Consider the following 72,089-nt stretch of genomic DNA (forward strand, 5'->3'; position numbering starts at 1 on the left):
ACTATATTTCGCCGTTTCTAAATACAATGCATTCTGGGTAATATTTTTAAACGCGAACACCAACACGTCGTGATTGGTTAAATAAGGTCCGAAATAATCGAAATTTAGCTAATGGCACAATTTTATTATCATTTTGTTGTAAAAACAATAAAATAACCCATACATTGTTTTAGATTCTGAAATGGCCAAATTGACCATCTGTGTAATGGTTACTGGCATGCGAAAATTTCGTCAAGACGGTCAAATTGTCAATCCGTGTCAGATAACACGCGACAATTTCGTCAAAATAGCTAAATTACCACTTCGTGACATGGCAACATGCGATATTTTCGTTAAAAATTACCAAATTGCCGTGACATGGCAACATGCAAAAATTTCGTTAAAAATTACCAAATTGCCGTGACATGGTAACTTGCGATAATTTCGTCAAAACTAATGTCAAGCATATTTACTTTTCTAGATAAAACAATGGTAAAAGAAAGTACCATAAGAAATAAGACTTTAATCCAACTTTACTATGATCGTTTACTTATCTGACAATAGATACCGTCTTAATTCTTGTCTTCGCTTGAGTGCTTGACCCATGGTAGAACGACGTTTTTTTTTGCTATATTACCCTCAATCAATTGCTGAAAAAAAACAAGTAAAATTGTTAAGAAAAAAACATCAATGAACAAAAAATATTATAAATCGGAAAAAATCAGAAATTAATGAAAGCAACGGTGCAAAATTATCACACGACAACTAAAACATCATTGAAGTATATACCAGCACACGTTTACCCATAGAAGAATTATTAATCCAAGTGGAAATTGTCAGTGCTTTCTTTAGCAGACGACAGAACTGCAGATAAAAAATGCTCAGTCATAATTCAGACTCATTGCAAACTATTTTGATTCGTCAACATATTTTGATTAGACATAGTAACTGAATCGTTTGTACCAGTAGACACTCTTAGAAATTAACCTCCAAATACATTTTTCTTGCTAATTAATACATCTTTCTTATCTTAGTCATCAAGCGAAGCAGTTTTTTCCATACCTATGTAACCATTAATTTGTTGAGGAGTTTCCGTCAATGTATATCAATACAGATTACGTCATGATATACAGCATAGTGGATTGGCTGTAACGTGCCAGACATTCTTGTTATCTACGGCAAAGAATTCAAGCAGGTTTTTTCTTGCTTTGTACAAGAACATTCAAACTACTTCAATGGTTATTAAAGCTGCCGTAAAATACATACATGAAATTGTTCATCAAGGGACTAATTTGTTTTACTTTAAACATGGGTATAAAGTTCCAATCTGCAGCGCAGGACTCGGATAAGTCCTTAACTGCGTAATATTCCCTCAGAGAATATGCCACATTACATATATTTGATATATGTTCAGTGTAGGGTACGTATAGACTGACGAGTGCTGTCCCCTGGTTTGATATCTACGGTCTATATCGACCAGATTTGAGACATATTTATCAGTCTAAGGATACGTAGTATGGAACGGACGGATATACACCTTGCGCCAGAGATTGGTCAAGGTCAGCATGTAGAAATATGGTTGCAGACGGTCAACCACTGATGTTTGGTTGGCTGTTGCGGAATATCTATACCACATATTATAACAGCTTCTACGAATATGTTCCATTTCTCGTAACCGCAATCTCGTTCTCTTTTTCTTGATTGTTACAATACGGGAATATTTGTGCATCGCGTGGAGCAGACAATGCTTGTCCTTCCGGGGCCCCATCGGTTTTGTTTTAATGGGACTTAAATTTACATACCTAGGTATCTCCTTTTTTTTTACAAGAGGATAAAATTGGTGGTACATTTTAAATCCTTTATGTCAAATACTGCATTACTAGTATATAGAAGAAATATAAAATTGCTGTGTGGAATTTGCATTATTTCATTACACCTGATGTTTTTTTAGCGACAGGTTTTTTTCTATTATAATTACTTGCATTTTGAATGAATAAAACCATACATTTTGTGTGTTCGTTAGTACAAGTGCAATAATGTATTATAGCAAAGGGTAATTTCTGCATTTGTATTTGATTGTCTTCTGTGAATTCATTCTCATATTTTTAGATTTACTGTAATTCTGAGTCTATTTATACACACGCGTAGAGAAAAGAAACATCTGACAGAGAAAAAAAAACATCTTGCCATCACAAACGTCACTTTTTGATATAGCGATGATCTCCTTAGTACACCATATTACGTGAAATTTCACACTGTATACGATTTGCAAGAGCGTTTATAAGTAAATCTGACATTAATGAAAGTATCCTTACGTTTAAATGATAAAAACAAAATGTATTGTATTTTTACACTTTTCACACTTACCACAGTCTTGTCAATGTAACTATATCGGAAATTGATGACACTGTCATTAAAGTGAGGGTAAGCGCTATAGAACCAGGTTTAATCCACCATTTACTACATTTGAAAATGACTGTACCAAGTCAGGAATATGACAGTTCTTGTCCATTCGTTTTTGATGCGTTTTTTTATTTGATTTTGCCATGTGATTATGGACTTTCCGCATTGATTTTCCTCTAAGTTCAGTATTTTTGTAATTTTACTTTTCAGTAATTCAAAAACGTGTACAGTTTTATATTCATATGTTCATAATATTGTTAAAACCTCAATTTACAAACATAGAGAAGTGCTTTATGTCACAATTTAAAATTCAATAGATTGAATGACTGCTTTTAAAAGGCCCTTATGAGGGATAGATTCAGGAAAAAATTATCGTACTTCGTACTAGTATGAAGCTATAGTGTACTCATTGTGACTGGCTTTCAACAGCACTGAGGTTTAAAAATGGGATATCCTTCTCTTTTTTTTTTATATATGTGAATAGTTTAGCGATTTTGAACACCTACTGGTTTCGCGTACTTACTGCCGATTTCGAAAACACATTGTGGTAAAAATTAATGGCCCGCCCCGTCAGCCAGCCAGCCAGCTGTCCGTTGTAGGCTACATCCCCAAATCAACTTCGAAAATCCGGTTAACAAAATCATTGTTGAAATTAGGTTATCGAGAGTGTATTACGTAATCACCAACTAATAAATTATCATTGATGCTAAAATATAAATGCAATTTCTGAGAAGACTAAACTCCCCATACCGCCCTAAAAATATCTATCAGAGCTATGATTGACATTGAGCATATTACCTCCCTTTGAGTCAATCAGATAATATGTAAGATATAATTTGTAATTACATCATGAACTAATACAAAATGGATTCCTTAATTTTGACATTGATGAAAACCATTCAATTGTATAGATCAATCGAGATGAAATTGCTCTGTGGAATTTCTTCGTTAGAGTGTATTTTCTTTCAAACTTTCGGCGTTATTGATTCGTTAGTACTTTATGCTTCAGAAGAAATATACATGTGTGTAACACGCTCAATAGTACAAGGGTCTGGACGGGGTTTACAGATGAACCAATACCACAAAAAAAATGGACCCAAAAACAGAGAATACTCCAAAGGATAAAAAAAAATAATGGGATGCTAAAATATAAAGAATAGATTAAGAATATGAGCGGAACACAAAATGATAGATAAAGACAAAAGGCTGAAAAATAGAGAAAAAAAGACTAATTGCTACAGAGCAGACATGGAGCTAACATCTTTTTTTACCATCTAGAAGCTACAGAGCAGACATGGAGTTAACATCCATTTTCACCATCTAGAACCTCGTAGATGATTGTTAAAACAGTTTTGGCATTTATTCCACATCTCCTTATTTTTAGATTAATAGTATAGACAACGATATCTATATAGATTCTTCGCAATTTTATCACTGTATATTCATATAGACACCTGCGATCTTCATACAGTAGAATTGTATCGCTGGAATGCTGAAACTACAGTCCGATAACCCATTGGCTGTCTGTCAACAGCAACATCCGATAACTTTGTGACTATTGTATTCAACACAAATTTTTTAGAATAGAATTTTAAACCATTACCGGATTGCGATTTACTCAACTTGGTGAGAATTGATAGAAGTTTACAAGCGCACACATATAGTTCTCCCCTGCACTTATGTAAAAATTAACTAAACGGATAGTATGATTTGTAAACAGTATTTGATTAAGTAAAAGAACAAAAGAATCAACTGGATGATAATGACGAATTAGTTTTTTTACCTTTTGTTTTTATAATTAGTTGTCCTTCTCCTGTAATTTCCTTTTGTCACTTTTTTGCAAGTATATAGTCACGCTTATTCAAAAATATATATATTTGATTTTTTTTTTTTTTGTCTTTTCATTTTGAAGATCGATATTTAGTTTTGTTTCGTTTATTTCTTTTTCTTTTTTCGTTTCGTTTCTATTCTTTTTGGTTTGTTTCGAACAATAAAATCAACAGAATAAAATATAAAGGTCTAGAAAATCATTTCAACTCAAAGATATTAAATTTATACTTCATATATTCTAAATAGATAAAATCATATATGAAGATATGAATGCCAATGAGACAACTTTCCATCCAAGTCACAACATGTAAAAGTAAACCATTATAGGATAAGGTCAAAGCACGGTCTTCAACACGGAGCCTTGGCTCACACCGAACAGCATACTTCATAACGTTTCCTCGATTGATCTATACACATCTGTATGCTGTTCATCAGTGCCAAGATGTAAATCTACAATTATATATACACAATGAATAATAGCAAGTCCTAATTCTCATTTCTTATAAAGAAAAATGTGTGCCAGTATGGCACCCATCATTCATCAAACGTACATGGTATCCCCAAATATATTTATAAAACCAAAAATTACCAAACTTTGAATCAGTCTTTACGAAGTTAATAATTATCAAAGGTACTAGGCTTATAATTTCATATACCAGACACTCGTTTCGTCTACATGAATGATAAATTCTTTTCATTTCTTTCTAGAAGCTCATGTCTGCATTCGCTCTGTCTCAAAAATTTAAACGATTTGGCGACCGATGAGAAAAGGAGTGCATTTGGTTTCGATATGAATGACATTTTTTGTTAAAAAACATGCATATGTCTGTCAAACGTGATTAATGCGATATATAAACAAAACAAATAACCAAAATCTAAATGATGTTAAAATTAAAGTGTAAAAATTAATTCATATATTAACAAGATTTTTTAACGGAGACTTAGTGTTTGTCCGGCTAGGAATAGTTAAAAATCTCTATTCGTCCGGCCATCCGTCTGCGGATGCGCAAATCTTTAATATCAACAAAAGTGTCATGTGACGCGGACAGTGTCCCGGATGAGGTGTCGGATAACACACGCGCGTATACAATGGACGTTTTGAGAATTGGAGATCGTTACTTATATTTAAAGATGTCACTCATAGAGAAAACCTGAGAGAATGTGATTGCTTTAAACAAATGTATGTAGAAGTGATTCCAGAACAATAGCGTGTACATGTTAACTTTGAGGAATAAGCCTGAAATCGAAGTGAAATTGATGATTTACCCCCATTTACCTTATGGAGGCAAAACGCATTCGGAAAAATACTATATCAAACTTGCTTGAATGAAAAATACTATAACAAACTTGCATGGATGCATTATTTTCAAGTTCTACTACAACGGAGAAATATGAAAATACTGATATGCATTGACTGTGAATAAGACACCAGGGTTGGGGTATCCCCCCTTTTCTGTTGTATACATTGTATAATACACATTTTTTTCTAAAACAATCTTATCGAAAACAAAATCCTAATTTTGGGGACAGGTTACACGTGCCTGTCCTTTTCTCTAATTTCCTATGCATTAAAAATCGCCGAACAATTTAAATGAAGAATCGTGCATAATCATTTGGGGACCTTCCTTTAACCAAACTTCACAGAAACAATAAATTCAGGATCTTTTGGAATCATAGATAAAGCCAATAATGATTGGCCCGACTATTTACCTTACATGAAATTCAGAGGCAGAACTACAAAAGAGAGAATCATCCCCCTTTCTTACCCAAATTCCTTCGGAATATTAGAATAAAAAAATCTGAAACAAATGTATAGTTTTTTTTTTTTTTAATTAGAATGAGTTTTTTTTCATAAAACGGTGTTAGACAAAAAAAATTAAAACAACTCGTGCTTTATTTAAAAACTTCAAAACACAAAGCTATATCTTCATTATTAGTTTTTTGGCCGGACAAACAGCGAAAAACCGTAAAAATGCTATTTGTCCGGCTTGCCGTATGAATAGACATTTTTGACTATTTGTCTGGCTAGCCGGACGAATAGCCACTGCCATTTTTTAATCTGTACTGGACATTCTATGTCGGAAAATTCTTTCAACAACGAAGAAACGTTCTATTATACATGGAAAGGATAACGTTAGTTTTATATATACTCTTGTACCGTTATTGAATATCCGTTTCGCAAATGACCACTTATATTATCTTTAAAAGTGTCCTGTACCAAGTCAGGAAGATGGCCATTGTTATATTATTGTTCTTTTACGTGTGTGTTGCATTTTAACGTTGAGTCGTTTGTGTCTTTTCTTATTTTTGAGATATTGAGATAAGACGTGGCACGGTACTTGTCTATCCCAAATTCATGTATTTGGTTTTCATGTTATATTTGTTATTCTCGTGGTGTTTTGTCTGATGCTTGGTCCGTTTCTGTGTGTGTGACGTTTCGGTGTTATGTCGTTGTTCTCCTCTTATATTTAATGCGTTTCCCTCGGTTTTAGTTTGATACCCCGATTTTGTTTTTTGTCCATGGATTTATGAGTTTTGAACAGCGGTATACTACTGTTGCCTTTATTTATATGATCAAATTATCATTACTACAGTCCCGTCCTCTTTCCATCAAAAGTAATTTACCGAATTAGAATTTGTCCTGGGTTTGTAAAGACATGAGCAACACGACTGGTGCCACATGTGGTCAGGATTTGCTTACCCTTCCGTGGCACATGAGTAACCCCAAGATTTTTGTGGGGTTCGTGTTGCTCAGTTTTTAATTTCAAAAAAAAGGAACACCAAAAAGCATCCTTATGAATTAATATCTGAAGAGCATCGTCGAATTTTGGCATTAAGGATGATTGCTGCTCAGTTTCAAAATAAACAACTTTTCATAAAACTGGTATGTATTGATAGGGAATACATTAAGGATAAAAAAAAAAAAGCCAAACTATTTAGAATATTGGGGTTGGAAATGTTCTCTCTTGATTTTTCACAGCTTTATCATTGACCAGTTAAAGTTCTCAAATACTATTAAAAAATGAATAAAATTTTATAAGACTTTTACAAATGACTTATAATCATACAAGTAAAAGATTCATTAAAAGAAAAATGGGGGTTCATGGGGATTTTTTTAAAGCATTCAAATGGATAAAACCAGAGGATTCCGAAAATCTGACAAAAATTCCAAAAAACATGACAAGCAGACATCTTTAAACATGTACTATTTATGCCATCCTCCTTCGATAAATTTTGTAATTTCTATAGAAAGCTGTAAGGTTTAATTTTCATTTCATAGGCAATTAGTAACAGCATGGGATTGTACAAAATATATTACTTGAAATTTGCACTGTAGATTTGATGAAAGCCACAAAGCTGCTTTTAGAGCGGTTTAGGAGAAATTGATCTCCCAAAATTAATGAATCGTATCAAAACACTTTCTTTCGAATGGCTATGTAATTGAAAGTATTTGATGTTACATTTTAGTCCACATCGTTTGGCGTATGAAATCAAAATGTTAGTTTTTGAATGATGTCTATTCAACTGACACTCAATGCCTGTATTTTATACTGATTGCATATATAAACGCAGCATAATATAATGAGTGCCATTAGAAACCATCATCAAGTATATTGTGAGAATAAATCAAAACTCGGGGAAAATGGATACACATCATCAAATAATGTGTATTCAAACACAAACACAGTATCAAGTATTGTTATTTATCTTACTTGCTATACATTTCTAGGAATGTGATTGGTTAAAAGCCGTGAACGAGCTTCGCTCTCACCCCGTATGGAATTTACTGACCCCATATATACCGTATTAGGTCCCTAGCACACTATTTAACTAATAATACAAACACAACAACAAAAAGGTATTGTTTATACAAAAAAAGAAAAAAAGAACATATGTCACGATCAAATAATGTTCATACAAATACAACACCGGGTACTGTTTATGCAAACACAAACACAATATCAAAAATTGTATATAACTCGTCTAAACATCAACCCAACAATGTTAGATCTGTAAATTTGCTTTCGCAAATTTTCGGTTCTTCCCTCGCCGGGATTCGAACCCATGCTACTGTGATATCGTGACACCAAATCGCCTGCACTGCAGCCGTCCCGCTAGACCACACGACCACCTGGGCTCAAACACAACATCAAACACTTTTTTTTCAAATATATCATCAAGCACTGTTTATACACAACATCAAGTACTGTTTATACAAACACAAAACCAGGTACTGTTCATACAAACACAAACACAACAAGATCTAACATTGTTGGGTTGATGTTTAGACGAGTTGTATATACATTATATACACAGCCATGTATCACCATCATTGATGGCGATCCGATGGATACATCTGTTGTAGGGTTGTCACTGACTCAGACGTACTTATATATATATATATATATATACAACTCGTCTAAACATCAACCCAACAATGTTAGATCTGTAAATTTGCTTTCGCAAATTTTTGGTTCTTCCCTCGCCGGGATTCGAACCCATGCTACTGTGATATCGTGACACCAAATCGCCTGCACTGCAGCCGTCCCGCTAGACCACACGACCACCTGGGCTCTCATAAAAAGAGCTTTCGGTGGCCATATGTTACCTTTCCACGTCAGTTTTAATCTAGCGGCGTACTACAGTACATGATATATAAGGCATGAAGATGTTATTGTTACAGATCAGCTAAATTATCTATAGTAAAGGATCCTACAAATATATATATATATATATATATACAAACAAAATTAAACATAAGTACCGTTTATTTAAACACAACCACAACACCAGGTACTGTTTATACACACACAACACCAGATAATGTTAATAAAACACAAACACAACATCAAATACTGTTTAAAGAAACACAACATCAAGTATTGTTTATACAAACACAACATAAATAGCTTTTACAAAAACAACATCAAGTAATGTGTACTAATATAAGCACAACATAAAGTATTGTGTACAAATTAAAACAAAATATCAAGTAATTTGTACTAATATAAGCACAACATCAAGTAATTTGTACTAATATAAACACAACATCAAGTATTGTTTACAAATAGAACATATACAATACATAAAGTACTGTGTACTATAATAAAAAGAAATCAAGTATTTTATACAAACACAAACACAACATCACACACTTTTTTCCAAATATAACATCAAGTCCTGTTTATACAAACACAACATCAAATACTGTTTATACAAACACAACACCAGGTACTGTTTATACAAACACAAACACAACATGTAATACTCTTATCCAAATACAACATTAAGTACTGTTTATAAAAACACAAACACAAAGTCAAGTACTGTTTTTACAAGCACAACACCAGGTACTGTTTATACAAACACAAATGCAACATTAAATACTGTTATTTAAATACAACATCTAATACTGTTTATACAAATACAAACAGAACAATTAGTACTGTGTATACAAACGCGTCAAACTCAACATCAAGTACTGATTATACACACACAACAGTAAGTACTAGTGGCTTGTGTAAATGCAAAACAAACCATCAAACATCAGGTACAGTGTACAAAATAAACAACATCAGGTACTGTTTACAACTACAAACACAACATCAAGTACTGTTTTAAGACGAAATGGAACAGGAACATCACGTATTATGTTTACATGAAGAAACGCAACATCAACTATCATGTACACCAAGAAAAACAACATCAAGTGCCATGCACAAATAGAAACACAACACCATGTAATATATGCACGAATATAATCAGAAAATCAAGTATTGTGTTCAAAATGAAATAGAAACAAAATATGTAGTACTGTGTGAATTGAGTGACACAACATCAAGTACTATACACAAATAGAAACAATATCAATAAACCAAACAAGACTTCAAGTACAATCTATAAAAAGAAACACAACATCAAGTAGTGTGTACAAATAAAATCAAAACATTAAGTTCTGTGTACTAATATAAGCACAACATCAAGTATAATTGTTTACAAATGGAACATATACAAAACATAAAGTACTGTGCACTAATAAAAACACATCAAGTATTTTTTACAAAAAGTAACAAAACACCGAGTACTGTGTACAAATAGAAACACAACACCCAGTATACTGTGTACAAATAGAAACACAACACCCAGTATACTGTGTACAAATAGAAACACAACTTGAAGTTGTGTTTACAAAAAGAAACAAAACTTTGGGTTCTGTGTACTAACAGAAACATAACACCAATCATTGTTTACAAAAAGAAACAAATTATCGAGTACTGTGTACTAATAGAAACACAACACCAAGAACTGTTAACTAATAAAAACACAAAATAGCTCTTGTTTGTCTTTGCGTCTGTTTTTTCTCTCCTGTGCATGAAATTTGAATCAGCCAAAAATATAAGTTTGTTGTCTCATTTCAATTTTTTTTCCTTGTTCATAATCTGGAGAGAAAAACGTCATCCATGTTGGCATGATCGCCATCTGTTTTCATATATATCGGGCCATTTTGATTTTCTGATCACAAAATTAATAGAATTAATTAAAGAATACCTATATGGGGGAATTAACACGTCTAGATTGAGTGCTGGCCAAGATAACCAGAGTTTAAAACTAGCCTTCAATATAGACACTATCATACTGGTAAAGATCATCGATGTTCTTCATATTCTTTTCTTCTTTCTGTCTTTCTTTTTGTACTTATAAGAAAAAAGTAAAATCACAAAAATACTAAACTTAGAGGAAAATCAATTCGGAAAGTCCATCCATAATCACATGGCAAAATCAAATAACAAAACACATCAAAAACGAATGGACAGGAACTGTCATGTTCCTGACTTGGTACAGGCATTTCAAAATAAGGTTTCTTATTAACTATATCCCACATATACATAGTACACGAATCGGGTCTTAATGAATGCGACAGTTTTATTTGTATATACACTCGAGTTTCAGAACATGTATTAAAATCCGCTTTTCGTGACTTCTGTTTTATAAAACATTTTTTATAAACAAATAAATATTTACTGTTATAAACCAACTTAAATGCAATCATCGAAACATACACCGTCGACGATAAAATATAAAATAATTTTATGACTGAATTATGGGATGTCGTAAAACATTTTTTTTTTTTTTTTGCGTACTGACCATCTTGGATTTCGGATCAGCATAGAGAGAATAACAAACGTACAGGTAACAGCAATTATAAATAATCTATGAAAAAACAAGTAATAAAAAAAGAAATGGTAAAATATAATACAAGTTAAAAATAATGAAAAACAAAAATATGTAACAAAAGATAAAAATGATAAAAGATAAAGATAAAAAATAAATAAAAATGAGTAAAGATGAAAATAAATAAAGATAAAAATAAGTGAAGATTTATTGATTTGTTGAGAGGAAGCAAACGCTGACAGAATAATAAAGTGGCCCTTAAAGCTGCATTTACTCAAGAGTGTACCAATCTTTTTCTGTTTTATTCTTCAGAAACGAAGCACGAATAATGATCAATTGTGTTAATTATCTACTTAAAGGGAAAATTCACGATTTTTTACTTATGGTTTAAATATGTTCATTATGACATAATATATATATTCACAAAGTTTTATCGCTATATGTGCAGTAATAAAGGAGAAATTCAATATTTAATGAAAAAATATTAACTACTTCCTGTAGGTCGTGACGTTTTCTCCTGGTTTTTGCATGCCGGGATTTAATATACAATCATTAAAAGTCTTGGTTTTTAATCATATTTTAACGTAATCGTAAGCGCGCTGATGACTTATGCTTTATCTAAATAACCATCCGATAATAAGAAGATAAAACGCACAGACGTTCAATTGTACATATTCATGAGATAAATTTTCTATGTTAAACGAATATATTCGAATTGTTTTTGTAGACAACACAAAAAGTTATAAATTTATTTTTAATTAATATATTTTCGGACTGATAAGGTGAACAAAGTAAAGTACAATAATCTGTAAAGACAATATGTTGGTGTACTCTTATTGACCTTTGACTATCTCTGCTATGACTTGGTTGATACGATGTGTGTATTCACGGTTCTATGGCAATACTCGTAGATGGCTTGTTGAAAGGTAAATTGTTATTTGCACTTCGGTATTTAACCACGCCTCTCGGGCACACCTTGCCAGGTGTGACTGTCTATTCGGATCAGTGAATTATAAGACAAGGGAGCATTCAATACAAATATTTAAAATATATATTCAAGTTGGTGACAAATAAAAATTGATCGCCGTGGAATTATTTAATTATGTTTGGTGCCATTATTTATTTGAATTTAAATAAGTTAATTTACTAAGAAATACACAATTTTCGGTTAAAGACGGGAAACTTAAATCATATGTCCGATTGAAATGATTTACACCTTTTGTCCTTGATTGATGTCTAATAAAAAGGAGAACTTAGAAATTATAAATAGCTTTACCAAAGTATTTTTATTTGCCTTTATTAGGCAAATAAATGAATGAGAACACTTAGATTTAGACTTTTTAAAAGCCACGTATAAATTAATAACTGGAACTCACTGAAGATAACTCTACCGAAGCGGAATATAATATGAACGAATAAAGAAAAAAATATTTTTCTACTTGAGAAGTTTTGAAAAATTGACAGCAAATTTAAGGCCTTCTTGGAATGGAATCGAAAAATTACGACGAATAGATATTCTTTATCAAGTGTGAAAAACGTCAACCAAATCATAATCGGGGACGTCCTTATTAAAATAGTCTTCGTCTCACAACGTATAATACTTTTACTATTTGACCAAAGATATTTAAAAACAAAAGACAACGAATTTAATGTCATCTTTCCCTATTTTTGAATGTAATTATAAGTCTGTTCAACTGGCAAGAATACCCTTAAAGCGGACAAATATCTGACAAGCAGTTAATTCTTTAAATTTGCTGTCATTGAATATCAAGAAAGAAAATAAATCCCGAAAATGATTTGAAACTTTAATACTCAATAGCTTTCCTAGAAAATATTCACATCCCTCGGGGATTATTAGTGTACGTCCAGTTGCATATGTCGGAACAATTGTGGTGATGACGAATTTCTTTCTTTATTCGAGAACAATCTAATTGATATATAAATCTGTGATTTTACTTTGTTCATAACTTCGATGAACCAAAGCAAGTTATAGATCGACCTGTATTTAAATCAAATTGTTCCTCTTCTTCTTCTTCTTTTGGTATACAATAGTCTATCGAATTGGATGATTATACATACTGTTGGTATACGTGGACTTGTCTATTTACAAAACTTTTACCCCAATTTGCACAAAATATATGTTTCTTTCTTATGTACAATGTATACATGTATATATTTTAAATTGCGCTGTAGTTCCGTAACTTTCTATCCGGGCGTATAAACGAATCGTCGACAAGTGCACACATTTTTTTAATCAACATTTCTGGAATGATCCAACTATGTCCTTTACTATTGACAACGAGTAAATATTACATTTTCCCAGAGACATATAATACAATTATATGTCTCTGATTTTCCCAAATTAACCCTTGGAAAAAATACGTATATTTGTATATCTTTTTTTTGTATCATTTTTTTTTTTTTAAATAATATTCTTTACACCAGAAATTTTATTTATAAACAAGCGTATGAGTTAAGTAATGACTAGTATATTATATCACTTTCGGACACGCAAGACAGAGATGTATATTATACCTGCTCTCGATAGTTCAAAATGGAAAGTTATAAGTTATAGGCCGTGTACACTGATCAATACCTACAGAAGTGAAACGATGCATGAACTTGCAAGCCCGACAGGAAATCGCTTGAATACCTGGACGTGTCACCTTACACCCTCACAATACCTTTGGGAGTAATACCTTAAGCCATGCGGGTGATCAGTGGAGCGAAGATCCTAATTTATTTGAATAAAGTATATTACTTTAAAGAATTATGAACGAATTAGATTTTCGAAAACAATTTTCACGGAAAACTTATTTATGATTTGAACTTTGACTTCTTAACTAATTCCAATATTAACAGTTTAAAAATAACAGACTACATGGTTATTAAAAAAATAAGAACATTTTCCGTATCAAGTTAGTTAGTCAGATAAAACAACCGTACGATTGACAAGATATCGACACATAATTAAGACTACATCGGTTACTGTAGTTTTGTTTCTTTGTGGTTTATAGACATATCGTGATTTTTATTTGGACAAGATAACAAAATGGCGGAAGGCGAGAAGTGATACTCAAAATTTAAAATCGATGGTGATCTCTTATCTAGCGGAATAAAACTTTAATGTTTATAAATTTGAGCATTTTTATACAGAATGGACATAATATCAATTTTTGATTTTTTTGCGAAGTTTCCCTTTAATGTATGGTAAAGGATGTTTCTGTTTAAATATTTGGCATACAATCCAAGATGTAGTTAACTCAAATAATACAGCGCCCCCTTACGGTCAGTGTCCTCCTGAGGTGAATGAGTGATCAATGTATGGAATGGTCATTTTCCTTTTTCGAAACAACTAGCTCTGCATGCTTGCAAACATTACCAAGACACCATTCTAAATCAAAATCAGATATAAACTAAATTGGTTAAAGATCTAGAGAAGACTTATATACTCAAAACTGACTTTGACACAAGCAAAACAAAATAAAAAGAATTTAAATAAAATGCATCTCTGAGCGCAGCCTGATACGACCGCAGAAGTCAAACCCGCATAGTTAGGGCAAGTTTGGACACAAAAATTTAAAAATAGAATCACAAACTGTGCAATAGAAGATTTCGTCTTGAAACTAAGCAAACAATTTGAACCAACCAAAAATTTTAAAGAAACAAATATGAAACCCTAAATAGAATGGAAAAGAATCCACAAATGTGTTTGCCCCCCCCCCCCCCCAAATCCATTTATCCCACCACCACCACCTTTGGAGTAGTACCCCAAAACTCAATTCCAGCTTTTCCTTCGGTGTATGGAACTTTATTGTTATAACTTCAAGCTATTTATTGAAAGTAGAATACCATTGTTACATAAATATGGGCTGTTTTTGATCAAACAAAAGACATGCATCATTATATATGTCATGCACAAATACTAATATCTTCAAAATTAAAACATTTGTGCCAAATTTAAGATGATTTTTGTCTTAAATGTAAGTAGTCGCTCTTGTGTTCAATCTTTTAAATATCTAAAGATATGTGTTACTTATTGATAAAACATACCATATATAAATGTTGAGAGTGAACACGAATGCGGCCACTTCCATTTTCGACACACACAAAAACATTTGAAAAGTGACGTTTAATAGCATATTTGATAGATTTTTCATATTTCAGCTTAAATTTCACCTTTAAAAATGACCAAATTAGTCAAATCTTTCACAACAACTAATTGAATAGAATGAAGTAGACACTTTAGTGTTGAAAAAATTTCAAATATCTTTCATTAGATGTACATGTAATTTGAATTTTAGGCCGAAATTCGCCCTTATCGGAACTATACTTCTTTTACTGATGATACATGTCAATGGGTAAACGGGATAGAGTGAAATTTCACTGATGGTACTTGTATAATTGATATATCAATGGGTAAACGGGGAAGAGTAAAATTTTACTGAGAGCAGTAAAATTAAAAAAGTAATATATGGTAATGAGGGATTGGGATAGAGTGAAATGTCACTGAGGGAAGTATATTTAATTGATATGTGAATAGGTGAATTGAGTTGAGCGAAATTTCCCTGAGGGTAGTATAATTGATATTCTACTGAAAGTATTCGTAAAATTGATAGGTCAATTGGTAAACGGAGTAGAGTGAAATTTCACTGAGGGCAGTATAGTTGATACAATAATGGGGGAATGGGGTAGTATATTAATTGATATGTCGATGGGTGAATGGGGTAGAGTGACATTCCACTGAGGGCAGTATAATTGATATATTGATAAGTGAATAGGGTTGAGCGAAACTTCACGGAGACTTGGCTCAATCCGAACAGCAAACTATAAGGGCCCCAAAATGACTATAGTATTCCATCATTCAAACAGGAAAACCAAAGGTCTAATCTGTATAAAAAAAAACAGAATCACTTATAAACCATATCAACAAACCCTGAACATCAGATTCCTGACTTAGTACAGGTGTAACCAAATGCAGCGGGTGTCAACGGTTCGAAAGGGGCCAAGTTGAATCTTCGCCCAACCTGAAACAATGGTATAATATCGCAACATAAAAAGTCACTATAAAATATCAATCGATATAGCTTAACTCAACCAAAAGACATGTATGTATAAAAGCAATGTAAATTCTTTCCACAACTCCTTATATACTAGTCAACAAAAGAAACGATACACGACTTTGAAATAAAATTTATCAAAAAGCATTAAATATAAAACAAAATGAGACATACTATTTTAAAAAGCTTTCATTTGCAATGAATGCACATGTGATAATGAAATCAAAACTTGTCGGAAAGTATCTAAATTCCATGTAAACGATAATAGGGTGCAAATTTGGTTTGCGGAAAGTTGAATAAAAAAATCGACACATAATTGTCTAAGTACTAAATAAAATTTCAAATTTGTTTAAAAATATTCAATATGCTAATCAAGTTATGTTCATGTTGTAACTAATGGGTTGATATATTGTTTTTTTCTAATTTTTGAGAAAAAAGTGTTTTTTGAAATCTCAAAAAATCCAAAAACATTTTTTTTATTTTCGTCTCAAATCAACGCTTTAGATATGAAAACACCACACAGTAAATTTGGAACCTTTCGGATTAGTTTTAAGAGTGTAACCGCTTTTTGAATATCACTTTACACATACTGTCTATGGTAAATCAGTTGATAATGTATACATTTTAACGATTTCTCGTGGGGCCGAACTTTGCTTAACAAATAAACTAAGAAACTGTATGATTTTTAAAAACAAATTGATGGCAAACATTGTCTTTGCCTTTAAATGAGAGGTTGGCATAATTAATTAGAACTTCTGTTTTTAAAATTGTCGTTTTATGTAAATTTTGTAAAAAAAAAAAAAAATCGCAAAAAAACGTCACGAAAGCAAACACATTTTTTTTAAACGGATTTATAATTTCATAATGATTAAGTATTACTACCTTCAATATTGGTCCAATGAACGGAAAACTTTATCTTTAATTTGAAAAAAAAAGTCTTGTATCGTTTCTTTTGTTGACTAGTATACTCTTAGTATTATTTGATGCATGTTCAGGACGTTCTTACTAATATGAATATCGGATGTGGTTAGCAGCTTTATCTGCTGGAACGTTTATTGACACAAGTTAAATAATTCATCAAAATTACGATGTTTTGAAAATATTTTGAGTGTTTTTGTTTTATTTAGTCAGGAAAGAACCTAATGAATAATTTTTCAAGCAACGCGTATGATGTGTATTATACGCACAGAAATTGGACGCATACAATTTATATTTAGTATGTTTATTTTAAAAAGACCATGTTCGTCTGAAGTTACGAAACTCATTATTTAAAAAGGATAAAGTTGTAGTTCGTCGCTTTACTACTTTTATTTTTAGATTTTTTTGTAGCTCTAAAGGTACATTAACACTGCCCTTATTTTCTCTTTTATCCTCACTACTTTTTACTATCATTTTTTGTCATTTTAATTTCAACAGAAAGATGTTTTAAGCCTAATAGGCAGAAAATATTTGTCGTGTTCCATATTGTGTGTTCTTATGGCCAGTTACATATTACACGACCTTGTACAGGTTCAAGCCAAAATGCATGCAAAACAGCAGAGATCAATCGAACGTTCACCTCACTTTCTGACTTTATTGTCATTAGTTAATTGGATTAATTAATTGTATAGAATCATGAGTAATAGGATTAGTCTGCTAATAAATAACTGTTTGTCTTTCTGATTACACCTGCGGGTAACACACGTGGGAGTCATTAGGAATGTCTGCTTCAGAGGAAACCAGAAAAATAAGGAAGTACAACTGACCATGCAAAGACACTCCCCCTTTTTCTTTCCTTTTTGAATTAAAAAAAAAACTTAATGATCAAGTATATCGTGGTGTTTATTAGGAAACAAGACATAAGAAACCGTGTTTCCTCAAATAAACGTGAAATAAAGGAAACGCACTTCGTGGCACAAAATTCCTCAAGGTAAATCACAAATTCAAAAGCATACAAATCCGCTAGCGCCTTTGTGTCTTATTTCTCAAACACAGTCAGGCCTTCACTGACCAAACCTTGCAACAAGTTCAAGATGTCGTTAAGTACTTGATTGAAATTAAAATGATGGTATTTGATGTAAATATACCAGTCGAGATTCAATGCATAATTTCAGTTTGCGATTAGTACATACAACGACCATCATCTGGCGTCGAAATGATGTATATACTATATTTCTATGACAGTACATATAATGTATGTATATATAGGTTTTATCACAGCCTCATCATATCTGAGGATATCGATGGGGTTTACAGAAATTACAAACGAGAATAATAGGCCTATTGAAACAGAATAAAAGGGACAGAAAAATAAAGAAAAGAGAAAAAATGACAAAAAAATAAAGAATAGAAAAAAAGTCGGGTGCTCAATTATAAATATTAGAAAATAATAGATTAAAAATATAAAGAAGAGAGAAAAATGAAATAAAGGAATAAAGAATACGGAAATGAGAGACACTCACTCAGACCCTCATATATCAGAAATTCCAATGAAATGAGGATGATTAACTGTAGTTAGCGTAACGTTCAGTGGCAACTATTTCATTCATTTTCATTACAATCCAATAAAATAAGTAAAGTTTTAAGCCGAAACATTGCTTCCCGTTTTTTACATAATCTAAAATGAAAATGAAATTAAACTAATTACAACTAAATTTTTACTCATTATATATAGATACCAAAAAATAAAGTATATAAAAATGAATAATAAATATAAAACAATGATGAAACTGTTAAACATATTTTCAATTGTTTTATATAACGTATTCAGAATTGTCAAACGTATCTTTTTGAATAAAGAGAAAGTACTGCGTACAATATTAAGTTCATCAACAGTGATTATAAACTTTGAACTAGCATACTGTATCAATGCAATGTTACGTAACAGAAATGTGTGCTTCCATCGCGATACGCATCAACATGCAAGATAAGTAAAATTTCTTTAAAAAATAACAAAAGATAATTAGTAAATTGTTGTGACAGAAGCAATATCACAATGCGGAAGTCAGCAATGTTAATTTCATAGAAAGTGAAACGAACATGCTGAGTATCAGGATACATATATGGTACCTGAATTACTTATAATTTGACACACTGCACATTACACAAAATGCACATGTTATGATTGTTACGCGAAAAACTCACTAGATCGTCATTCTATTACAATTACATTAGTCAAAAACGTGTAGAACGTGTGCCTTCCGTATAAGGGGGTAGGTGTATATACCTGAAGCAAAGGGGGAAGTCTTTAATGTTTGTTTTCATCGGTGTTTTACCTTGCTTCAAGGTAAATGTTTATGAATTGATTTTGATTAAGAGAGAAATTAACGGTGCATTTACTCTGACGTGCAAGCACATGACCTCCTTAGCAACGGGGAACGCGCGTGGTTTTATCCTTTGATCTAACTGTCTGTATCGTGTTTCAAGCCATCTTCCACATACTTTCTGATTAGCGCCCTCTAGCGGTGGGTAGGCGATATATATGTAAATTGTAAAGCAGTATTTAAGCATTCATTCGGGCGTTCAAAGTAGAAAGCTTCACAAAAGCCTGTGTCGAGCAGTGGTAAAGGAAGGATAGCTCCATTTCGCATTCGTTTTTTAATACCTTTATTTTTGTGGATATAGTGTACCTTAGGACAGATATTCAAAATGTCGTCTTTATATCGTGATCTCGACTCAGACGTTTCCAGCAGCACAAGGATCGTCAGACACTCATACAATGTTTACAGAGGCAGCTCCCCAAGCAGCCAAAATAGACTGGAGGTGAGTAAATGTGTGAAAAAAATGTTGAAATATGCTTTTTTTGTGATGTCTTTCGCTTGCTTTGTTTTGCAGAAAAATCTGCAATATGTGAAAAAGCTCTAAACATGTTTTCAAACCTAGAAGTTTTAAGGTTTTAACGCTTTAGGATCCTATATACAAGAAGAACATACGAAATGTCCAATGTAATTGTGCAGTAATACGACTATTTGTGCTTGCTATGGCTATTGCTTCAAAGCTGAAATATTGGATTTAAAAAAGAATTGAAACATATGGAATAATACTCCAGGAAATTGCTTTTACATGTGATGCTATTGTTATTGTTGCCATGAATGTTTTCAAATGGACTTGTTTTCAATCAGCAAAGAATACTTTGGATCTTACTGCTTTACATTGTGAGCTTGGAAAAACCCCATCACTGACTGCTTGTTAACCAACATATGCTTTACAATATGGAAAACAAGGAATAATTAACGTCAAGTTGGCTTCTGACGCAATAGAAATTCTTTGAATGATAGTATAAGTATACTATCTTATCTCTTGCATAAAGTTTTATGTATCGATTTAAGATATTAACTGTTTACAACTTACTGTAAACATAGCCCAACGTGGTTGATTACACAGCATGCACAGACAAAGCTCACTTGGAATCTAAGTACATTACGATGTATATCAAAAACATTTGCCTTCTTATCATGTAATCTACTAAAATGGCGTGAAGGGATTCGAAATTGCTATCTTAAGTTTGGAATTTGAACAATTCAAATCTTAGCGAAATGTTTCTTAAGTGGTTCTGTAATTTAGTTTTTTTCCGCAATTCAATATCAATATATAAAAATTCTTAATTATACCTGTATCATATCAAGTTAATTAACTGATTGCGAATTGGCAAGGTCAAACAAGGTCATACAATATTGCTGATCTAAGCTATCATCTTCGTGATTGATCGGTACTTTCCGCCAATTGGCATCCACGCCTATTTTGGTCATTACAAAGATGCGCTCAGCAACCGTTGCTGTTGTTAATAGAGAGTTACATTACATCAATAACAATATACAATACATAGGAATTATGATAAGGAAGCCATTATACTTGCTTTATTTATATTAATTATCCCCAGACAAAACAAAAACATATTCTTATTATAACTTGAAACATTATATTAAAGAGAAGTTACTAGAAATGATCAAAATAGATGGCGACTTGACGATAGCCTGGACAATCATTCAATGCATACTGACGTTAGCTTACATGTCATACAAATATTTCGAAACAAGAATGACATAACTGATTAGTCCAATTTTATTTAATTGCTTGTTTAGCTGGTCTAGCTTATTATTTATTTATTAGTAAACATCGAGTTAAAAGTCGCAATACTTAGTTTGTCAGTACAGTGTACCACGCTTTAGACGCTTTACTGCATGTTAATAGCTTTCTGCATTATATTATAAAAAGTATCATAACAAAAATACTGAACTCCGAGGAAAATTGAAAAAGAAAAGTCCCTAATCAAATGGCTATATCAATAGTTCAAACGTCATCCCTTAAATTAATTGAATGAAAAACATCTACCTTTCAGAATGACATATTTTGGCACACAGACCGTACGAATCAATCATATTGTTTAATTAAAAGACAGTAATAAAATGACAGTAATATTTTTTTCTGACAGATAAGGAAAACAGAAGAGGGATCTGCTCGATTAATTAGACATGATCTCTTTGACAGCTTTACATCTATAGCTTATACCAATGTATCTTAATATCAATTTCTCTATTCTTGTATCAGTAAGAAATTCCGGAAACATTGCCAACTATTTATCATATTTGGTTCTCTGTTAGTGGTTAAGAAGGAATGCTTCATCATTTATCATCCAGACATATAACTCAGCATGATTTGTCCTCAAGGAATACAAATGAAAAAGAACATTTCTCTATATCAGAAAATTGATAATATAATGATAATATATTATGTCCATTCGGCTTATTCTCCTTTCGATCCAAGGCGTTTAGCTATTTTATCCGAAATTCGTATATATTTCAAGGCGATCTTTAAATTAACAATGATTTTATACAAGAGAGACTGTTTAGAAATTTCGTTTACTTTGTAAACAATTTGTGTTTCCAAAATGTTTTAAATATTACAGACTGTTTGTGCAAAGAGATATAATAAACTTTCTTGACAGTTTTGCCGAACAAAATACATTTCAATGACATTTTTATAGTTACATATACAATAACTTCATAAAAGCATGCATTTAAAACTTGGATACTTTTCTTATAAGCTTTCATAGTCGCATGCACGTAGGAAAGAAATGCTTCTGCTTACAAAATATTTGCAAGGGGTGTACTAATGTATTTTTATCAATGATTTTGAGGGTCCATTAAATTGGGTAAGCTGGCCTTAGTTTATATTTGATACCACTTATAATTTGTTAGACAGTCACGGAAACTGATGGCGACGAGGATGATGTCAAGATTAGAAAAACTATAGTAACAAAAGTTATAAAGCGAGCAGAAAAACTCCCAGCTCCTTCTTCAATAAACGTCTCATCTGTAGAGACTGTGCAACAAAGGTTTTTCAAAGATGAGGAACTTAGATTACAGGTATAGGGTGAAAACTCCTGTCCACGGCACCAAAAAATTTGTCACTTTTCCAGAGATTTTGTCCTGTCATCACACCTTTACCATGGTCAACTGAAATCCTACTGCACAAAGTACCTAAAATATCCAAATGTCCATATAAACAACATATGTTTTGAATTGTAAATCCAAAATACAAATACCAAAACTATTTCTATGATTTTATCATAAAAATTGCCAATGAATTACTAGTTTTCGTGATTTTGCACATCCATGACCTTTTTATTGTTTTTGAATGCATGTTTACCCTTTTCAATCAATTATTTCAACAAAATTAGATCCAATTTTTCTTCACGTCTTCTTAACACTGATAATACAGAATGAAAATTTATTTTATTTGTGGTGTGTCCATATAAAAGTAGTTATACAACAACTTTGATATTGCTCGTAAATACATAATCTAATGAATGGTAATTGTAAGGTCACTAAATTAATCTATAAATGACATGATATTTGTACAATTACTAAAAAATAAAAGTTTTATTTAGAATAGTTTCATATCGAAAATGTTTTTAAATGTTATTTGTGAGTTTTTGTTTGCAAAACTAATACTTCCATTAACGCTTTCGTTTGAATAAAATGTGTGGCTTAATCTTTTAGTAATTGTTATATTTTCATTTGTTAATAAGTTGTATTTTATTTTTTACAGTCCAGAATCCGGGAACTCGAAGATTCCTTAGATTCCGAGAGGGAAATGAGATTAAGGGTATGTATAGTAATACACCGAGTTCAGAAATACCATTCAAATTCGTCTGACAAATTTCAACATAACTGGGTTGTTAATATACAGTAAGACTTGTCTTATTTTATCAAGACAAAATAACATTTTCTAACACTGGTATACGGAAAGACATTTCAGTCATAAACCCTTGTCTCTTCATCAAGCACGTTGAAAAGTTTTAGATGTAACTGCTTATAGTCAGTGTATTAAAACATACAAAAGAACAAGAGAATACTATGATAACAGGAAGTGTACATCTGTTATTAGATCTAGTTATAAAAATAATCACCAATTGTCTGGTCATTAATTAATAAGAAATGTATTTTCCTCAATCCTTCGTTTGCACACATAACCTGAAGGTATATCCTCATTTAATGTAAACAATTGGCACGTGCCGCGCGTGAATCGTGCAGTAAGCCATATGCTATTAGTTATCATATATTCTATCTAAATGCAGCTGTTCTTAATCATAAAAAATCAATATAGCAGATAATTTCCTATAACATTCCTGGCATAACAATTCAAGAGAAATTATCTGTTAAAGTGTTGATTTTATGTCCTGAATAAAATGATTAAATCTTCATATATAAAATATTAATTAAAAATTATCTATTTAATATATCATTGAACTTTTCAAAATGAAATGTATCTTAATTATAGTGAATAACTCATAAAATGGTGATGATACTGGGAACTTCCGATAACATCTAACAGTAATTTGTTATTTGTAATAGAAAATCTATAATTACTTTTCGTAGTGTAGGAGTGGAAACGGTTGCCAAGTCATCAAACACGTGTAAAGTTCCTATATTAGTACTTCACTGAAACTCAATACACTCGTGTGTACATTCCAAAAATATTTCGGCTGGGTTCTTTCTCACCTTCGAAATGAAATGAATAAATAAATGTAAATAATGGGTGAAACCATTAATATATCGTGCACTAGTTAAGAATGAGAAAATATAAATGATAATGATGATGATAATGAAATAACAACAATTTAATAATAATAATATACATACACATGATAAAACTCTAGCACATCTTTGCACATTAAGTTCAAAGCTTTATCAAAATATTTGTAAATAATGTGAATGGAAAACATTTGGAAAAGAAAAGATACTTTGTGAATCCTGACAAAAAAAGTTCATGCATGCACTTAACAAAACCAAACTCGTTCATACATGCACTTAACAAAACCAAACTCAAATAACGAGCACTTGTATTGAGGTTCTTCATAAAAAAAAAATACTATTTAACTTTCCGTTAGGCGTTAAAGACAAAACTGAATACATATACAGATTATAGTTTATACCCACAGAACCACTGCTAAGTGTTTTGACTTCTTGTCTCTCTTGTTTTCCAGTATGAAAAACAAAGCGCGGAGCTGACCTTCCAGTTAGATCAAATGGCTGACAGACTCGAGGATGCCATGGGAACATCAACAACTGTAGTATGTATTGAAGATGAATGTCATTTTATATTAATATGTCACCATCAATGCAAAATTTAAAGTAAAAACACAAGCTTTTGTGAAGATCATATTCGTTTCTTTAATTCAAGTTAAACAACAAAATGATTGACAAGGATTTATAATTTCGTGATTTTTTATTTGCCAAAAATTATCATATCTAATCTGAAAAAAATAGAGAATTACTTCACCTGAATAACAAAAAAACAAAGACATTCTGGAAGTTAAATATGTTTTTCGATTTTTAGAGTGAAGTAAGCAGGAAGCGTGAAGCAGAGGTCAACAAAGTTCGCAAAGATTTGGAATTGAGCTGTGCTCAGTTCGAGGCTACAGAACAAAACATGAGGAGGAGACACCAGGAAGCCCTCAATGATCTGACCGACCAGTTGGAACATATGGGTAAATCTAAATCCAGGTAAGAACATATTTTTTGTGTTAATTAATAAAAATAAGAAGATGTGGTATGATTGACAATGAAACAATGAACTCTCCACAAGTGACTAAGTACAGATCTGAGAGTACTTGCAGTTGCTGACAGCTAGTTCAAAGCCAATAACAGTAAAGTAATAAAAAATCATGCATTTAAGACGTAAAAGATATATTCTTTCCACTGATGATTCTTATTTGAAATCATTATATTTTAAAATATAAACGAATTTCATCATATAATATTAAGCGTTTTCGTTGTATGTTCGAATTAAAAAGATAAAACAGTTATAAAAATTTCTATCAAATAAACATTGTCTTTTTTATCATTTCAGAGCTGAGAAGGAAAAGAATCAACTCATCATCGAGATTGACTCTATCCAAGCTATGAATGATGGTCTTCAAAAAGCCAAGGTATAACTTTACTCACTGTTTTGTTTATTAAAAAAAAATCTTTCTATTTCATCAGTTTCTCTCTTCTTTTCGCCTTAATATGTAAATATGAAACATAGAGATAAATTATAGTTAAAAGCTAGTCGAAACTTGTCTGAAAGCCGAAACATCCATCTAAATTTGTTCTCTACTTTATACTATATTCAAACTGAGTATGTTCAGGATCTTTGTTTCTTTAACTGTTCAGTCTATAGTATGCTTCCTGTTATTTATTAAATTACTTTTTCTATAAATATAATATCCTTTATTCAACTTGATAGATGTCAGCTGATTCCAAAATCGATGCCCTTGAGGGATCAAACAACCGTCTCAAAGTTGCTGTTGATGACCTTACTCGCCAGTTGAACGACTCCAACCTCTCAAAGGCTCGTCTCACGCAAGAGAATTTCGATCTCCAACACCAGGTTCAGGAACTGGACGGTGCCAATGCCGGTCTCGCCAAAGCCAAGGCCCAACTTCAAATTTTGTGTGACGATTTGAAGAGGAACCTTGATGACGAGAGCAGGGTCAGTAAAATGTTTTACGATGGGTCTTTTTGTATGGTAGTCTCATTCTCGAAAGCATGATTATATAAATGCTTACATCCACTTCATTTGAACTTTGGTGGATAGTTGTCTCATTGACATTCTTACCACATATCTCCTAATTTTTTTACAGTAAAATACTTGATTTTGGACTCTTTGTTTAACAAACTATTCAATTAAATAATTAAATAATTTCAAACTATACACTAAAATTATCATTGTATGTTTACATAAATTTAATTAATATTAAAAGTGCAAAATGTTAAATCTTTTTCAAAACATTTTTCCAGCAAAGACAAAACCTTCAAGTACAATTGGCAGCCATTCAGTCAGATTACGATAATTTGAACGCCCGTTATGAAGAAGAATCCGAAAACGCCTCCAGCCTCCGTGCCCAGCTCAGTTCACTCAGTGCCACATACGCAGCTCTGAAGACCAAATACGACAAAGAACTCATGGCCAAACAAGAAGAGCTCGAGGAGATTAGGTACAAATTGTCTATAATAATTATCTTTGCTGGAGGATGAATAACACATCCTCCTTGGATGTAAAATTTACCAAAAAAATTAAAGAATAATCTATTTGAAAATTGTTTACCTTCTCATAACTTTGTCTCTTACTGAAAAGGCAAAAAGTAAAAGAAATGTATTTTCACTACTATCTTTATTATCATGTGCATCTCGAAAGTCTGATTTTTCGGTCTTTCACACATAGAATATCACGTGACTTCTTTTATCTTACAGACGCAGACTCAGTATCAAGATCCAGGAACTCGAGGATACATGTGAACAGCTCAGAACCAGATGCAACACTCTTGAAAAAACCAAGAACAAGCTCACTATTGAGATTAGAGAAATCACCATTGAACTCGAGAACGTACGTTATCATTCATTCTATTGCATTATCGTTTGTAACGTTCATTTTGATTGGATAACATCACGAATTGTCATGGCATCTTTATCTTTATTTTAATTAATTATCAAATGACCATTTTATGTTGCATATATTGGATAAAAGTTTGCTTCGGATTACCGATTTCTAACGTGCAAAGAATTTATAGTACTGTAACGCATTTTAGAAATTAAAATTCGCTTTCTGTGATAATTGTTTACATTCTCATCCATAATAAATGAAAGTAGTCACAGATCAGCGAAAGGAGAAGCAATTCTGCTTCCATTGATACTTACTAGTTACCCTCTATATATTCGTTTTCTTACCCTTGCAGACCCAAATCATTGTCCAAGACCTCACAAAGAGGAACAGACAACTTGAGAACGAGAATGCTGCCCTACAAAAGAGATGTGATGATCTCTCAGCCGAGAACGGTCAACTTAGAAACGATAAAGCCAACCTTGAAACCGAATGTTCAAGACTCAGGGTTGCCAACGCTGAACTCGCAGAAAAGAACGCCAACTTGGAGAGAGAGAATGCTGGACTCCAGAATGCCCTCAGAGAGGCCAACAATGAGTTGAAATCTGCCAACAGAATGATCAACGAACTGACAGCACTTAAAGCACAGTTGGAGGCTGAGCGTGACAACCTTGCAAGTGCTCTTCGTGACACTGAAGAGGCTCTCCGTGATGCTGAAGCCAAACTTGCCGCCGCCCAAGCTGCCCTCAACCAACTTAGATCCGAGATGGAACAAAGACTTCGCGAGAAGGACGAAGAAATTGACAGCATTAGGTATGAAATTGATTAACGAACAAACGGAAGTAGTATAGTGAATAAGGGAGTAACTATTTAAGCTTTTCAGAAAGGGGACATTAATAATAGTTTATCAAATCTTTTACCATTATTTAAAATTAGAATTGTAGAATAAAAGCAAGAATCTTTAATTTAAATTGTAGAACAAAATTTTATATTGATTAATATCAAAGGACCAACATATGCTTAAAAGAAACATCTGTTATTAGCCATCAGAAACCGAAACATAGGTATTATTTTTCCATTTACCTTATCAACCAATCTATTTACCTTAGCAACCAAGTAGGTGTGGGTGTAGCAAAATATTAGATAATAGATAATTAAATTGCATGCAATAAAAACAACAAAAAGTAAGATAAATGACGCACTCAGATGCAGCTTAAATGATAAAGGGTGATTTTTCTGAACTCTATAGATACATATGATAATATAGATAAGCCTCGCACCCAGATTCATTATAAAATTTTATATCTGCAAGGTCAATTCACAGCAGTCTTTAATCAAGATTCCAAAAATACATCAAATTTTATCTGATTCTCAACTTCTTGAAGCCAAATAAAAATCATTCAGCAGTTTTTCATCATGGCCGGCAGAAGTTATCCGCACCAACGTTCATTTGCTGCAGTTCCAATTACAACGTTTGTGTCCTAATAACATCTTGAGAAAAGATACTGCTTTCGGATTTTAGTTGCCATATGAAGAGAAATTATCTAGTTTTGTAGATTAGATTCTATATTTGTTTGGTTCTTGGTTTCGAATTCAGGGAATTCGGATAACATTTAATTTACATTTACAGGAAGAGCAGCGCACGTGCAATTGATGAGCTCCAGAGAACACTTGTTGAGGTAGAAACCAGATACAAGACTGAAATTTCAAGAATCAAGAAGAAGTACGAAACTGACATCCGGGAACTTGAAGGTGCATTAGACAACGCCAACCGCGCCAACGCCGAGTACTTGAAACAGATCAAGAGTCTTCAAAACAGAAACAGGGTAATCACATTTGCTATTTTTATAACTTTACTTTTTAATAATCTAAAAATAACTTAATTAAATAATTAAAGGAACATAGTGACATCCCTGGCTAATTGTATTAAACTCATTTCTCTTGTGTTGGTCTAAAATTTAGTAATAATCTTTTCTGGGAGTAAAAAGATTCCGAAGCGGAACTTGATGTAGAAATATAATAACAAATTGTTTGTTTTATTTTATGCTCAAAGGAATTGGAATTGCAATTGGAGGAAGCCACACGTCAATTGGATGACACTAGAAACCAACTGTCAGTTTCCGAAAGGAAGCGTATCACCATCCAACAAGAATTGGAAGATGCCAGGTCTCTATTGGAGCATGTAAGTTTTAGTTTTACTTATTATCGATTCCGATTTATAATTGAAAATAAGTTTTAAATATTATTAATTTCGATGTATAATTGAAAAATATTTTTTTAATAATTGGTGATTGTTTTTCGCCACATAAGCACAAACGACTATAGCGTGACTAGATCTATTTTCAAAATGAATTCAATCTTTATAAGAAAATTTGAGTTATTCCTTTATTATCACTATTATAATTGAAATAAATAGTTAAATGGACTTTTTTTGGAATGTTTAAAACAAGACCACCTTATTGCTTTTTTTAGTACCATACTTTAAACTTAGTTATTGGTCTCTGCACATATTCGGTAAATTAAAATTGCTTGAATTAGAATGTCTGCTTTGGAATATACATTGGATATTTATAATTTTACAGGCCGAGAGAGCCCGCAAGAATGCCGAAAACGAACTTGGAGAAGTAACAATCCGTCTTACCGAAATACAACTTCAAGTCACAGCCCTTACAAACGACAAACGCCGTATGGAAGTCGACATTGCCGCCATGCAGAGCGATTTGGATGATGCCCTCAACGGACAAAGAGCTGCCGAGGAACGTGCTGACCGTCTCCAAGCCGAGGTCAACAGACTTGCTGATGAGCTCAGACAGGAACAAGACAACTACAAAAATGCCGAATCACTCCGTAAACAACTTGAAATCGAGATTAGAGAAATCACTGTCAGACTTGAAGAGGCTGAGGCATTCGCTCAGAGAGAAGGAAAGAGACAGATTGCCAAACTCCAGGCTAGAGTAAGTATATTCTTATTAAGAATTTTAAGAAATTTCAGTTAAGCTAATGATATCTTTTTATAGTATGACTATTATTTCGTTACTTCCGGTTGCTTCATTTGTTTGTTCAAACAGATAAGTATGTACTCTTATCTCTTAAACACATGTTTGATGTAGATCTTTAATTAACTATCATCTTCCACAAGATAGAAATAAACCGAAAAATATATATGACACTGTATACTATTTATAATTTTCTCTTCTAGATCCGTGACTTGGAAAATGAATTGGAAGCCGACCAGAGACGTCTTAGAGAAACTGCCGCATCAGCCCGTAAATTCGAACGTCAATGGAAAGAAACCGTTCAAGCATCTGATGAAGACCGTCGCCAGGTTGCCGAGCTCACTAGCATCACCGATCAACTCACAATGAAATGCAAGACATACAAGAGAATGATCGAAGAGGCCGTAAGTGTGCTTTCTCCTTTCAATCGTTTATTTATTTCGTTTTGAAAAATAAAGAAATTATTATATATCCAAAAGAAAAGATGAAATTCTGGAATGGAAATGATAATACATTAACTTCTGTCAAAAATATGGAATAATTTGATATAAATGTATTGAAGCAAACCGAATAAATTTATTGATATTGATTGCAATTCAGTATCAATAGACATATCATGTATTTACCTTTTCCCATAATGCATTGCAGGAAGACGTTGCAGGAATCACTATGAATAAATACCGCAAAGCCCAATCATTGATTGATGAAGCCGAACAGAGGGCAGATATGGCGGAAAAGAACTTGCAAACCGTCCGCAGATCACGATCTATGTCTGTCTCACGGGAAGTAACCAGAGTAGTCAGGGTCTAAATTCATGTAAGTTTAATACTGGTCCCTTGTTTGGGAATAAAAAATGTAAAGGTCAATAAGACAGCGACACCACAAGGGATATTAACAATGAGATGAAAATAGACATTTACCAAGAATATTTTATACTTAGACGTCAGACAAAATGGAAAAGCGTCCACGTGATGTGCATTTAAAAGCATTTTCGACACCGTTATTCATAACTTGACAATCTTAAATGCGAGATGTATTCAAATAGAACTATAGAGTATAAATCTACATTTGAAATTCCTTTGCAATCTATAATCGTAGTTTGAAACATTTAAATTTTTTGTGATTTTGATTGTATACTTTTATGTCATAAGATAAAGTCCTTTAGATGTACAATTTGTGAACAATTGAATAATTCATTTATTTTCTATCTTTTCAGATTTCAAGGAAAAAGACTTCATTGAATCATCATTTTTAAAAAAAGAGCTGTGTAAATGTTGATACGTGACAGTAATAAGAGACATAATTCCAATTGTTTCCCTTAATTTATATTGTACAGATTTATATTTATTTTTGTTGAACATTCATATCTGGTGCGTATCACTGCGCGTGTTTGCTGCATGATTTCAAAAGGATTATTTTTTCTGTTTTGTCATAAATTGAAGTAAATTGGTCGGAACCAATGCTCGGCACAGCGAAGCATGCACACAGTTTTCATTTTCTTGTACTGATGTCAAAGAAGTGTCTACAGTGGCCTTTTTATGGCAGTAAAGAGCTTAGTGACGTGCAGGGAAATGCTTTGTTGAAATAGCACAATTTTATCTATATTTTATTTTCTAAAGTGCAATATTTCATTTTTATTTATTTTCCATTGTGATATACAGAGAGAAGATATTTTTATTGTTTTTATACATGTAATATTGAAGAAGAAGTTGTGTACAGAGTAATAAGGACTGTTTGCATAAGAAAGATATATATGTCGTTTGAATATTTAATTCTTACTATTATAATGTTGATATTTTGTTGATGTTAATGAAAAAACAAGAGAAGGTAATAATGCATTTCCTGTAAAACATTTAGATGATTTAGATCTAGTTCAGAGGTCCAGCTAGTGAACGATAGCTCTTTATCCGACGAACATGAATTGTAATGTACGTCTACCAATGCTGAAAAATAAATTCCGTCACTGTTGCTTAAACTTCTTGCTTTATTGTTTTTAATAAAAATGATGGAAGTATGAAAACTTGTTATTGTTGTATTTAAAAAAAAACACAGAGCAAAACCTTTAAAAAAGATAAAAACTCTTCGCATTGATTGAACAAACCAGGTTTGATCCACCATCCGCTTCGGACAATGTTTTTACCGTGTCAGGAATATGACAGTTGGGTTTCAATCGTTCCATTGGTTAACATTATCTTTGATGTTGGCAGTTTTTATGGACTCGACTCCTTTTGATTTAACTTGGAGTTTGGTATTTTGTTCACACTTGTTTTCAAATAAAGCCATTGTCTTCTTTGTCTTTAGATTTGGTACCCCCAAAATTGTGTTTTTCATATAGTGCCATCTTTCTTTACTTTGCAAAATGCAGTATTTGATAGAGACTTAAATTATATATATAGTTACTACGGTAAACTAATAAGGGCTGATTCAGAGATAAGATGTGTGGTTTATTTCCAATGAGATGATTATCCACGTGAGAAAAAGGAACGAAGTTATAAACAACTAATTTTGAATGGTCACTTTACTACCTTCAACAATGAGTCAATATCATACTTAACTATAAAAGGCAAAGGGATAACACAATTTTACATTATTCACGAGAAAACAAATGGCCTGATTATGGAAAAAACAGTAAAAAAAAACAAAAAAAAACAAATATATCATTCAGTCACCAATCACAACCTCTGAATTGAAAGCTCTTGACTTGGAACAGTTGGACTACATATGTGTGAAAGCGCCCAAGCTTCACCCTAATCTGTCGTAGTGATGTGACAGCACAACAGAAGGATAAACTCTGAAAAATTATTTGGAAAGGGCTTGACTTATCGGATCCACACGTAACAAAAATAAAGTACCGATCTTATAGTATTCGTACTTTCTCATCTCTAGTTTTACCCAAACTAGCAATGTTTTCTAAGATAAAAATATCAGTCATTACACATTCAACCAATCGATTAAGTGCAATGACGTCTGAATGGCTGTTCTTCATCTTGTCAGCTGCTGAAAATTCTTCAAAGACCATATAAGAAGGCTACCAGCATACATCAATATGAAATATTTCAGAAAGCTTTTACTTCAACAGTACACTTCGATACCAATCGATAACGTATGATTTAAATTCAAACTTATACGATTCCACAATTTAGAATCGAGCTTGGCAGTTGCTAAAAATTCTTCAATGATTAAAAGACACAATGCAATAACAAAAACTATCTGCACATTTGACTTTATATGGGATATTTCGATGTGTATCGATGCTCGATTTTAAAATTGCATGATTATGCTAAAAACAATATAAAAAAATCAATTACTAATATGACTGACAGTCACCAAGGACAACCTCTGAATTAAAAGCTCCTGAGTGGGAACAGTCGAACTACATATGTGTGTAATTGCCCAAGCTTCACCCTAATCTGTCGCAGTGATGTAACAGCACAACAGAAGAACAAACCATGAAGAATCAGTTTGAAAGGGCTTGACTCATCGGATCCACAAAATGACATGAAACTAAAAAAAAAGTACCGATCTAAGAATACTCGTACTTTTCATCTTTAGTTCAACCCCAACAAAAGGAGTTTGCCCAAAAAGCATTACACATTCAACCGATCGATTAAATACAATGACGTCATAAACATTCTGAAAATAACACAGGCCTGTGCAAATAATTACAATGCCTAATTGGTTTCCATGTGAAGCCTAGATCTAGACAAGCTGAACAGACAATAAACGGTTACGCTACCAAGATCATCTACCAAAGCATTTACTTCATCGGTACACTTCGATATATATCGATGCTCGCTATCAATCTATGACGTTTAAGGTTCAATGATGGAGCACTAAACGCTACAACATCAACTACTTTATTGGTACACTTCCATATAGAATCATATTCAAAACAGTGTGGTCCTGGCCATTGATTGACGACCTAAATTATCCCATTGACTGGGACAGATTAGGTGAACGTTTGTCGGTAACAACCCCTGCTCACTATGTACTTGTTAAAGACACTGAATCTGTGAGGTCACCAAAGGTTCTCAACACCTAAATAAAGCAATTCGAAAAACGAACCCAGAATAATACAATGTGTTGATTTATATCAATAATATAAATCAAAACATAAAGGTCATTCCTGAATAATTTTTCGAATTCATTTATTATTAGAGGCGTAAAGAACCTTTGGTGACCCCACAGTTCAAATTCTATAATAAGTAAGAAGTGAGCAATGGTCGTTACAGACAAATGTTCACCTAATCTGTCCCAGTCAATGGGATAATTTAGATCGTCAATCAATGGCCAGGACCACACTGTTTTGAATATGATTCTATATCGATACCCGTTATCAATCGTATTAAACGCTCTTATCATTCAGCTTTCATGGTACTACAGATCAAATAATATCCAAAGATTTTACTTCATTGGTTCACTTTGATATCTATCGATGCTCGTTATCAATCTATGACGTTTAAGATTCAATAATGGAACATTAAACGAACCAGTATTATTTAAGATGAAATACTCCCAAAACCTTGTTTATTGTTGATTCACTTTGATAATATCAATACTAGGTATCAATCTATGGAGTTCAAGATTCAATGATGGAACATTAAAAGCACTGGTCCGCATACTTCAAGATGAAATACTACCAAAACCTTGTTATGTGTTGGTTCACTTCGATAATATCATTACTAGGTATATATTCATGACATTCAAGATTCCATGATGGAACATTAATGCTTTCATAATTCAGCAAGATTAAATAGTATCAAAAGCTTTTACTCAATTGCAACACTTCGATAATGTAGATACAAGTATAAATCGTTATCAATCTATAACGTTCACGATTCGATGACTGATTACATTAAAAACGATACCACCATGCACCAGGATCAAATACTACCCATAGTGTTCACTTCGTCGGTACACTTCGATATATATCGTCCTCGATATGCATCACATTCAAGATACAATGATTGAATATTAAACGCTTCCATCATACACGAAAATCTGAATACTACTTAAAGCGTTTCCAACATTGGTATATTTCAATATTATCGATACTCGTTATTAATATATGACGTTCAAGATTTAATGATGTAAAAGTAAACGCTATCATCATAAAGCAAGAAGAAATACTACTCAATGTTGTTATTTCATTGGTTCACCTCGATATATATCGATAATCATTATCAATCTATGGCGTTTCAAGATTCAATGATGGTACATTAATTGCTACCATTATACGCAAAGAACTACCAAAGTTTTTACTTAATTGGAACTCCGATATATATATATTGATACTAGTTATCAATTTTCAACGTTTAAAATTCAATTATGCAACATTAAACGTTTAAAATTCAATTATGCAACATTAAACGCTACCAACATATAGCAAGACCAAATAATACCCAAAGCTTGCATTCATTGGTAAACTTCGATAATTATCGATACTCCTAATCAAGATTCAATTATGGAACATTAACGCTGCCTTCGTATAGCTTGATCAAATATTATCGAAAGCTTCTACTTCATCGGTTCGCTACGATATTTATCTATTCTCGTTATGATCAATCTATGACTTATAATATACCATGATGGCACAATAACACTCAAGATTCAGCAAGGTCAAATACTACCCAAAGCTATTTCATTGGTACACCGCGATAATATCGATACTCCTTATCAATCTATGACGTTCAAGATTCCATGATGGAACAAAAACGCTATCATGATCCAGCAAAGTCAAATACTACCCAAAGCTATTGCATTAATTGGTTCACCGCGATAATATCGATCTATGACGTTCAAGATTCCATGAACGAACAATTGAGGAATGACTGTAATATTTTTTATGTTATTTCGAATAGACAGAAAAAATATTACAGTCATTTCTTATAATTTAATTCTGAATTCCATTCTAAACCGTAGAAAACCATGAAAAAACTTTGATGACGTCACGGTCACATGACTAAATTATGTCTATGAGCTCATAACAAAATTACGTCAGCCAATCAGAAGACGCGTTACATCCAAAATTAAATTATAAGACGATGGTCACGATACCATTTAGGAGATAACTGTATTGTATTTTAAGCTAGGCCTTTCTTAAAACGTAGATTTTACTGTCGCAAATTGAGTTTACCTAGCGACGCGGAGCGGATATAGGTAAACGGATATTTGCGACAATAAAATCAAGTTTTAAGAAAGGCCTAGCTTAAAATACATTCTCCATTCTAATGCCACATATTAAAATAAAAGTATGGATATATATATATACCAAAGGTTCTTAACGCCTTTAATAATAAAATTATTCGAAAAATTATTTAGGGATAACCTTTATGTTTTGATTTATATTATTGATATAAATCAACGCATCGTATTATTCCGGATTCGTTTTTCGAATTGCTTTATTTAGGTGTTGAGAACCTTTGGTGACCCCACAGATTCAGTGTCTTTAACAAGTACATAGTGAGCAGTGATTGTTACCGACAAACGTTAACCTAATCTGTTCCAGTCAATGGGATAATTTAGGTCGTCAATCAATGGCCAGGACCACACTGTTTTGAATATGATTCTATGTAAATTGATAATCGATCATCTGTGTGTTGTGTAGTAGTTCTCTTTTACAGGTTCAAACCTTTTTATAATGTGAAAAAAAAGGCTAATAAATAAAATGACAGACTGCTTTGTATTCTTCTTTCATTTTGCTTAATTACAGCACTAGTAAATATGGCATATAGTACATGATATACCAAACCACAACCACTGAGAAACATACTCTGAACTTATTAGAACGTGGCGAGGTTAAGCATGTTTGTTAACGCTCAACTCTCGACCTTCGGTTTACCTTGGACAGTGGTGTACCAATAAAACATAAGAACAAAATTAGTATAGCCATTTGAAAAGGATTTAACTCATCAGAAGGACACAAATGGAAATACATCAAACAAAAGAAGACTTAGACGGGTACTTAGAAATCCCATAAACATATATACACAAAGTACAGATCTGACAATTATACTGATAGCTTGTTTAAACATTTTTTTTTTAAAATGGATTGAGAAACAAGTTTTGCAATGTATATCAATCCCTGTCATCTTTGCGGGTGCGAGTGTTGCCTTGTAGCGGCATTAGCCTGTTCTTTTTCGAAATATACATAATATGTCAGACTTAAAAAGCAAAACAATATCAACATTTTTTTTATAATAGGTTTTCGTTTTTTATAAATCATATAAAACAGCTTGCGGTGGGGTTACACGAGTGACCATCTTACGGTCCAGAATAACGAAATAAAAAATAACTCAACAGAGAACCGGGAATTAAGCTCACGCGTAATCAACAAGAAATATGGGCTTTGTTCATTATTGAAGGCCGTGTGGTGACCTAATGTTGTTAATTTCTGAGTCAGTTTGTCTCTTGTTAAGCCGAGTTGTCTTATTGCATGTTATTGGCAATCATACCAAATAGAAATGGAAAGTCCACAATAGAAAAACAGTTTTGTATAAAAGTAACGTTACCATCTGACCAAATGTTAATTTATAGATGTTATTCTATACCTCACAACATATCTCTTTGGAAACTGCATACATAGATAATACACAAAATCAGACATTCAAACAAAAAGTAGCAAGAAATAAATGTTATCCAAGAATATTTACATTGTTGTAATGTTGTAAATCCATAATCCTCTTCCTCCCCAATATAACAAAAACAAATAAAAATGACCAGAGATTATCCAAATGTCACTGATCACTATGCAGGGCCAGGATATGACAAGGCAGTTGCGAAAGAAGAAATAAACATGCAAACATCGATGTAACATGACAATCTGTAAAAAGCTGATCACCACTGATCAGATACATGTAGCTTGAAACCTTCTTAAAAAAGTGACATATTTGTGGGAAAAGTACACTATGAAATTCAATGTGCATGTTCATATATATACTTATTGAAATATGAACCAGGAAAATCATCAGTTACATAATGAAAACTTCACAAATGATAGCTTTCATCCTTATTGCGACAATACAATCAACACGATCAGAACGAGTTACTTAAAACCTAGACAAGAAAGATCGCAAAAAAAGTAACAAAAAGTCAGAGTTATCTCTCTTTGGTCAATCGATACAAGTTATTAGCATTACTAGCATTACTCATTTAAAAATAATGTATTGGTTTAGTTTGTAAGATATACAGTTTCAAAATTCATAGATATCAGAAGATGTGGTATGAGTGTCAATATGAACACTTATGAACCGCCTCAACTAACGACAACTATACTGAACATCAAGTTCCTGACTTAGGACAAGTGCAAACATTCTTTGGAACAGTTTGTGTATTATGATAGTGACAATTACAATAAACACGATGTTAAAAGGTTAATTTTCATATGATTTGTGTAATACAAATTACAAAAACTTTGACAATGACACCTGTTAAACGTTAAATAGTTAATTATTTTTAGAATCTGAATGAACTCTATTGGGGCAACCTAAAATGACACGCATTACATTTGCGCGGAGATATGCTATAGAACTATTGCAATTAATTAGTGGTATTATCTATGGCCATGACATTGCAACTGAATAACACTTTAAGTTTCTGGTAATTTCAGTATGTTTAACATTCAAAGATAAAGACAGATTTAATGTATTTTCTGGTCATTTTAAGGTTGTTGCTCGATGTGAAAAGTTGGTTACATGTTTCAAATATATACAATATTGTATATGAACTCGATGAGGTGTTTTTATCATATTTAGGTCACGGTAACACACGATCAAAACAGTTAAACGATTACTGTTTGGAGAATAATACTCTAAACGTCATTCTCACTAAAACCTCAAGATAGATGTTTGGCCTATACTGTAACAAAAAGTCAGAGTTATCCCTCTTAGGTCTATATGTATTTTCCATATCGAACTTGATTCTTTTTATGTTACATAAAAAATGTAATATTACTCACTCATTTATTGATTAATTGGTAACATATAAAGTTTCATCTTTGTAACATTCTCTGCACAATTGCTTGCATGTAAAATGATGTTATAACTCAGTCGTTGTAATTTTGTTGGTTCAATTAATTTTTCATCCTTGAACTCATTTTATTCTTTAAAGTTAGTTGGTATATCGTTGAAATGTCGACAATTGGTGCTTTGTTCCGAGAACACAATTAATTCGTAGTGCATTTCTTTTAGAACATAAATGAAAATTAAAAAAATCCCACCTGCGCTTTCTCAAAGAAACTTTTACAGTGTGTTGTACTACTTTTGGGACAAATTATATCAAATTTATAGAAAACTTCATCGCCTCTAACTCAAAATATGGACAATTTTATGTTTAGGGCGTCTTGAAATCTTTTGACAGCTTCCGAAGTGCTCATTTTCAACCTTTTTCAGCTGGACCAAATCACTACTTTCCTTTAAAATTCTGGACCCAAATTTGTTTACACTGTAATTTTATCCCCCTAATTGCAATTTGAGGCATTGAACATGGAGAAATAAATTTGGAAGGGGTATACAAATTAATGGCAAGTAACCCACTGTCAACACTAGGGACTATATTTGTGTCAATGGTGGTCTCGGACCAAATTTTTGTTCTTCAAAATCTGGGACTATTACATGTATACTAATAATAGTCCCAGACAGTATATAAAAAATCCTGGATTCCATAGATTCTAGCACGGAATTGCACCAACCTAAAAACACAAATAAAGGCGAAAGAAAGGAGATATCAAAGATATTCTATATGTAAAACAACATTCAAACCGATGAATGAAATATAGAAAAAAATTAGAGTTGCAAAAACTATTATATTTTAGGTCAAACTAATGAAAAATGTGTAGTTAATGTGTTGTGTGAATATCAAGCCGGGGATTAAAGTGTATGTACGGACCACACATGTATCTTAAAATCTAACAAAATCTTGGTTACGATATCTTTGGTTTTAATATTTCGGAATCAATACTCAAATAAAATTGAAAATGGAAAAAATGAGGAATATGTCAAAGAGATGACAACCCGACCAAAGAGCAGATATACCAGCTTAAAATATGCTTAAATCTATCATGTTAGCGATTCGGGGTTAATTATATTTCAGGCGTTTGTGTATGATTAAGTGATCTGTTAAGAAATAAACCATAGTATAGTTAAAAGTTCAACCTTAAAACTATACTGTATACATTACGATGTGATGCTATTTATTTAATTAAGTAAAGATCGGAAGCCCGTTTCAAAATGGCCCTAGTATGGAATAATTTCAAAGGAAATTGGACAGGGTAAAAAATCGTAATCGATCCCAGACTTTATTTATACAAAGATGAGAATATTGAATGGAAGCTAGGGTTGATGACTCATCATTTGGTTCAGCACATATATACTACAAACTAAGATTGTGGCATGCAGTATACTCATTTGTATAGAGTATCTTTTAGCATCTGGAGACATTTTTTATAAGTGTGTTTGTTTACATATGTTTTTAGCAAAAGCAATCAAACACACATATTCTTTTTCGGTTTTGTAGCTTTGTTGCTGAAGATACACTAGATAATTGAACTTCATTATCGCATGTAAAATTAATATTACGTGAACCTAGTACGTGTGTACTGATGCTGAAAGTGATTCATCGGCGATGATCGATAACTGTTTATTACGGATCATCCCACAGCAGATGTCAATAACCTAGCAGACAATTGTAGTATTGCATGTTCATTTTTCATCAACAATGTTTTTCGTGTTTAAGGGTGGATCCAGCCATTTAAAAAAGGGGGGTCGAACCCAGGATAAAAGGGGGGGTTCCAACTATATGTCCCATTCAAATGTATTGATCGTCGAGAAAAAAGGGTTCCAACCCCCGGTGGGGGGGTTCCAACTATATGTCCCATTCAAATGTATTGATCGTCGAGAAAAAAGGGTTCCAACCCCCGGTCCCACCTCTGGTTCCTCCACTGGTGTTGATTAGTCTTTGGTTTTCTATGTTGTCTTGTGTACTATTATTTGTCTCTTTGTCTTTTTTTTTGTTAGCCATTGCGTTGTCAGTTTATTTTTCGATCTATGAGTTTGGCTGTCCCTCTGGTATCATTCGTCCCTCTTTTAAACCAGTACCTATATATGTACCTTTCTACCCTCTTTTTTAAACCAATAGCTACAAATTTAAGTTAACAATGATATTGTAAATGCATGCCATTATATTTCTACACTAAGGAATTTATAATAAGTTATTAAAGGAATAGAAAAACAATCGGATTAAAATTCAAACCTGTCGTACCTAGCTTAGTTTCGACGAATTGAAACGAAATTAGATATTTGTACATAGTAATTATAATCAAATTGCAAAATAAAATTGTATAGGCAATAGTTCATAATTATACTCGCTTACAGTGGCGGATCCGGGGGTTGGACCCCCTTTTTTGGGACAATCATTGCATTTGAATGGGAGCATATACTCTGGGTTGGGAACCCCCTTTTTAAATGGCTGGGGGAAAATATACATAAAGAAAGAAACAGATGAAATTCCTATCATGCTAGCTGCCTGATTTTACCTTGTATCGTAATGGCTGTATCTTAAAAAAAAGTTGTATTAAAAATGAAATAGATCTGTTTCAGAGTGGGCCAATAACCCTATAAAAGAAAAATTTAGATTATGCATGCTTTTGTATGTAAGGGAAGGTATTATAAAACAAAAACTAAGACGACCATGTATCGATTTAATGCATGAGAATTGAATTTATTTCATATGAAAAGGATTTTATTCTCCTGACTATATATTGTCAGCTTGTTTTATAGGATTTTAACAGCAATTTTCTTGCCTGAATCATATGATTTGGCGTGTTTTTATTCTTGCATAAATATGGTGACATCATTTATATGAGACAACCATAAATGCTTCAATTTAAGTAGCTGTTTTCGATATTTTAAAGATTTAAACCTTCGAGATACCCTATATCATTTACAAAATGTTCTTTATAAATAAATAGAAAATAACAATTTATACATCCCATTTCAAGCTTGAGTATTGAGTCAAGTATCTTCGCACACTAATGTTTATGATCCGACCCTCTTATCTCTTACCAAGTGTTTAGAACCTACGTGTACCTGAAAATGAAAAATTGACCAAACCTGTATTAATTTATTTCTACAGATTCTTTTTTTTAAACCATATACATGTAATTAATCTGAATCAATTCCTCGAGACAAAGTATACAGAATAGTTTGATGTAGAGTACATCGAACGCAGCAAGCAAACTATATAGCTAAAAGCTCTGGGACACTGAAAATCAAATTATCTTCTAATACTACTATAACAGAAGTTTCAAGTTCCTTCATGTGTTTTATGTAGTCCCATTTCTGTGTAAGGAAATCTTATGAATGTTACCCCATGATTTAAATAGCAAGGCGATATGATCTAGGGGCGAATGAAGATTATCAATTATGTGTAAATAAAGAGAGATACCACTCTTATGTTGAAAAGGTTAATCTCTGATCAACTCTAAAAGACATACATTATATATCTATTATCAAACTACAAACTCTGAAAGACTATAAGCAAACAAGGGGAGTGATATATTCAATATAGTACTGCATGATTACACTGATTAGAAAACTTCACACTTTGCTGTAGAAAGATAATATTCTACCCATGATTTATAGTGACGGATACAGAGATTTTTATAAGGGGGGGGGGGGGGGCGACTGACTGCCCTAAAAGGGGGTCCGCTCCAGGCAAACTTCGACCGGTGATTTCCTATATAATCCACCATTGTACATGTTTCCCAACAAAAGAGGGCCCATAGATTCGTCTATATGGTTCCATAATCAGTTTCGTAGTATGCAAAAAAGAGATACACCAAAATGTCAGTCTAAACTTGAGATGTGCAGATTTGGTGTCGAGAAATAAAAGTTCTTTCATAATAAAAGAGAAAGAAAGGAAAAATGTTCAGTAACATTATTGTCACTGTAATAACTATTGCAGTAATCGACCCTTACGGATTATGGAGTAAAGAATATTTGTTTCTTTATGAACAGATTGTATGGCATTGTTTTGCATGTTTTTTTACAGTTTTCTGGGGAACTTCTGTTGGTTGGTATAAAAATATACGTGATACCTGCACATGCGCTATTTGAATATAAGAGACACTACCGCATTCACGTATATGAACATGGCCGTTATTGGTATAGAGCTTGAACTCATATTACTTTATTTATAACAAATTGTGCATAAATTAGCATATATCAGATATATCATATTTACACTACAAGTCCTATATACACACATTCTAATCGGGGTATAGTGAGGGTTTTATGGACGGTATCAACCATTACAGTAAATATTGACTTTTATAAATACTTATAATTGTATATGGTTTATGACCACCTGAATATTTAGATCGAAAAATATATATGACCTGCATTCATGTAGCCTGAAAGACATTTTCAGATATTAGCTTCCGCATATATCATGTACAAGTTCTGACCATATATAACCATGGTATTTTTCATGAATCGATTATATCAGGGAAGAGTGCAATTCGGCATATTACATGTATATATACGCCCCGCTCTGTAAAATGCTTTTTTTTATTTATAAACTGGAAAAGAACCATATCACTCTGTATTTGATTTTAGCTTACATGCATGGTCGTTTTCAAAATACAATTTACTGAATATTTAATACAATACCAGTTTCTTCTATGTAAGGCGTGGCAGTATATTATTTATGAAGCAGGGGTGGATCCAGCCATTTTAAACAGGGGGGTCCCAACCCAGAGTAAAAAGGGGGATCCAATTAAATGCTCCCATTCAAATGCATTGATCGTCCAAAAAAGGGGTTCCAATCCCCGGACCCCCTGGATCCGCCAATGGAAAGCTCTTATGACAAATCAAACTAACATTTCTGTAAAGCGAGACCAATTTAAAGGAGTCAGGGGCATGCGACCCCCCTTTTTGTTGGTGTTTTTGTATTCTTTAATGGTTGAACGTTTTTGGTTTTGCTCGATAGAACAAAATCAGTACATTTTATATATGTAGCCCCTCTATTATACGAAAATAAGAGGCAATTTATATCTAATACAAGAGGCGGATCCAGCGATTTTAAAAGGAGGTTCCAATCCAGGATATATAAAGGAGGGTTTGCAGCCATGATATATGTCCCTATATGGTCGTTAAAAAGGGTAACCACTGACCACTTTTATTGTAATTTACCATCTAGATAAGGACAAAAACACATACTAAATAAGTGAAAATAAGTTGACATATAACAAATAGTTGAAAAAATGTAAACACCAAACAAAAATTACACAATAAAAAGGGGAGTGCATGTGTCAAACATACAATTTAGTTAATTGATCACACATAAAGTATTTTGATATTTGTGAAACTTAAGGCAGGCTATCCCCTCTTTTTCTGAGTATTGTATACAAGTTGCGATTGGTTTTTTTTTCGATGCTGTTTTCATATATGGTACATTCCATTTAAAAAAATATAAACACACCCGCCTTCCCCCTCTATTCAACAGTGCCTGAAGAAGCAGAATTTCACATTTTGCAAACGTAAACAAAAATTTAACACCTAGCTTAACGATTTCTAACTTTTCATAAATATGAATATAAATGTATGTATAAGTATACTTGAGTAGGCGAGTTCATGCAAGTCAATGTACTATTATAGCTAATTACGATAATCTTAAATTTAATTTGTTTTCAATTATCCAAAGATAATCCAAAATTGCCATAACTTTAATTTGTTTATAACGACCGCTAGGTGGGACTCACTTTTAAAATCATGTTTTGACGAAGTCTATATGTTTGTGTATGTATATATGCTATGGTTAGAGGTAAACAAAAAGGTATTTAAATATTAATTCATTGATTTTCTTAATTCCCATGAGAAGTCAAATATGTAATATTCATGAATGGAAAATTAAAACTACCAAAGAATGTAGACTTAGATTCATAATATTGATTTAATATTATATATGGTCACTGTAGATTCGATGTTGCTTTTTAATTCATTCTATATCATTTCATATATTTTAGCTAGAATAAAAAAAATCGTAATCCTTGTTTTCTATCCTGTCTCCCTCTGAATATTTTCAATTATTCTTTCACGTTTTTTCTCCTTATATCGGTTAATCTTTAAATGGACGGCATAATTTGATTTGGCTATCCTCCTGGGTTTGTTAAAAAGGCTGATATATTCGTACAAATTTTGCAAAACTTTAATGTTATTACAATTTGTTTAAAAAAAAAAGTACCGTGGCAACATCAGTTTCAGTGCATGGATATTATATATCTGTAAAATACAAGAAATAGGATCGTACAAGTTCCATCAATTCCATATTAAAAATTCCTTAAGGAATTGAAAACTAGTGCCATCTAAGCACGACGTATGCACTTGATATGGGTACATACGCACTCCTAAGATGCAGGTTCAGGATTTTGAAAAAGAGGGACCCCAAACTAGTAAATGGTACAGTAGTATTGTATGTAAAAAAAAACTATTTGCATTCACTTTATATATATGTAGCTCCAAAAAGGGGCCAGCTACCCTTTATACTCAAAAGTCGCGTCCTATGCACTCGAAGAGTCTTAAGTCATGGCAGTACCTAAATATATATAAAAGTGATACGCATCTATCTTCAGAGAAAAAAAATTTGTTTATATTAAAATTCCGTTTTTCAAGTCAAGTGAAAAGAAGATCATGCATGGTAAAATAAATAAAACACCTAAGTTTCCATTGATACGATCCCCTCATTTATACATTTTTTTGTACACACACTTTGAATCATCTATTATTGTTTTGCAGAGCAGGGGCGGATCCAGCCATTTAAAAAAGGGGGGTCCCAACCCAGAGTAAAAAGGGGGTTCAGCTATATGATCCCATTCAAATGCATTGATCGTCCAAAAAAAGGGGGGTTCCAACCCCCGGATCCGCCAATGCAGAGATCTATTGTACTTCCATTGTCCATGTAAAACAACTCAACCATATTCCCCGTGCACGGTCTTCCATAAAACAACGAAATAAAATGAAAATCTAAATCCAGGAAATGTTTCTTTTGTCTTTCTGATACATAAAACAGGGTATGAATGTGGTTTACTATGAAGACAAAAAAAACAGGGTATGAATGTGGTTTACTATGAAGACAAAAAAACAGGGTATGAATGTGTTTTACTATGAAGACAAAAAAACAGGGTATGAATGTGGTTTACTATGAAGACAAAAAAACAGGGTATGAATGTGGTTCACTATGAAGACAAAAACAGGGTATGAATGTAGTTCACTATGAAGACAAAAACAGGGTATGAATGTGTTTTACTATGAAAAAAAAAACAGGGTATGAATGTGGTTCACTATGAAGACAAAAACAGGGTATGCATGTGTTTTACTATGAAGACAAAAACAGGGTATGAATATGTTTTACTATGAAGACAAAACACTGGGTATGAATGTGTTTTACTATGAACACAAAAACAGGGTATGAATGTGTTTTACTATGAAGACAAAATCAGGGTATGAATGTGGTTTACTATGAAGACAAAAACAGGGTATGAATGTGGTTTACTATGAAGACAAAAACAAGGTATGAATGTGTTTTACTATGAGGACAAAAAACAGGGTATTAATGTGGTTCACTATGAAGACAAAAAACAGGGTATGAATGTGTTTTATTATGAAGACAAAAACAGGGTATGAATGTGTTTTATTATGAAGACAAAAACAGGGTATGAATATGGTTCACTATGAAGACAAAAAACAGGGTATGAATGTGCTTTACTATGAAGACAAAAACGGGTTGAATACAGGGCCTATAAAAAGTGGAAAAAGGACAAAAGTTAAAGAGAATAGAGAAAAAAAGCTGTAATCAAATTGAAGAATACGAATTGAAGGCCCGACCCAGACTCTCATTTTATTCATCTAGTGCATATGCAAACATTTTCAAAATTTAGTCAAGGTTGTCTTTATCAATAGAAATGTGTTGAAAAAAATGCGATACATGCATTTCCTTTATTGTCAAGACCATCTGATGAACCTTTGTCCTTTAAAAAAAAGAAGCGTAAATTCAAAGGTCATATAACGAAATTTCAAAAGATTTGGAACGTAATTCTCAATTTTGATTCGAAGTCAAATTGATAGTTTTTGTATGCTTGGTTTGAGACTAGTTTATCAAAACTTTATATTTGTTGTTTTCTCTATTTAGAAACGCATTTCAAATTTCGTATTTCTTTTTAAAACACGAGCACTTAAGAATTTTTCGGAAACTTGTGTTTCATTGGAAAAAGGAGCAGTCTGCCAATGCAAGGGAGTATCCCCTCCCCCTTTTTGTGGCTTATCAAAGAAACTAGGATATTTTTCCGCCTCCTCTTTTGAAGTTTTTATGCACATTACACTTTTTTCTTAATTTAACCTCCAGCACGAATATTATCAAATTTACTAAAATTATTTTTTTGTTATGTTGTCATAAGTATATTTAGAAAATTTAAATGGATATATACACATTTGAATTATGGTATAATCCCTAGGGTCAATAGTGCAATCAGATAAACTAACCAATGAAAGTATTCGTTTTGTGTTACTATGAATATAACAAAGGTTTTGATTCGTTAGCGACTAACCGTAGTATAAAACTGCACAACTTTCTCATTTGAATTAGTAACACACGGGGTCAGCAAAAGATAAAGACGCAAAGACAAAATGAGGGAAATAGTACATTTACAAGCCGGACAGTGCGGTAACCAAATTGGTGCCAAGGTAAGCCCTAAAAACAAATTTTATAAAAAATATTTTTTTTTGTATTATTTTTTTTTTACCTTCAAAGTTTATATTATAGTTAATCGATATTTTCTGTATTGGCTTGGCCGCCTTTTTGTCATGGTTGAAAATAGGTACACGTGTACCAATGAAATGTATGATTCATTATATAATTAGAATGACTTTTATTAATTTCTGCTGATTTTAATCTAAATGTTGACTTTCATTAATTACCTACACGGATCAATAACGGTACGCCTGAATATTGAACTGGTTTTAGGGTGATCTAAAATTAGTGAGTCATCACTAGACATTGTATCATAGTCTTAAAATAGAATAGGGCTTCTGTGGGATATTTTTCTACAAATTGTATCTTTTTCTTTTTACAAATACTATGTTATACTAGAAAAACATTTTCGCTCAAAAATATTTAGGTCTAAATTCAAGGCTGTTGTCGATTTAAACCTGTAATGATAAATTAAAAAAATCCGCTGAATACGATGTTCCTTTAGTGTACTGATTCACATCTGGTTGGTAACTACTTCTTTACAAATCACATATTTGTTTTCTTGATAATGGATCTGTTCTTTGATTACTCAGAAAGTCAAACAAAAACTAAAATTAAGTCTATTGGGATTGTGCCGGTCAATTCAGTGTAAGAAGCCATGCATTGCATGATGCGGGAAAGAAAGCGTCTGATTTTTATCAAAAACAAGCAATTACTGAGCATGCCCGTCCCTCACCGCCCAATCAAAATATTTGATCTATTATAGACTTGTGTCGCAGAGTTCGGAATGACTAAACTTCAAAAGTAAAAATAATTTACTCTTTGGAAAACCTAAGATCTCACAACCGGCTTTTAATCAATCTTTAAGTTCATTCTTGTGGAAAATGTTTTGACATATTAATAATATTTCTCCTCGGGTTATGTATATCTTGTCATTTAATACATTTGTTGAAATATTTGGGATCGTGAAAGGTCGCTGCCCGTCATAGTGAGAGAATTTTGTATCTAATCTAAGAACATCTAAAAAGATATGTCTAGCAACAATTCAAACATTTTCTGTTTTAAATCGCCCCTAACAACCTCGCATAAACAATTTATTTAAACAATAACTTTATTGGTTCATTTGGCTTTAAAAGGGTATTATTTTTTTAAGCACAAAGGACTTTCGGTTCTGTTGAACTGATTATTTCACCTTTAAATATATCATAATTTTAAAGTTCATTATTTAAAATTAAATCGTATGCAATTTAATCTGGTTTTAAATGTATATCATTGTTATGAATTTTGATCAATAAACCGGTTGATTGCTTCTCTCGTTTCGACATGAAAATCAGAAAGGCAATGCCTGGTCATTTGTATCCATGGCGAAAGTAAACAAAAAGTTACTGATCCCTATTACAAGTACATGCATGCTGACAATTTTGACAATCCGGCCTAACCACAGTACATGCAGATTAAATTATATCTATAGGATTACCAATTTGACTTTTATGAGTTGAAAATCAATACACATTTAGGCTTCCAATATCCAGGTTTAGATATTTAAATACCACAATTTAAGAATGTATAAGATATTGTTCTAGATAAATGCACGGAAAATCGATTACTTTACCTACAAAAAATAAGTAATTTATAAGTTGATAAATTATTTATGCTGACAAAAGCATGAATAGGATATTCATTGCTGAGTCAAGGTTCCCAGGGTACTTAATTATATGATTGATAAATATGTCTGACACTATCCCAGATCGATTTATACTAATAAATAAGTAACGGATGATATCGATAAACAAAATGAATAGCTTGCTTCAAAATTAATATTTCTTCCAAAAACAATAAAAGAGCTGTAAAAAAGAAAAGCAGACGATACATTTACTGCATAGTTTTCTGCACGTGTGCGTTAGAATTTTTTTTTGTCATTCCTGAAAACATCATTTACTAAATATTACATCGTAAAATGTCAGTTGTTAATATAATCTGGAATTCTGTACATAATTCTGAAACTTCCTTTATCATATTGATTTCGTAAACTCTGAGTTCGTAAATTATATATATATTTTTTTTCTTTCAGTTTTGGGAAGTCATTTCAGACGAGCACGGTATCGACCCCACCGGAACCTACCATGGAGATTCAGATTTACAATTAGAAAGAATCAACGTATACTACAATGAGGCTACAGGTAATACTCGTCCAAATAATTCTTTTTGTCAGTGTTGAAAATTTTTCGTAACTATTACCCGAGTTTCCGAAAAAAGACTCGCCAACATCAGCGCAAATAATGAGTCATTTCAAGTGAAACATTTTCTCCTTCCATTTTAAATATCTTTTAAGAAATAATCAACACTTATGTGATCTTAATAAAAGAACTGTTTTTCCTCAAAAAAATATTTTTAAATTTTTGACTTCAATGAATGAATTAAATCATTTAAATTCAATATTTTACAAGGTCCATATATTTACGTTTTACAATCTTGTTCATTTTAGGTGGTAAATATGTACCCAGAGCAGTCTTGGTCGATTTGGAGCCCGGAACTATGGACTCCGTCCGATCAGGACCTTTCGGTCAAATCTTCAGACCAGACAACTTTGTTTTCGGACAGAGTGGAGCTGGAAACAACTGGGCCAAAGGACATTATACCGAGGGTGCTGAACTTGTAGACTCTGTTCTTGATGTAGTCAGGAAAGAGGCTGAAAGCTGTGATTGTCTTCAAGGATTCCAACTTACACACTCACTTGGAGGTGGAACCGGATCAGGAATGGGAACACTCCTCATCTCCAAAATCCGCGAAGAATACCCAGACCGAATCATGAACACATTCTCAGTAGTACCATCACCAAAAGTAAGTATGGCTTCGAGTTCAAGAGAGAGATAACTTTGATGTATTATAAAGAAAAAGCTGTTGTAAATTTCAATGGGATTTCGAATTCGGCATCATTTCTATGATCTTAAATGATTATAATAAAATTACTTATTTCAAACACCACCCATATTGAAACAGAGGGGTATAAAGTTGAAAGGGTTTATCTTCATTTTTTAAGAAACATTTAACTATGAGACGCTAAATCAAATATATTTTCAAATATGAATAAAAAAAAACAATATATAGCGCAATTTTAGGATAAATATATTTTCAATTGTCAGGAAGTATGAATTTAAATATTAGGTCAACTTAATTTCTGATTTTGTTTGCAACTTCCTCTGTCTGTGTTCATTGCCGAAAATGATTCTCATGAATGAAACTAGTATATGTATACTTTATCTTTTTTTCAGGTATCAGACACAGTCGTTGAACCATACAATGCCACACTCTCCGTACATCAGTTGGTAGAAAACACAGATGAAACATACTGCATCGACAATGAGGCTCTTTATGATATCTGCTTCAGAACCCTCAAACTTACAACACCAACATACGGTGACCTTAACCATCTTGTCTCTGCAACAATGTCCGGTGTCACCACATGTCTCCGATTTCCAGGTCAGTTGAACGCTGATCTCCGTAAATTGGCTGTTAACATGGTCCCCTTCCCACGTCTCCATTTCTTCATGCCAGGATTCGCTCCCCTGACATCACGTGGAAGCCAACAGTACAGAGCTTTAACTGTACCAGAACTTACCCAACAGATGTTCGATGCCAAGAACATGATGGCAGCTTGCGATCCCCGACACGGAAGATACCTCACAGTTGCTTGTATGTTCCGTGGACGTATGTCAATGAAGGAGGTTGATGAACAAATGTTGAACGTACAGAACAAGAACAGCAGCTACTTCGTTGAATGGATCCCCAACAACGTCAAGACAGCCGTCTGTGACATTCCACCACGTGGCCTTAAGATGTCCGCAACATTTATTGGAAACAGCACAGCCATCCAAGAACTCTTCAAGAGAATCTCAGAACAATTCACCGCTATGTTCAGGCGTAAGGCTTTCTTGCATTGGTACACTGGTGAGGGTATGGACGAGATGGAATTCACAGAAGCCGAATCCAACATGAACGATTTGGTCTCAGAATACCAACAATACCAGGATGCAACAGCCGAAGAGGAAGGAGAATTCGAAGAGGAAGAAGGAGAAGAGGAAGCTTAAAAATTTCCTAAAGCTCAATGAACTTTTAAACTGTTACTTTTAATCTCTTATCTTGACAAATCTTGAAATCCTACATTCAGTCATGATCTTTGAACTCTATCTGTTGTTATGACTTATTGAAATAATATTTATTCCAATATGTTACTATATTGCTTTTGCAATTAAGTGTAGCTACGTCTACAATCCAATATAAAACAAAAAACTACTAATCTGCGTGTTTATTATTTTTATTTTATAATTGATAACAGATAAACATAATACCAGTCGCCATTTGCACAAAACTTAAACAAACCTCCATTATATTTACTCGGAACCAAAATTTCAGAACACCGAAGAAAAAACGTTTATAAGCATACAACCAACAAGGGCGAGATAAAATACAAAAACTTGGCCTTCCAAGGTTGATATGCTCGAGACCAACTCAGTAAATAAAAAAAACACAGAATGTTTTACAATATATCATAAAGCAAACAGGAAAAAGCTTTTTTCCTCCGAGACTTGTAACATTTATTAAAAGAGGGGCGAAAGATACCAGAGGACAGTCTACAAGAATACTAAAGTTTAATTTTGATTCGTTTCACACATAACAATAGAAACATAAGCTCTTAAGAGCTTTTAACCGAATATAAAATAAATAATAAAAACAACATGCAGACAACATATTTAACAGCACGTGCATATTAAAATATACTAAAATACATTTCTAAATAAATCAAAGCTGACGCACAACCAAAATTAAGCACAAATTCAATATAGCACACATGCAAAATTTAAGGCATAATATAACATGTTGGAGCAATTTCTAAAATATGAAAAAAAGATATAAATTTTCCCAAGGCAAATGCAAAGAGGGATAATCTCCATATGAACTGACAAAAACAAATGCAATGAATCAACTAAACAAGTGAAAAACAACTGCCATATTTCTGACTTAAAACAGGCATTTCCCATAGAAAATAGTTGTTACTATTACGTACTGCTGATTTAAAATAAGCATTTGTTTTGTAGTATTCGAATTAATGTGAGAACTCAAAACAATATGGCCAATTAAGTTCTTGGTGCATGTTCTTCTATTCAAACGGGAATGGTACTTAAACACAAATATGTGACCGACTAACGAACTACAATAATGAACGGAACTATTGCAGCATTGCAAGTATTAAGTCCTCGTGTTAGAAATGTAAATGTTCGCGGCATTTTACTAAGAATTAAACCATACGATATGATTTCTATGCACAGACCACGTGATATGGATCAGACGAGATCAATAACATAAGAGGAATATTGACTCCAAACGAACTACAATAATGAACGGAACTGTTGCAGCATTGCAAGTATTAAGTACAGCTCTTTGTAAGAACCAGGCAGAGTGCGATACATGAAGGTTTCAGATTTTTTCTATAATTGGTCTAGTAGAAGCAATAAATAAAAAATGCTCAAAAAATAATTTTGAGTGGGAAAATATGAGTGGTTGCCATGGTAACGGACACTCTATTTTTTGGCTGTTAAGCATGGTAAAATCTTTCAAAAATCAGCTTTATCACCACATTTCAGAGCCTGATTATGAATAGAATAATGCATTTTTCATTAATTTTCATATGTAACATTGATAGAACTTGCTTTAAGCGTCATTTTAGTGAAGATTGCATGTCAAACAAACTTGTGAATTTTTTGTAAAATTTTGTGAAAAAATGCATATTTTCAACTTTTCTGAAATTGGGATTTTTGCTGAATTACCACATTTTCTCTGATGTTTTTCAGAAAAGTGCAAATGTGTACAGAATAGTTAGCACTGTAGTTATGAAGTTTGGATACTACTTTACCAAATTAAATAGAAAAATGTGTGGGATTTTTTTTAGTTTTATCACCATAGCAACCGATTTTTTCCTTGGAAACGGAGTTTTCATTTGCAGAATATTGCAGTTTAAGAGCTTAAATGTCCTGAATTTTTCATAACCGATAAGAAAAATACATAAAAGCTAACGCAAACTTTAAATTACAATCATCAAGTGTTGTTGTCTTCAATTGTTACCACGGAAACACATATTATCCTTAGCAACATCCACGAAATTGCATAAATAGAAACTTATGTAAAAAAATACATAAATAGAGGGTGTTTATTTTCAAAATGGAATATGACTGCTTTGCTTCACTTACAGTCTATTCGGTTTATTTCATAAGGTTCAACAAATGTAATATACAATGTAATATTATGGTTGGAAGGTTAGAAAAAAGGAGGGGAAAAGGGGGGGGGGGGGGGGGGTGTTAGGTTTATTTTTTTAAAGATATCATACATGTAGATTCTTGAAAAGATTATGTTTGGTCCGAGAGCCTGATTATAAATAGAACAATTTTTTTTCCAGAAATTTTATATATATAAGATCGATAATCTAAACTTGGGTGTGGCTTCAGAGGTTAGTTAAGGTACATTGCAGTTCTCTTGCCATGTTTTTGATTTTTTATCAGATTTTCGGAAACCTCAGGTTTTATGCATTTGAATGCCTTAAAAAAATGGCATTGACCCCCATTTAACTTTTTAGAAATCTTTTACATGTATAATGATAAGCAATCTGTAAGAGTTTTATAAAATTCAAATTATTTTTTGATAGTTTTGAGAATGTAAACTTGTCAATGAAGTAGCTATGAAGAGTCAAGAGAGACTATTTTCCCGCCAAAATTTCAATGGCTAATATCTCGAAATCAAACACATTGATCTGTATATTTTTGGACTCTTTTGATTCCTTTATTAATCCCCTATGGATATCCACTTATATTTAAATTGAAATATCTAAAATAATGTCATACAATTGTGAAACTGGACAAAGTAAAATGGGGGGGGGGGGAGGGCTTTATAGTTTGTTGTTCATGCAGTGTACCTAATGCTCCGTGTTGAAACCCGTACTTTGACCTATGATGGTTTACTTTTAGGAATAGTGACTTAGATCTAGAGTTTTCTTATTGGCATTCATACAACATTTTCTTATATTATTCTGCTCATTATTGAAGTCAATGATATGATCGGTTTATTCAAGGATTTTACTTTGCAATGACTACAATAGTGATACATTTTAATATTTATACAGCCTCCTCTATTAATAACAACTGTTTCCTTTGAATCTTAAATAAGAAATAAGATAAAATAAAGGTTTGCATTATTTCGCAAAGGTTTGCGTTGTAACGCAAACATTGGAAGAAAATTAAAAAAAAATATGTGGCGCTAATACACTTCCGTAGATTTTAAGAAAGGTAGTGCATATGTTAGTTAAGAATCAGTGCTCACCCATTACATTAAGATATATAATAAGAATTGAAAAATCGTAATGTTTAGCTGGTAGAGTTGAGGATGAGTATCATTTTTCAATCGAATGCTCACTTCATAACAATTTTTAACTCTTTCAGCACATTTCTAGCACATCTCGATGCTAACACAAGAAAACTTGACTATTATGGATGATACTGACGATTGTATTGTTAATAAAAAGTTCTTTTGAATTATGTAGTACATGTCTTGATACTGACTGTTATTTGATAAATATAGTTGATTTTTTCTATTTTGTTTTGGCTCCGAGTGTGACTGAGGCTTATGGTGCTATAAAGATAATTATATCATATTATTATTGTTATAAAGTCTTTATTTTATTCCAATCATTATACCGCCGCTTCAAAAAAGGTTGCACCATCACTGGTTGTTTTATGCTCTTTATAGACCCTTTAATTTGGAAAAATGAAATATTCTGTTCTGTTTTATTCTATATACAGATTTCGAATCTAGTATATAGAAAGTATTCGAACTACCTAAGCCTGATGTTATATATACGGAATTATTTAAACATGTTTTTATATCTAAACGTAATAATACAGACAGACAATTATTTTATCCTGTTACATTTATGCTTGACTTGATGAGTGTTGAACTTATGGATTTTCGGAGTATTGGGTTGTCAGACTAATTGGCTGTCGGGCCAATAGGTTTTCGAACTAATGGGTTGTCCGACCAAAGGGCTGTCGGACTAATGGGCTGTCGGACTAATGGACTGTCGGACCAATGGGCTGTTGGACCAATGTGCTGTCGGAATAATAGCATGCAACCTATATGGCCTGGTAAACTAAAGAAATTTCTAAAAGTTACCATTTGATTTTAGGAGAACCTTTCTGGAGCCTTCTTTTCGTCATACATACACTACTTTATTTTTTGACTTTCATGTAGATTTTTTTTTATCTTTTCTGTTAATTTAAAAAAGAAGATGTTGTATAATTGTTAATGAGACGGTTACATGCCATAATTCCGAAAAGATAAATAAAAAAAATCTACATGAAAGACGAAAAATATAGTAGTGTATTTATTAGGTTCTCCTAAGATCAAATGGTGACTTTTAGAAATTTCTTAAGTTAACCAGGCCATATAAGGCAAATTATACAGTTAACAGTGACACAAATAAAATTCAAACTTGATCTCTCTGTATACATGTTTCATAAGATTTGATTGAGGCAAACAAAAATTATAAAATAGAAACCAACTTTGTGACAACTAATGTACTGACGAACATGGGTTAAACCTACTACAACTCCTCCCCCGGCCCACAAAAAAATAAAAATTGCGGCACGAAAGTGTTTATTTTAGTTTTTGTCCTTGTACCTTGAATCGATCAAATGTGTGCACAAAGAGTGGGACCTTGGAAATTTACTTTTTTTTTTATTCCACATGGGACACTGAAGTCTTGTATTCATGAATGTTTACAACTTGTTTAGACTAGAAAACATTGATAATTACAAAGAAAAATAAGATTGGTATGTACTGCGCTGTTTCTAGCGTTGCAGTTAATTGAATGTGTGGAATTTGTATTCAAATTATTACTGTTATTAATCTTGTATGTAGACAGTTCCATTCCAAATCTCGGGATTAATGCAGTCTTTTGTAAAGGTTACAGAGACATATACAGAAAATAAGGGCGTAATTCATGTAAAGGTAAAAAAAAAACGTTGAGAAAAGCAAAACAATTTTTTTGAAGATTCATTCTAAAAAGATTATATCTCTATTTACCGGTTTACTATCTTAAAGGAGAGGAGGGGGATTTCAGAAGGATAAGAAGTGTGCTTCAGCTGAATCCCCCTCCCCAAAACACACACACACAACAAGATATTATGTTATCGGAATCTAGAACTTGTGAGATATATGTAGAACGACGCATAGTAAGGAATGATTCCATATTGATACAATTATATTGCTTGATAATTCTGATTTGATAGTTTTGCCGGGTAATAGCATAATTATTTTACCGGGATTAGCACAGTTCCAACTTAGCAGATGTATTCTATTTGTCTATCTCGGAGATCCTGAATTTCAATTGCGGAATAGTAGTACAACAAAGCAGTTATTAATGTTATGTCAATAGCTAGATATAGGAAGATGTGGTGTGAGTGCCAAAGAGACAACTCTCCATCCAAATATAACAATTCAAAATTAAGTAAACCATAATAGGTCAATGTAAGGCCTTCAACACGGAGCCTTGGCTAACACCGAACAACAAGATATAAAGGGCCCCAAAATTACTAGTGTAAAACCATTTAAAACAAGTATATATTAAGAGGATTCCATTATACTGGACTTCCGATATTAGCTTTCATCCATTGCCTATTATTATTTTTAAAATCACTACCAACTTAAGATGTGCTTAATTTGCCTGTCCGTCTATATTACCCGTCCATCACACTTCAGTTTGAGTTTAGAAATGCTTGGACCAAATGATTCTATTATTGGTTTGCTAATATTATGTTATGGATCAATTTTAAGATTTATGCTGGTGGAATAACATCTCAGACGGATGTGTGCCATAAGAAATTAAGCATTTTCTTACATTTGTTAGGGCCATATATATCTTGCCTTTCTATAAGCCAGGTTGACCCGGCTATTGCAATCCCATGAAGTTCATCATCTGTCAACCTTATACCAGATGCTCCACGGGATACAGCTTTATACGACCGCAGAGTTCGAACCCTGAACAGTTGGGGCAAGTATGGACACAACATTCATGCTTGGTACAGCTCTGAATTTGGATTGCGATTAAATAGTTGACACAACATAGTTTTCTGACATAGAATGAATGTGGTCTAAGAACTTGAACTTCAAAACTTAAAAATTGGACATTTACCTATTATGGTCCAATATCCAAAATCTAAATATATGGTAAGATTCAGCATATCAAAGAACCCCCAAGAATTCATTTTTTGTTAAAATCAAACTAAGTTTAATTTTTGGACCTTTTGGACCTTAATGTAGACCAATATGAAAACGGTACCAAAAATTAAGAATCTACATTCACAGTTAAGATTCGGCATATTAAAGAACCCCAATTATTCAATTTTTTATGAAATCGAACAAAGTTTAATTTTCAAATTGACCCTTTTGGTCCCTAATTACTAAACTGTTGGGAACAAAACTTCCAAAATTAATCCTAACCTTCCTTTATGGTCTTAAACGTTGTGTTAAAATTTCATAGATTTCTATTTACTTATACTAAAGTTAAGGTGCAAAAACCAAGAAAAATGCTTAATTGGGCCCCTTTTTGGTCCCTAACTCCTAATCTTTTGGGACCAAAACTCCCGAAATCAATTCCAACCTTTCATTGTGTCTTAAGCATTGTGTTTGAATTTTACAGATTTCTATTTACTTATACTGAAGTTATTGTGTGAAAACCAAGAAAAATGTCTAAATGGGCCCTTTTTTGGTCCCTAATTCCTAAACTATAGGACCAAAACTCTCAAAATCAATCCCAACCTTCTTTTTGTGGTAAATAACCGTGTATTTAAATTTCATATATTTCATATATTTCTATTAACTTACACTAAAGTTAAAGTGCGAAACCAATGTTTCTTCGGACGACAAAACGCAATTATCTTACAAGTATCTACTTGTATGCAACATTTAAATAAATCAACTTACCCCTCCCCCCTTTTTCCAAGGCCCCCCCCCCCCAAACCCTAATGTTTCATGACATATAACATTTATTGAAAAATCTGAAGAAAAAATCCCAGACAAGACTGTGAATGAAGCAAAGAATGAAGTCATATTCCAATTTGAACCCTTTATATATATTTTTTTTTACATAAATTTCTATTTATGCAGTTTTTTAAATGGTGTTGCTATGGATAATATGTCTTTCCGTTGTAACAATTGAAGTCATCGAAAGATAAAGCCCGACAGTTTGTTACTCGCTTCAAAAACAAAGTCGATATATAAAGCAGTTTTGTAGACATTGACATCGAATTAACATTACAAATTAACATTCAATTGAAATGTTTCTCTAAGTAGGAAGCTAAACAGACATGAATAATGTTCCGCTCAGTCCCCACCCCCTTTTTCGATAAAACGAACCGTGGCCAACTTTCAATCGCAGGGTTTTGTTACAATTTACCGAGTTTACGAACCCCGAAAAAAACAACATGGTTCCATACTACAAATGAAAGGCAGGCATTGAGTTTGGAGGAAATTATTCCAAGGGCCCGGTGGCGTTTTTTTCTTTCCAATCTTTCTAAGGGGTTTATATTTGTTTTTTTCTCAAGAACTATGACAACATTTGTTTGAATCCAAAGTCAGACAGAATCAACTGTTCAGGGTTTGCTCAGTGCGGCATTTTATTATAGTATAGAATTAAGATGGGCAGTTCAATTGATGCATATGTTTTGTGGTGGAGATTGGAGTTTCTTGAGGGCAAATTATTGTCGCAGGAAAAATCGGACACCAATATCGCATACTAGGGTGAAGATTAAGACACCATAAAGCACAAAGACTTTAGGCGTGGTGATAAATGTGGGCCATTTTCTGCATTAACCGAGTTGTCCAATTTTAAGATATCCTATTATATGATTAATCTGAAAGTATGGAAATTGTAAATTGAAAAACTAAGTTTACAATTGTGTATGGAAAGCGGGAAGCACATTAATAGATAATTACAGTTTATCGGCGACAATGATAGATTATCGGTCGACCATTATAGATGTACGGCGTAAAGTATACTTTACGGTCGACCATCATAGATGGTCTGATTAATGTGACTCGCGCGAAGACAATGATAGTTACTTCTTTGATAATGCATTAACAGTCGATAAGGTGAATTGTTTCGACAATGATAGTTAACCTCGACCAATTGAATTAAAACACAAGTCGTAAATTTGATAATTTTAGATAAAACCGGAAATGCTAGCCAATTGTAAAATCGATTTTGATTGGCGGTCAACTTTTTTCTTTTGAAGTTAATTCCTCGAAGTTAATTCCTTAAAGCAAAAGTTACCCTTTCTAAAACATGTTCAACAGGTGTTTAAAAAAATAAATTTCGGACAAATTGAGACATCCTTGTATTAACTATTATGGTAAAGTGCATCGGACTATTCGTGCAACAGAATGGACACAAGAGAAACATATTTTCCAATTTTCAATCCACGAATATTGAAGCTTCTTGAAGAATAAATTGTAAAATTTAAAAGTTCCACACATAAATAAGTTTTGTTTTCTCTATCGTTCACAAAGTAAAATACCTTTTATTATCATATACATGTATATTTGTATTTTTTCTCTAAAAGGTTTGATTTTTACAGGTAAATGCATATTACAGGTGTCTAGATTATCACAGGTTTACCTGTTATATTGCTAAAAGGTGTCAGAAGTTAAATTTCTATAACAACTGGCCCCAATCGGCGTTTTGCATTTGCGCCGATCTGCACTTCATTTGCGCCGATTTTTTCTTTCATTTGCGCCGATATTTTACGCCCCCCAATCGGCGTTTTGCATTTGCGCCGATCTGCACTTCATTTGCGCCGATTTTTTCTTTCATTTGCGCCGATTTTTTTACAGGTAAATTACCGGTGAATAGATATAAGAAGATGTGATATGAGTGCCAGTGAGAGAACTCTCCATCCAAGTCATGTTATTTTTCATTTAACATTATAGACCTCTTTCATTAGCCACTTGTACAAATTTATGAATTGTCAATCATAACATGTATATAACTGTTGTCCCCTGCTCACAGTGGGGAGGTGGAAGAAGGCCTACAAGATACATCTGCAGACATTTTCCCTGACCGTAGTTCTTTAGCCTCTGTCTTTCGGACATCTGCCACATATTTATGCTCGATCTGTGTTTTGACAATAAAATCCGTGGTGACTCTTGCTTTACACAGTTTTATAGATATAGGAAGATGTGGTGTGAGTGCCAATGAGACATCTCTCCATCCAAATAACAATTTAAAAAGTAAACCATTATAGGTTAAAGTACGGCATTCAACACGGAGCCTTGGCTCACACCGAACAACAAGCTATAAAGGGCCCCAAAATTACTAGTGTAAAACCATTAAAACGGGAAAACCAACGGTCTTATCTATATAAAAAAAGGTAGATTAGTAAGATATGTTGTTATATTTCAGGACACTTATCTTCCGATATGTATGGCCCTTGATGATTAAAGAATTGTCTCCTCGGCTCGTTTCAGTGTGCAATATGTCTATCATGTTACAATGAAGTTGCAGAAAAATATGAATCAAAATTATCTTAAACATAAATGAAAAACATTTAGAACCAAATTTTACCAATGGTATAGTACATGTTCAAGTATTAATTTACCTGTAAATCTAATTAGGAGCAAATAAAAAATCGGCGCAAATGAAAAAATGAAATCGGCGCAAATGAAAGAATGAAAATTTTCAAAATCGGCGCAAATGTCATACGCCCGCCCCAATAAACGTTGACATAACAGGGAAAAAGAAATAAAAGTGTTTTTTTTAAGAATGTTATAATCAATAATTAATTCGTGACTGTTCAACAGTAAGAAACAAATTTTCAACATTCACAAACAAGAAATCTTTAAAGATTTATGCTCTATGGTTCTTTTTTGTGTGTGTAATTATTTGGGTTTTTCTTATTTATAGAAATCTATATATATATTTTCAAATAATATTTTATGAAGTTAGTGTGTCTTAACACTGATTAGGATTCCTAAGTGCACTAAGGACTTATACTATGACACTCTTGACAAGAAGGAGTACTATTACATGTAAAAAATCTCGTGTTATGTTAGAGATTAATATTTAATGCATAAACTCAAAATACCTGCTTTGACTATAGGATATTCATCAAGTACCTGCTTTGACTATAGGATATTCATCAAGTTACTGCTTTGACTATAGGATATTCACCAAATACCTGCTTTGACTATAGGATATTCATCAAGTACCTGCTTTGACTATAGGATATTTATCAAGTATCTGCTTTGACTATAGGATATTTATCAAGTATCTGCTTTGACTATATGATTTCCATCAAGTACCTGCTTTGACTATAGAATATTTATCAAGTACCTGCTTTGACTATAGGATATTCATCTAAAACCTGCTTTGACTATAGGATATTCATCAAGTACCTGCTTTGACTATAGGATATTATCAAGTATCTGCTTTGACTATATGATTTCCATCAAGTACCTGCTTTGACTATAGGATATTCATCAAGTACCTGCTTTGACTATAGGATATTTACCAAGTACCTGCTTTGACTATAGGATATTCATTAAGTACCTGCTTTGACTATAGGATATTCATCAAGTACCTGCTTTGACTACAGAATATTCATCAAGTTCTTGCTTTGACTATGGGATATTCATCAAGTCACTGCTTTGACTATAGAATATTTATCAAGTACCTGCTTTGACTATAGGATATTCATCTAAAACCTGCTTTGACTATAGGATATTCATCAAGTACCTGCTTTGACTATAGGATATTTATCAAGTATCTGCTTTGACTATATGATTTCCATCAAGTACCTGCTTTGACTATAGGATATTCATCAAGTACCTGCTTTGACTATAGGATATTTACCAAGTACCTGCTTTGACTATAGGATATTCATTAAGTACCTGCTTTGACTATAGGATATTCATCAAGTACCTGCTTTGACTACACAATATTCATCAAGTTCTTGCTTTGACTATGGGATATTCATCAAGTCACTGCTTTGACTATAGGATGTTCATCAAGTACCTGCTTTGACTACAGGATATTCATCAAGTACCTGCTTTGACTACAGGATATTCATCAAGTACCTGACTACAGGATATTCATCAAGTACCTGCTTTGACTATAGGATATTCATCAAGTGCCTGCTTTGACTATAGGATATTCATCAAGTTACTGCTTTGACTATAGGATATTCACCAAGTACCTGCTTTGACTATAGAATATTCATCAAGTACCTGCTTTCACTATAGAATATTCATCAAGTACCTGCTTTGACTATAGGATATTCATCAAGTACCTGCTTTGACTATAGGATATTTACCAAGTACCTGCTTTGACTATAGGATATTCATTAAGTACCTGCTTTGACTATAGGATATTCATCAAGTACCTGCTTTGACTACAGAATATTCATCAAGTTCTTGCTTTGACTATGGGATATTCATCAAGTCACTGCTTTGACTATAGGATGTTCATCAAGTACCTGCTTTGACTACAGGATATTCATCAAGTACCTGACTACAGGATATTCATCAAGTACCTGCTTTGACTATAGGATATTCATCAAGTGCCTGCTTTGACTATAGGATATTCATCAAGTTACTGCTTTGACTATAGGATATTCATCAAGTTACTGCTTTGACTATAGGATATTCACCAAGTACCTGCTTTGACTATAGAATATTCATCAAGTACCTGCTTTCACTATAGAATATTCATCAAGTACCTGCTTTGACTATAGGATATTCATCAAGTATCTGCTTTGATTATATGATTTCCATCAAGTACCTGCTTTTACTATAGAATATTCACCAAGTACCTGCTTTGACTATAGGATATTCATCAAGTACCTGCTTTGACTATAGAATATTCATCAAGTACCTGCTTTGACTATAGGATATATATCAAGTTTCTGCTTTGATTACAGGATAGTCATCAAGTACCTGCTTTGACTATAGGATATTCATCAAGTATCTGCTTTGACATAGGATATTCATCAAGTACCTGCCTTGACTATTTGATATTCATCAAGTTCCTGCTTTGACTATATGATATTCATCCAGTACCTGCTTTGACTATAGGATATTCATCAAGTTACTGCTTTGACTATAGGATATTTATCAAGTACCTGCTTTGACTATAGGATATTCATTAAGTTACTGCTTTGACTATAGGATATTTATCAAGTACCTGCTTTGACTATAGGATATTCATCAAGTTACTGCTTTTATTATATGATTTCCATCAAGTACCTGCTTTGACTATAGGATATTCATCAAGTACCTGCTTTGACTACAGGATATTCATCAAGTACCTGCTTTGACTACAGGATATTCATCAAGTACCTGCTTTGACTACAGGATATTCATCAAGTACCTGCTTTGACTATATGATATTCATCAAGTACCTGCTTTGACTATAGGATATTCATCAAGTTACTGCTTTGACTATAGGATATTTATCAAGTACCTGCTTTGACTATAGGATATTCATCAAGTACCTGCTTTGACTATAGAATATTCATCAAGTACCTGCTTTGACTATAGGATATCCATCAAGTATCTGCTTTGATTATATGATTTCCATCAAGTACCTGCTTTGACTATAGGATATTCATCAAGTACCTGCTTTGACTATAGGATATTTATCAAGTACCGGCTTTGACTACAGGATATTCACCAAGTACCTGCTTTGACTATAGGATATTCATCAAGTACCTGCTTTGACTATAGAATATTTATCAAGTACCTGCTTTGACTACAGGATATTCACCAAGTACCTGCTTTGACTATAGGATATTCACCAAGTACCTGCTTTGACTATATGATATTCACCAAGTACCTGCTTTGACAATAGGATAATCATCAAGTACCTGCTTTGACTATAGGATATTCATCAAGTACCTGCTTTGACTATATGATATTCATCAAGTACCTGCTTTGACTATAGGATATTCATCAAGTACCTGCTTTGACTATAGGATATTCATCAAGTACCTGCCTTGACTATATGATATTCATCAATTCTCTTATTTGAATGTGCTTACATGTACATGATTTGGAGCAGATTTTATTTTGCAGGAATAGATTTGTATTTCAGAAAGAAATTTATTCATAAAATAAAAAAAAGATTAGCATTTCTTTTAATAAAATAGAAATTGGAAATTTAAAAAAAAGGGGGTAGATTGGTAGTTGTGGGCATTGGATGATTTACAAAGATAAATTGCATGTACACATCATGGGGAGAAATCCGTTTGCGCCAAAAATACGTCCTTTTGCGCCATAATATATTTTCTCCAATGCTACCTTTGCGCCACCTGTTTTCAAAATTGCATGGTATCATTTGCGCCAACAATATTACATACGATTGCGCCAATTAGAAGAAAAATAACTTCCCTCCTCCTTTATTCGGACTTGGAACCAGAAGTTTTTTTAGCTGTCTGTACATGGACTGTCTAATTCATTTCAAGTCATTTCATTTCTCTCCAGATGCTCATCTTCATATCTCCCAACATATGACACTTTTAAGCCAAAAATAAAAATTAATATTAATCGTAGATATCTGTACGGGTAAATTGGAGTAAATGAGTTCCGAATAATGGCGCAATTGAAACATTTTGGAAAACAAAATTTGGCGCAAATGATATCCCTAAAAAAACAGTAATTGGCGCAAAAGGACTGCTGAGCGCATCATAAGAGCTGCAAAGTCTGAAGCTATAATTAGTTAATTTGTTATTTTTTCAATCACAATCAATAACTCATCGTTATTTCAAGTCAAACCTTAGTTGGAAACATGGAAAATAAATACAAACTAATATGATTGTCGATGAAATATAGATGTTATACTATATTATACTAGCAAATAACCTTAGGTCATTACTATATATATAGCTATATCATCGTCCTAAACATACATGAATTATGTTCCACTGAACGTTAAGCAACCAACAATCAATATTTCATCACTATTTCAAACCATTGAAGGTAACATGGAAACTAATATGATTGTCAGTAAACTATAGAAGTTATACTACTATAATAGCAAACAACCTTAGATCATCACTATATCATCATCCTACACATACATGAGATACTTGCCACTGGGATTTAAGCAACCAACAATATTTAATTCTTCGCCAATCGCATCAAACCTTAGAAGGTAACATGCAACCCGATTACAAATAATATGATTGTCAATGAGCTACCTATGGAAGTAAGGGAGCTACCATTTGATTATTATGGGGGGGGGGGGGGGGGGGGGGGGCTAGGATGAAATTTGAAAAAAAATAGGCAGGACAGGAGTTTTGAGTAAAAAAAAAGGCAGGATGAGACACTTGCAAAAAAAAAAAGTCAGGATGACAATTATTGTAAAAAAAGCCAGGATAAACTAAAAATAAAAAAGCAGGACTGGATAGAGTGAAAAATAAAAAGGCAGGACAGAGATTACAACTAAAAAAAATGCAGGACAAAATTTTTCATCCTAGCCCCCCCCCCCATAAAAATCAAATGGTAGCTCCCTAATGCTCTTATAATACAACAGATCGTTGGCGTTTTAATGGGTGAAGTTGCCTCCCTGAAAATATCTGATATTGCTATATTTGACAATGACCATAATAATAAACAATAAAATAAACCAATATCTTACAAAAATAATATCAAATTGCAAAAAAGAACGAGAAACGATGGATTTAATATATTCAAAGAAGACGGTGAACAAAATGTACAACTATTTGAATTTAATTCCTTTACACATTACGAGAATTATTAGAAACAATAGCAACACGTACAAAATTTTTTTTAAGATATATTCTGTCTACAGATATTCATTGGTTATAATTCTGCCAAATTAAAATAGTTTGATTCTTTCGAGTTTAAGTTGTGAGGCTTACTTTCTTTAAAAGTGTTTCATCGTCTACATGAATTGATCTATTTGTTTTTCTCTTGATAAACTTTATTTAATTATGTACAATTAGATATTCACTAGACAGTACCTATCGGCCTCTGATTGTGTTCCAATAAATATGAACAATATATTTGACTAAAATATTTGCATGCAACAGAGCTCTATTCTGTCATTAACTTGTATACCAAAATGCGGCTTTCAAGCCATACTGAATTCTATATATTTGAAAAACCTAAAGTAACTTTACTTTAATTGAAACATTTTAAAAAAGGCTAAAAGAATATATAAAGTTACAAGTACATTTTGTACCTGAAGCAGTGACTTTCGTCTTCCACCTTCCTGAGTGTAATATGGACCAGTGACTATCTCGAAAAGTGCTTATAATAGTGTACATGTATAGATGGTTAATTTTGACGCGCTTTGAGTTCATGCACAACTCGTGCCATTTGAATATATATATAAATAAAATTTAAATTAATGATAAAGAATTGCTTTAATTATCTATTGTACTAATTTAAATATTCAGTACGTAAAACCAAACATAATGTACAAAGCAATAAATTGTTTCAAAATATGCAGCGCAAAACTATTTGTCATCAATCGTCAAGAAACATGAATATGATATGAATGTGAAACATATAACACTGATAACACAAAATAACACAATATGTTCATTAATGAAACAAAATTGATACATATATCCGGTGACACACACCCTACCTGCAAAAAGTTCCGTCTCGAAACCAATATATCAAACCTATGACACTTTTGAAATTTGGGCAACCTAGATGTGCATGCGGTAAACGCCTCTATACCATATATATAGCAATGACAAAAATTCTGGACACTTAATAGGATTCAAACAAATAAAAATAAAACTTTTTTCAAAATATGCATATGGTCTGAATGTACACTTACGGTCTGCCAGATTATAAGACGTTGGTCAAGTTTATTCGATACATATACATGTATATCATTAAAAGTCTAAACATCACAGTTCAACATAACCTAAATCTTAAATTAATATAAAAAGTTCAATTGTAATTGAAATAAGAAATTAATGTTTTAACCTTTAACTATTTAATAGTTAATCTCCTGTACAGTATATCACGGAAGAAAATGGACATATATTATATAAAAATCAGTCCCAAAAAAAATAAAAACTATAATAAAATAGTGTTAAAAAGTAAGCAAAGAATGAAAAAGTTTTCATTTTGGTCTTTTATGGATAGTTGTCTCATTGGCAATCATACCACATCTTCTTTTTTATATGTGTTACTGTGAGAAGAGTAACTCTGGATGTAGGGTTGCTGATATTATTGGTAAGGATGTAATTTTATACAAACTATTATTTGGCATATTGTTAGGTTATGAGTGCAATAGAACTTTTGACATACAAAATTGAAAATGCAATTTGTAAAACAAAAGGAATTTCATTGCATGCTGCTGCAAAACAAGCATGGGATGCAAATGCAAAGGAACAGACATGAACAAAACATGGAAATGTAAGACATGTAAATGTAAGAAATATGATGTTCCTTCCGTCAGCAAGTGTCACCAGGGACGAGAATGCTAAAATAAGATTGAAACAGACAATTTAATACAGAATTATTCAATTTCAATTGATGTAATGTTTTCCACTTTATTCCCTTAACTGTCTAATATTAATAAGTAATACTCAATAAAAGTATTTTGATAAATATGTGTCTAAAATAAACCCATATGTTCCAAATACATGTACGGTCAAGCTCGTACTAGATCATATGAGTATACTCGTACTGGACCGTACACGTACAATCCAAATACTTATATGGTCTGCAATATATAAGCATAGGTACTTTTTCCTTGAAATGATGTATGAAAAAAAGTAAAAACACAAAAATACTGAACTCCGAGGAAAATTCAAAAGGAAAAGCCAAAATCAAAAGTCCAAACACATCAAACGAATGGATAACAACTGTCATATTCCTGACTCGGTACAGGCATTTTCTAATGTAGAAAATGGTGGATTGAACCTATTGCTAGCTAAACCTCTCACTTGTATGAAAAGTCGCATTAAATTCCATTACATTGTCAGCGATGCATGAACAAAACAAACATACTCAAAGAGTAAAAAGGTCAAAAATAGGGGTACAGCAGTCAATATTGTGTTATCATCTTAATATCACTATAAAAACAACAAATGTAACGAAGAAGCACAAAAAGGCATACTTCAAATATAACATACTCATATTGCTTTTCTTATACAACTTAATTTATCTATGTAAAGTCTACCCGTGAAGGATAGAAGGATTTCAGTTCTGGTGTAAAATTGCGCTTTTGAAATTCACACAGGTAGACATAAAAATAATTTTGTCGTTCGATTGACGGCATACATAAATGCAGTCACGTAAAGTAGATATAACAAAAAACATACTTAACAGTAGAAGTAATAATAATAGATAAAATAATTCTGTGGTTCAAAGTTAGTCCAAATAATTATGACGTCTGGCAAGGCTATTTTAATTTTTTTCTGGGACGCCTTCCTTCAACGTCGTAGGAAGGCGTCCCAGAAAAAAAATGAAATAGCCGTCCTAGACGTCATAATTATTTGGACTAGTTCAAAGTATGACGGGATACATAAGTACAGTTATACGTCAAATGTATGAAAGTATAAGAGTAATTATTTTTCAGATCATTTCATTGGATGGACCTATTCTTCAATGTATTAAATACTCATGTATGATTGGAAATTTTGTTATGTATGGCCATGTAACATTGTGTAATTACAAATGACTTAAAAAAAAAAGTTAATTACATGTTTAGGAACATTCTTTAGATATCATAATATTGGAAAGTATTATATATGTTACGAATTTGCAGAAGGTTATAATAGTTCTACAGTTATATATTTTCCGATATCTCTATTAGTTTCCCATATCATCCGTTTATCGTTTAAACTGTATCTAAAATCATCCCTTTATCCTAGGTTGCTATCAGACGCTTTACCTGTATAATTGTTGCTAGGGTGCTCTCTTCGAGGTCCGCGTTAGAAGTATAAATAGTGGGTAGCTATTCAGTTCAAATCGTCATTTGTACCGAAGACAGCAGACAGTTAACATCGTAAAGGTTGGAAAGGAAGTAGTGAAATAGCAGGCAGACGGTTTAGTATAAGTAAAGTGAAGTGCTTGGAACCTGCGGAAAGGGCTGAGACTGTTGGTTCGGTACAGATTGTCCAAACAGGGCTGGTGCTAAGGTTTTGCGTCTCACATCTCTTACTATTGCAGTGAGTGTTTGTTGACATACCATGCCTTAGTGCTGCCCTGTTGATCAGACAGTTATAGACATGTTTATTAAATAAAGTTTCATACGTCGAAAGTTTACAACAATTTGAATAGGTTCCAAACATTTTGGTTCCAGACAGGTTCCAAACATTTAGGTTCCAGACAAGTTTCATACATTTAGGTTCCAGACAAGTTTTATACATTTAGGTTTCAAACCAGTTCTATACATTTATGTTCCAGACTATAGTTTAAAACAGTTGGTTTAAACAGTATAGGACAGAAAGGGTTTTAAACAGTTTTAATTCAACAAGTTCGGATTATGTTGATAGGTGTTGAAATTCGTTTTATGTAGTATAGTATTTGTTTCATATTTGATAGAGATAGTGTAAACATTTTTATTGACTTTAGTACTTTTGAATTGCTTTTCAAATCCCAGGAAACTGGTACGAACCCGAGGATAAAAACATCTAAACGTCCCCGCCCGGTTACACGTTACATATATATATATATATATATACCATGTATACATGGGGCTTTGCTCATTGTTGAAGGTGGTACTGTGACCTTTGTCCTATAGTCATAAGTTGTTAATTTCTGTTTCATTTTGGTCTCTTGTGGAGAGGTGTCTCATTGGCAATCATACCACATCTTCTTTTTTATATAACATACCTTGATCCTATTGAAGACTAAAACAGACCAGCAGCAATATAACATTTTTATTCCATTTCCATACTTCAGGACTATGACAATACAGCAACTTTCAGCAGCAGTACATGATGTAAATTAACTCATTCAAAATAATTAATTACAATTGCAAATTTATTTTATTTATTTAGAAGCAGTTTGACAACTGAATAACCATCTTGAGAATGATTTATGGTCCATTAATTTTCCATGTTTTCAGCACATCAAACTAATAATAATTTATGACAGAATTCTGTAAAACAAAAAAAGACAGAAAATTTAATTCATTCAATCATTAATGAAATTGACAGTTGATATTGTGATACATAATTTTTGGTATATATATCAAAAATGTATTTGAAAACAAACTTAAGATATAAATGAAATAAATAGACAATAAACTAAAAGTCTATCCAGATACTTTTTTTGTCTTTATCATCATGATCATAAATTTAAAGTGTTATATATCATACATTATACATACAATAAAATTGAGAATGGAAATGGGGAATGTGTCAAAGAGACAACAACCCGACCAAAATAAAAAACACAACAGCAGAAGGTCACCAACAGGTCTTCAATGTAGCGAGAAATTCCCGCACCCGGAGGCGTCCTTCAGCTGGCCCCTAAACAAATATATACTAGTTCAGTGATAATGAACGCCATACTAATTTCCAAATTGTACACAAGAAACTAAAATTTAAATAATACAAGACTAACAAAGGCCAGAGGCTCCTGACTTGGGACAGGCGCAAAAATGCGGCGGGGTTAAACATGTTTGTGAGATCTCAACCCTCCCCCTATACCTCTAACCAGTGTAGAAAAGTAAAAGCATAACAATACGCACATTAAAATTCAGTTCAAGAGAAGTCCGAGTCTGATGTCAGAAGATGTAACCAAAGAAAATAAACAAAATGACAATAATACATAAATAACAACAGACTACTAGCAGTTAACTGACATGCCAGCTCCAGACTTCAATTAAACTGACTGAAAGATTATGATTTCATCATATGAACATCAGGCACAATCCTTCCCGTAAGGGGTTTAGTATCATACCATCATAACATATATGAGAAGAACATAACCCGTGTCATGCCAACAACTGTTTTTAGAATAA

At 32.7% G+C, this 72,089-nt stretch overlaps 2 protein-coding genes and 1 long non-coding RNA gene across 3 annotated transcripts in view; 2 read left to right on the plus strand and 1 right to left on the minus strand.

Annotated features, from left to right (window-relative positions):
- The window catches only part of LOC134696954 (uncharacterized), a 5,042-nt gene extending 3,991 nt beyond the window's left edge, over positions 1 to 1,051 (minus strand). Inside the window, exons 1-2 of the long non-coding RNA XR_010103039.1 lie at positions 769 to 1,051; positions 548 to 629 (exon numbers count right to left, since the gene is read on the minus strand). This is a non-coding gene — a long non-coding RNA (uncharacterized LOC134696954). The remainder of the gene's footprint in view (positions 1 to 547; positions 630 to 768) is intronic.
- Positions 1,052 to 19,926: 18,875 nt separating this feature from the next.
- LOC134696137 (paramyosin) lies at positions 19,927 to 32,306 on the plus strand. The gene is made up of 15 exons (XM_063557773.1): positions 19,927 to 20,186; positions 23,475 to 23,531; positions 24,913 to 24,999; positions 25,266 to 25,432; positions 25,779 to 25,857; positions 26,157 to 26,402; positions 26,711 to 26,907; positions 27,164 to 27,296; positions 27,646 to 28,103; positions 28,921 to 29,116; positions 29,344 to 29,472; positions 29,873 to 30,244; positions 30,490 to 30,690; positions 30,935 to 31,102; positions 31,503 to 32,306. The coding sequence occupies exons 1-14, from the start codon at positions 20,073 to 20,075 to the stop codon at positions 31,094 to 31,096; spliced, it is 2,598 nt and encodes an 865-aa protein (XP_063413843.1). The 5' UTR covers positions 19,927 to 20,072; the 3' UTR covers positions 31,097 to 31,102; positions 31,503 to 32,306.
- Positions 32,307 to 47,867: 15,561 nt separating this feature from the next.
- Positions 47,868 to 52,325, plus strand: LOC134695835 (tubulin beta-4B chain-like). The gene is made up of 4 exons (XM_063557267.1): positions 47,868 to 48,021; positions 50,100 to 50,208; positions 50,514 to 50,869; positions 51,301 to 52,325. The coding sequence occupies exons 1-4, from the start codon at positions 47,965 to 47,967 to the stop codon at positions 52,114 to 52,116; spliced, it is 1,338 nt and encodes a 445-aa protein (XP_063413337.1). The 5' UTR covers positions 47,868 to 47,964; the 3' UTR covers positions 52,117 to 52,325.
- Positions 52,326 to 72,089: the final 19,764 nt, after the last annotated feature.

Source organism: Mytilus trossulus, chromosome 14, assembly GCF_036588685.1.
Source record: "Mytilus trossulus isolate FHL-02 chromosome 14, PNRI_Mtr1.1.1.hap1, whole genome shotgun sequence".
NCBI classification, from domain to species: Eukaryota; Metazoa; Mollusca; class Bivalvia; order Mytilida; family Mytilidae; genus Mytilus; species Mytilus trossulus.

Excerpts from the sequence above, each read along its gene's own strand:
- LOC134696137 (XM_063557773.1), top strand. The coding sequence starts at position 20,073 with ATGTCGTCTTTATATCGTGATCTCGACTCAGACGTTTCCAGCAGCACA. Across the intron at positions 26,403-26,710 it reads ACCTTGATGACGAGAGCAGG|CAAAGACAAAACCTTCAAGT; the intron begins GTCAGTAAAATG and ends ACATTTTTCCAG. Across the intron at positions 28,104-28,920 it reads GAAGAAATTGACAGCATTAG|GAAGAGCAGCGCACGTGCAA; the intron begins GTATGAAATTGA and ends TTACATTTACAG.
- LOC134695835 (XM_063557267.1), top strand. The coding sequence starts at position 47,965 with ATGAGGGAAATAGTACATTTACAAGCCGGACAGTGCGGTAACCAAATT. Across the intron at positions 48,022-50,099 it reads GTAACCAAATTGGTGCCAAG|TTTTGGGAAGTCATTTCAGA; the intron begins GTAAGCCCTAAA and ends TTTTTCTTTCAG. Across the intron at positions 50,870-51,300 it reads CAGTAGTACCATCACCAAAA|GTATCAGACACAGTCGTTGA; the intron begins GTAAGTATGGCT and ends TCTTTTTTTCAG.